The 69,994-nt window shown below is 37.7% G+C and overlaps 6 protein-coding genes and 3 pseudogenes across 20 annotated transcripts; 4 read left to right on the top strand and 5 right to left on the bottom strand.

The window, feature by feature from the left end:
- The first annotated feature begins 1,209 nt into the window (after positions 1–1,209).
- Positions 1,210–8,120, top strand: LOC137725596 (cellulose synthase A catalytic subunit 2 [UDP-forming]). Of its 3 annotated transcripts, none has more exons than XM_068464335.2 (15): positions 1,210–1,546; positions 1,738–2,008; positions 2,485–2,680; positions 2,771–3,006; positions 3,099–3,201; positions 3,298–3,481; positions 3,955–4,221; positions 4,342–4,687; positions 4,915–5,052; positions 5,161–5,286; positions 5,427–5,639; positions 5,760–6,027; positions 6,193–6,389; positions 6,491–6,841; positions 6,988–8,120. In XM_068464335.2, exons 2-15 carry the CDS (start codon positions 1,928–1,930, stop codon positions 7,567–7,569), a joined length of 3,288 nt encoding a protein of 1,095 aa, XP_068320436.1. In that variant the 5' UTR covers positions 1,210–1,546; positions 1,738–1,927; the 3' UTR covers positions 7,570–8,120. The 3 variants fall into 3 exon arrangements, with proteins under 3 accessions (XP_068320436.1, XP_068320437.1, XP_088551123.1); XM_068464336.2 differs by having other exon boundaries at positions 1,252–1,534; XM_088694997.1 differs by lacking the exon at positions 1,210–1,546 and having other exon boundaries at positions 1,573–2,008.
- Positions 8,121–8,749: 629 nt separating this feature from the next.
- Positions 8,750–20,039, bottom strand: LOC137725078 (uncharacterized). Of its 6 annotated transcripts, none has more exons than XM_088694993.1 (17): positions 19,828–20,039; positions 19,595–19,714; positions 17,241–19,242; positions 16,875–17,162; positions 16,155–16,622; positions 16,000–16,059; positions 14,544–15,551; positions 14,171–14,344; positions 12,829–13,719; positions 12,407–12,505; positions 11,848–12,159; positions 11,136–11,552; positions 10,860–11,018; positions 10,556–10,654; positions 9,971–10,279; positions 9,423–9,758; positions 8,750–9,308 (listed from the first exon to the last, which is right to left on the bottom strand). In XM_088694993.1, exons 2-17 carry the CDS (start codon positions 19,706–19,708, stop codon positions 9,070–9,072), a joined length of 6,975 nt encoding a protein of 2,324 aa, XP_088551119.1. In that variant the 5' UTR covers positions 19,709–19,714; positions 19,828–20,039; the 3' UTR covers positions 8,750–9,069. The 6 variants fall into 6 exon arrangements, with proteins under 6 accessions (XP_088551119.1, XP_088551118.1, XP_068319783.2 ...); XM_088694992.1 differs by having other exon boundaries at positions 9,423–9,749; positions 10,860–11,028; positions 11,137–11,552; XM_068463682.2 differs by having other exon boundaries at positions 12,829–13,704.
- Positions 20,040–25,314: 5,275 nt separating this feature from the next.
- LOC148697177 (uncharacterized) lies at positions 25,315–26,770 on the top strand (annotated as a pseudogene).
- Positions 26,771–39,976: 13,206 nt separating this feature from the next.
- Positions 39,977–41,497, top strand: LOC137726975 (large ribosomal subunit protein uL6m). 3 transcript variants are annotated; one of them, XM_068465923.2, is made up of 3 exons: positions 39,977–40,132; positions 40,504–40,862; positions 41,161–41,497. In XM_068465923.2, exon 2 carries the CDS (start codon positions 40,518–40,520, stop codon positions 40,824–40,826), a length of 309 nt encoding a protein of 102 aa, XP_068322024.1. In that variant the 5' UTR covers positions 39,977–40,132; positions 40,504–40,517; the 3' UTR covers positions 40,827–40,862; positions 41,161–41,497. The 3 variants fall into 3 exon arrangements, with proteins under 3 accessions (XP_068322024.1, XP_068322025.1, XP_068322023.1); XM_068465924.2 differs by lacking the exon at positions 41,161–41,497 and having other exon boundaries at positions 40,510–41,045; XM_068465922.2 differs by lacking the exon at positions 41,161–41,497 and having other exon boundaries at positions 40,504–41,045.
- A 568-nt stretch (positions 41,498–42,065) lies between these two features.
- LOC137726150 (dehydrodolichyl diphosphate synthase CPT3) lies at positions 42,066–45,292 on the bottom strand. Of its 5 annotated transcripts, none has more exons than XM_088694990.1 (3): positions 44,822–45,292; positions 43,926–44,081; positions 42,066–43,227 (listed from the first exon to the last, which is right to left on the bottom strand). In XM_088694990.1, exon 3 carries the CDS (start codon positions 43,177–43,179, stop codon positions 42,307–42,309), a length of 873 nt encoding a protein of 290 aa, XP_088551116.1. In that variant the 5' UTR covers positions 43,180–43,227; positions 43,926–44,081; positions 44,822–45,292; the 3' UTR covers positions 42,066–42,306. The 5 variants fall into 5 exon arrangements, with proteins under 5 accessions (XP_088551116.1, XP_068321127.2, XP_088551115.1 ...); XM_068465026.2 differs by having other exon boundaries at positions 42,066–43,208; positions 44,822–45,287; XM_088694989.1 differs by having other exon boundaries at positions 42,066–43,208; positions 43,926–44,067; positions 44,822–45,287.
- A 3,576-nt stretch (positions 45,293–48,868) lies between these two features.
- Positions 48,869–52,381, top strand: LOC137726421 (NAC domain-containing protein 82). 2 transcript variants are annotated; one of them, XM_088694987.1, is made up of 5 exons: positions 48,869–49,053; positions 49,680–50,080; positions 50,205–50,482; positions 50,725–51,132; positions 51,761–52,381. In XM_088694987.1, the coding sequence occupies exons 2-5, from the start codon at positions 49,918–49,920 to the stop codon at positions 52,100–52,102; spliced, it is 1,191 nt and encodes a 396-aa protein (XP_088551113.1). In that variant the 5' UTR covers positions 48,869–49,053; positions 49,680–49,917; the 3' UTR covers positions 52,103–52,381. The 2 variants fall into 2 exon arrangements, with proteins under 2 accessions (XP_088551113.1, XP_088551114.1); XM_088694988.1 differs by having other exon boundaries at positions 48,917–49,053; positions 49,688–50,080.
- Positions 52,382–56,989: 4,608 nt separating this feature from the next.
- LOC148697176 (uncharacterized) lies at positions 56,990–59,149 on the bottom strand (annotated as a pseudogene).
- A 1,194-nt stretch (positions 59,150–60,343) lies between these two features.
- LOC137725268 (citrate-binding protein-like) lies at positions 60,344–61,363 on the bottom strand (annotated as a pseudogene).
- A 2,025-nt stretch (positions 61,364–63,388) lies between these two features.
- Positions 63,389–64,536, bottom strand: LOC148697175 (uncharacterized). The gene is made up of 3 exons (XM_088693469.1): positions 64,489–64,536; positions 63,890–63,904; positions 63,389–63,790 (listed from the first exon to the last, which is right to left on the bottom strand). The coding sequence occupies exons 1-3, from the start codon at positions 64,534–64,536 to the stop codon at positions 63,389–63,391; spliced, it is 465 nt and encodes a 154-aa protein (XP_088549595.1).
- Positions 64,537–69,994: the final 5,458 nt, after the last annotated feature.

The raw sequence follows: 69,994 nt of genomic DNA, 5'->3' as shown, positions 1-69,994 counted from the left end.
ATATACAATGATAACACTTAAAGAAAAATACAATTCGTTTAACAAAAACATCAATCATATTGGTTTTTTTTGGGCAAAGATGCAGAAAAAAGTAAAAGGGTGTACAAAGTAGGGCATAGACATAGAGAAGGGTTTCATTAGCTTGCCAACTCCGCATTGTATTTCAGATGGACAGATTAATTCATAACGCTTCTTGTCATTGTTGATACAGGCCAAATTGATTTCAATTTTTTACTGAACACAATCTAAAATGTCTCATTAGAAGTACGTGTGACTGTTGCACTTACATTTAGATTACTTAGTTTGTTAATTTGACGCGTCAAGCCGAACGTTACACTTCCATTTGGATTGCTTAGGTATTAATTTGACGCGTCAAGCCTAAGTGTTAATGTGATTTTCTATCTATGAGCCTAACAAACTCGCTTTCTCATTATGGTAAATTCATTTGGTCAAGTTCATGAAAAATATTATGAGTTCAACTCACATAGACGACTATTGTTACATAAAATAAAATTTACTCTCATTTAGGTAAAGTTTTATATTTTACAAACGACCTTAACCAAGCAAAGAAAGTATAAACAAGACTTAATAAATAAATCATTATAAACAAAACATTTCTTAATGTATCTGATAAATAAAAATAAAAATAAAAATTTAAAGGAAGGTAGACAGACAGCAAGGCAATAGATGGCCACCACTTGGTCTTGTTAACCTCTTTTTAGAGAGCAGAGCAGATTCTCATTAATTTATCGCGAGAATTTACCGGACCTTCCCGTTTTTCGGTCACCAGCTGCACGAGTCGCACGTGACACTCACCCAAGTAATACTGTGCTTTTGTCAAACAGAAGAGACTGCTCAGCTTATTCTTCCTCATCACCCTCTCTCTCTCTCTCTCTCTCTCTCGCTCTCACATTTGACAACACACCGAATGACCGAAACCGTGACGGACAGTGGGAAGAGAAAGAGAGATATCTCGTATCGAATCGAATCGGACCACATCCACCGAAGCCACCGACAGTTGCATACGCACACACCAAAAACCCAACAACTATTTTCTTATTTTTCTGTCTATGATTTTACATAACTACCCCTTCCCCCACCCTCCTCCCTGCTCCGCCACCGACACTCCGGTGGGGCACCCCCTCCGCCCCACCACCACCACTGCTGCCTTGGTCTCCATAATCAAATCCTGGGCCCACCCAAAATCCCAATTTTTATTTATTTATTTGGGTTAATTAATTAAGAGTGAGTATATCCAGTTATATATTCATCAATGTACTGAAGAACCTGATCTCTCATCTCTCTCTACCCCTCCTCTCGTTTCGGTCCCTATCTCGTCCCTTCTGTGTTTTGGTGTTGAATTTCAACTCCCCCACTTTCAGATTCTCCCTCTCCTCTCTCTCTCTTTCTCTCTCTAGAAGTGAAAAAAGTTTTCTTTTTAATCTCTCCTCTCTATAATTTGGAAGCAAACCGTGTCACAGATCGAAAGCCACCGAGTTTTCTTTTCAAGACAGCCAATTTCTTAGACGACTCGGTCTCTCTCTCTGTACATTTCTCTCTCTCTCAAGAAAAGAATCATTCATTGCTCACAAACAAAACCCTTTTTTTTAATATTTTTTTAATTTATTTAATTTCTCATCCTTTTTTATAATCACTCATTCTATTTTCTCTCTCTACTCTGTCTGTAAAGCCGTGTTTTTTATTCATTGTGTAATGTGGGGGTTTTGTTTCTTGTAGTGGGTGCCTGAGAAGGGAGAGAGAAGACCAAATTAAGCAACACACATAGGGAGAGAGGAAGAAGAAGAAAGGCAGAGGAAATGGTCCTCTGAAGTGGGTCTGTCTCTCTCTCCTCTCTTTCTCTCTCTTATCTATTTGGAGAGAGATTGAAGGCTCTCAGATTGTGTAGTGTGAGTAAGGGCTATCAGCTATGGATACCAAAGGAAGGCTTATTGCAGGTTCTCACAATAGGAATGAGTTTGTTCTCATCAATGCTGATGAGGTTTCAAGAGTAAGTCCTTTTCTCTCTCTCTCTCTCCCCTCCCCACTCAACCTCTCAATTTCTGCTACTGCAAAATGTTAACAGCCTTCCAAATCTGTACACTTCTACATTTTGCAGATGCCCTTTTGCTCATCCTCTATCCCTCTCCCTCTCTCCCTACATTTGTTAGATCCTGAAATTCTACTGGGTTTCTGTTATTTTCTACCTCTTGATAGTTATTTGAAGCAAAATTACCCTTTCATCTGAGATTTACAAGCCGCAATTACATTAATTGGTTGAGGGTCTTTCAGTATATATGGATTTAAGGGGTCTCCATTCTATAAAGCCTGCAATTTTGTTTCTGAAACAGTTAATTTTGTAGCAAATCAGCTACCAGTTGGGGTTTTAGGATTTCTTGCCCTCTTGGTTTTTGTTGTTTTGTTTATTGTTTTAATCTTCCTGATCTGACAGAGATTGGTAACGTTTTGGAACTTTACGAATTGCAGGTAACATCTGTTAAAGAACTCAGTGGGCAGATTTGCCAGATCTGTGGAGATGAGATTGAGATTACAGTGGATGGGGAGCCATTTGTTGCTTGCAATGAATGTGCATTCCCCGTTTGTAGATCTTGCTATGAGTACGAAAGACGCGAGGGCAATCAAGCTTGCCCACAATGCAAAACCCGATACAAGCGCATCAAAGGTGAGTCTTTCCCCTTTTTCCGCAATATTAATTCCGAGCATTCACGTTGATTCTCGAAAAAGGAATGCTGAAGATGCATCTTTTTGATAGGGAGTCCAAGAGTTGAAGGCGACGAAGAAGAGGATGACATTGATGATTTGGAGAATGAGTTTGATATTGCAAGCAATGAGAGGAGAGATCCTCACAGCATTGCTGAGGCAGTGCTGGCTGCTCGCCTTAACATTGGACGGGGTTCCCACATCAATGGTTCAGGGATTAGCACACCTGCAGAGTTCGACTCTGCCTCTGTTGCTTCCGAGATCCCTTTGCTGACCTATGGCCAAGAGGTGAATTGGTTTAACTGCCTCATGTTCTCTTTGTCAGCAATTGCACTAATTGATCCGTGTTTGGCAAGTTGAATTTTTTTTGTTTGGTGAAGGATGTTGGAATTGCCTCTGATAAGCATGCTCTTATTGTTCCTCCATTTATGAGTCGCGGAAAACGAGTTCATCCAATGCCATCTTCTGATCCCTCTATGTCCTGTAAGTTCATTAAATTCGCAACAATTTTTGTGGCAGTTGAATATGCTTTAATCGTTCTTAGAGTGTGATCGAGTGATTGTGGCCTTGATGATGCAGTTCCACCGAGGCCCATGGATCCTAAGAAAGACTTAGCTGTGTATGGTTATGGAACTGTTGCATGGAAGGAGAGAATGGAGGACTGGAAGAAGAAGCAAAATGAAAAACTTCAGGTGGTGAAGCACCAAGGAGGAAATAATGGTGGAGATAATAATGGAGAGCCGGATGATCCTGATTTACCAAAGTAGGTGTTCATTTAGAATACGTTGATATTCCTGTGACTATCCTGTTATTTTATTCATAAAGTTAAATGTGAAATGATTATATGAATTAGATTCAGTTTTGATTTGTTATTATGATTTGGATCTTATTGTGTGAAATTGTATTATTTAGGTGTTAGAGATTGGTTATGTGTTTTATTAGTTTACTATTTTTGTATTTATCCTGTTTAAATCAATTGGGGAGGGAAGAGTATGTTGTTACTTGATATGAATCAAAACGGAGGGTTTATAATATAATTGGTTAATCATTAGTAGGTATTGGAAATAAGTTTTCGACGAAAACGACTTACTGTCATGCATGTTAGTGGAGAATCCAAGTGGTGCAATATTACTGTCCTTGTTGGCATAAGGTTAAAACTTAAGCTCCGTCATTACTAAGTGTTATAATTATGTTTGAACCAAAGAAGGCTGATGATTTTACTATCTGTTTTTACAGGATGGATGAAGGCAGGCAGCCGCTTTCGAGGAAGTTGCCTATTTCTTCGAGCAAGATAAATCCTTATAGGATGGTAATCTTACTCCGTCTTACAGTTCTTGGCCTCTTTTTTCACTATAGAATTCTCCACCCGGTCAACAATGCCTATGGACTCTGGTTAACTTCTATAATATGTGAGATTTGGTTTGCCATGTCATGGATATTGGATCAGTTTCCTAAGTGGTATCCAATTGAGAGAGAAACATACCTTGATCGATTATCACTGAGGTAGCCACCTCTCTCTCCTCTCTCTCTCTCTCTCTCTCTCTCTCTCTCTCTCTCTCTCGTTTCTCATTGTATGCAGCTTTTTGAAATATCTGTTCTAATACTGTGAAATTTTTTGTTTAGGTATGAGAAAGAAGGGAAGCCATCTGAGTTGGCTGATCTAGATGTGTTTGTTAGTACTGTTGATCCTATGAAGGAACCTCCACTTATCACAGCAAACACGGTTCTGTCCATCCTTGCCGTAGATTATCCGGTTGACAAAGTTGCATGTTACGTATCAGATGATGGTGCTGCAATGCTTACGTTTGAAGCCCTCTCAGAGACATCTGAGTTTGCACGAAAGTGGGTTCCATTCTGCAAGAAGTACAGCATTGAACCCCGTGCCCCAGAGTGGTATTTTGTTCAAAAAGTTGACTATCTGAGAGACAAAGTTGATCCGACATTTGTTAGGGAACGTCGAGCCATTAAGGTTAACAGCCTTCTTCATGTATTTGTATCATTCTTTGATAAGTAATCCAAAATGAATCAGGATAGGTGTCACTGACTGTTGATACAAAAGACAACCATTTTTTCTAAGCTTTCATACCCAAACAAAAATATTTTTCATAATATTTCCTTGCCTAAATTATAGAGGGACTTTTGCTTGGTGCTGGATGATGACGTTTCTGATCTGGTGGTGTCATTTTTTTGGTACAGAGGGAGTATGAAGAGTTTAAGGTTCGGATAAATTTGTTGGTCGCAACAGCGCAGAAAGTCCCTGAGGAGGGTTGGACAATGCAGGACGGGACTCCATGGCCTGGAAATAATGTCAGGGATCATCCTGGGATGATTCAGGTGAGGGGCAGTTCATTAATACATTCATGTTGAAGAGCAAATCCAAGTGTTTTTCCTTATACACATTATACGTTATTTAGTATTTCTAAGATTTATCATTTTTTTCAGGTTTTCCTTGGTCAAAATGGGGTTCGTGATGTAGAAGGAAATGAATTACCACGTCTGGTTTATGTGTCTCGTGAAAAGAGACCGGGTTTTGACCATCACAAGAAAGCTGGAGCTATGAATTCTCTGGTAGTTCTTTCTCTCTCTCTCTCTCTCTCTCTCTCTCTCTCTCTCTATATATATATATTTATACATACACCTCCTATATAAGTTAAGAACTCTTATTTTTTTATTTGTCAAATTGTTATTGACGTGTTGACTATATCAAGGTGCGGGTATCAGCAATCATCTCAAATGCTCCTTACATACTGAATGTTGACTGTGATCACTACATAAACAACAGCAAAGCTCTTCGTGAAGCAATGTGCTTCATGATGGACCCCCAGTCAGGAAAGAAGATCTGTTACGTGCAGTTTCCTCAAAGATTTGATGGGATTGATCTTCACGATAGATACTCAAATCGCAACGTTGTATTCTTTGATGTAAGGACGTTGTTTGTTTGTTTGTTTGTTTATTATAATCTAAAAGTAGGTGTGCCAGCAGTTTCAAAAACATGATTTTTTTGTAACAGAAGCTAAATCTATTTCATAATTTGAATGCAGATCAATATGAAAGGTTTAGATGGGATCCAAGGGCCCATTTACGTCGGAACTGGGTGTGTCTTCCGAAGGCAGGCACTCTATGGATTTGATGCTCCTACCAAGAAAAAACCACCAGGGAAGACCTGTAATTGTTGGCCAAAATGGTGCTGCATGTGTTGTGGATCTAGAAAGAAAAACAAGAAATCCAAGTCAAACGATAAAAAGAAGAAGACCAAGGATACCTCAAAGCAGATACACGCACTAGAAAATATTCAGGAGGGGATTGAAGGTAAGGAGTTGTTTCCATGGCTACCGTAGTTTTTATCTTGTTACAGACTAATCTTGAATTTCATTTGCTCAATATACTTGTGAATGTAGATTACTACTTTGATTTTTGTATGCTGTTGGTTGTCTTAAACTCAGACATTTACTTTGCTACTGAAACCTTTTGCAGGAATAGATAATGAAAAGGCATCCCTGATTCCCCAAATAAAATTTGAGAAAAAGTTTGGACAGTCGCCGGTTTTCATTGCTTCGACACTTATGGAAGATGGTGGAGTTCCAAAGGGAACAAGTTCTGCATCACTCTTGAAAGAAGCCATCCACGTCATTAGTTGTGGCTACGAAGATAAATCGGAATGGGGGAAAGAGGTATGCGGAACTGTTTATGAAATTTGACTAGTGAATGACTTGGGTGATTAAAATTCGATGTATGGCATTTTTCTGTTTTCTAAATCTTAATTACGCTCCAGGTTGGTTGGATCTATGGCTCTGTTACAGAGGATATACTAACAGGATTCAAGATGCATTGTCATGGTTGGCGATCCGTGTATTGCATGCCCAAGAGGCCTGCATTCAAGGGTTCTGCTCCTATTAACTTGTCAGATCGGCTTCACCAGGTGCTTCGGTGGGCTTTGGGATCTGTTGAAATTTTGTTGAGCAGGCATTGCCCTATTTGGTATGGATATGGGTGTGGCTTGAAATGGTTGGAGCGCTTTTCTTATATAAACTCGGTTGTTTATCCTTTGACATCCATCCCCTTGCTTGCCTACTGTTCCTTGCCGGCTGTCTGTCTCCTTACTGGGAAATTTATTGTCCCTGAGGTAATTTTCCCTTCACATATATACATATGTAACAAAACCTTTAAATTTCAGGAACATATTTTTCAAAAGGCCAAACCTGAATTACTGTGCTTGCTGGATTTCTGTTGCAATGCTTTCAGCTGATATTGGCTTTCACTGATTAACAGATTAGCAACTATGCCAGCATCCTTTTTATGGCTCTCTTTTTGTCCATTGCTGCAACGAGCATACTTGAGATGCAGTGGGGACATGTTGGCATCCACGACTGGTGGAGGAATGAACAGTTCTGGGTGATTGGAGGTGCGTCATCACACTTCTTCGCACTCATCCAGGGTCTGCTCAAGGTTTTGGGTGGTGTGAACACAAACTTCACTGTCACATCAAAAGCAGCAGATGATGGAGAGTTTTCCGACCTATACCTCTTCAAGTGGACGTCACTTTTGATCCCGCCCATGACCTTATTGATCATAAACATAATTGGAGTCGTAGTTGGAATTTCAGATGCCATCAACAATGGTTACGAAACATGGGGTCCTCTCTTTGGTAGGCTGTTCTTTGCCATTTGGGTCATCGTCCATCTCTACCCCTTCCTAAAAGGTTTGGTGGGAAGACAAGAGAGGCTTCCGACCATCATTGTGGTGTGGTCAATTCTTCTGGCATCCATATTCTCCCTGCTGTGGGTGCGAATCAATCCATTTGTGAATAAAGGTGGCATTGTACTAGAAGTTTGCGGGCTGGATTGTAACTGAGATACGCTATAGAGAAGAAGGCTTAGACAGTGAGTTCTGTAGAAAAGCTGTTTGGACAGAAAACAAAAAAAGGATCCAAGTTCCAAGTGCGCGACCGAAGGAAGGTAAAGTTGTTTCAAACAGTTTGTATTCGTGAAGGATAAATCTTCGCGGTTAGAGCAAATCGTGGCCGGTTGGTGGCGTGTAGATACAAAGGGACTGGATCTGACACATGAATTTGTTTTGCAAAGTGTTCATTAATTCTTTGATACATGGATTTTGGAAGGGGGATTGTATTTGAGGTCTGTCTGTAATCCAATGAGAAGATAAAGGGATTTAGTATTGGTTTCATAAATTTATATTAACTTTCCGAATAAGGGGTTTCATATTTTAAAACGTCGTCGTCGTCGTCGTCTTGTGCAGTAATTATTGAGAATAGCTGCTGCTATCGCAGGTCGTATGTATTTTTTTGAGATCTCCAGAATGCTTTTGCCAGACAAGGCAATTCTTCTTGTATGTGTGCTTGTTTAGAACAACTCAAACTCTCAATAAATGTTTGATTTCATGTCCTACTATCTGTTGGATCCTCCTAGGTTTCACTTGTGCTTCAATTCAATCTTTGATTCTTCATGAATGATTCTGAATTTGCACGTCAAGCTTGTGTAATGGTATGGTAATGTGGCGGAATGCGCAAACTCACATCTTTCTTGAGTACGACCGCCAACACCATTACCATCAAGTCATATCACTGTCACTACCGTTGCTGCCGCTACCAGCGTTGTTTCAATCTAAGTTATTCCTAATAATTTAGGTTGAAATTGGAATGCATTTAACGATTCTGAAAATTCTCGAATTTTTTATCTGAATTTTTCCTACAAGTTTCAATTTTATTCCACCAAAAAAAAAAATCCCCATTTTTATTATATTTATTTATTAGAATTATGTAATTTGAAATTAACTTTTTTATATTATTCATGTGTATTGTTAGCTTTGCATTTTATTAAAATTGGAATGTATTTAACAATTCTGAAAAAATTCGAATTTCTGGTCTGAATTTTTTCAGAAAGTTTGAATTTCATTCTACTGAAAAATATATCCCATTTTTATTATAATTATTTATTAATATTATGTAGTTTGTAATTAACTTTTGCATTTTATTCATGTACTCATTCTCTAATAAGAATAAATGCATATATGAAACTTTTTGTAAAACATATGAAAGATTGTGTTATAAAAATTCCGAAATTACTTCGATTCCAAATTTAGAAACTACGATTCGACCCAAACCAATCTAATCTAAAATTTTGGAATGGAAATTGGAAACCTTGGGATCCAATCGTTCCGATCATCTTTTAAAGTTCGATCATAACAATCCATTACAAGACCGTACCAAATAGGTGTTCCATCAACATGTTCCTTCACACAAAATATTGTAGACTACCAAAAGACTGATGAATATCTATCTGCATGAGGTATGCTTCAGCCTTCACCTGAAGAAACAAAGCAAGACATCTAGCAGGCCTACTTCTGTCCGAGATCCTCCAATGCCCTCCGAGGTTTCAGAGTTTCCGCTGCCGACTTGGTAAATCGATCAACCTTTGTGCTTCTGAAATTTTCCTTCATATACAAAGTATTCACCACACTCTTGGGAGTACTAGGGATCAAACTCTCTTTCTTTTCCAACCTTGCGGCACAAGAAACAATTTTACTTTTGTTCATATCTTGCTTCCAACATTCTTTCCTAGGTGATTCCGACTTATCTGAGAAACACGAGCATGGAGCTTGAACAATTAGCTTTCTTTTCCATGTAAATTAGAGTTCGAATAAACGCATAGAGGGTAAGGACGATGAGAAATGATGAAAAATACGCTTACCTTGTTTCAAAACAAAATGTGGAGATGCGAGGCATTGATCCACAGTATCAACATCAGCGTTCGGATCACTTGCTGCAGGGATATCAAAAGGACCAGAACTGATGCCGCTCATCTTAGCATCAATATCACCGGTCTCATCACCTTCCTCCTTTAGTCCACCTACAAAGGTGTCCTCATCTGACATAGGAGAAAGAGTGGATTCCCGAACTTCCTCTGCCATTCTTTCCCTACCATCTCCATGTTGCTCTGCAGAAACTCCTGCAGTTTCCGGAACATTTTCTATTTTTTCTTTCACGTCCTCACCAGCTTCATTGGCATCAATAAACCCTAGTACAACTGAAAATACAGTAAAAATAATTGTTTCAATAGATTACTCGAAATCTATGCTCACATCCAGTAACTGTAGCTTTCCAATCTATAGACTTCCAATTAACAACGAATTCCGGCTATTGAAGTAAAGGATAGTTGTCTTATACGATTATATCTAATATCCTAAAGTCTTGGGATCGTAGTTAACATTAATAATGAAGTTTAAAACTAACACTTACCACAGCTTGAAAAATCGGTAATAGGAGAATCGGCATGGCAATTACCATCCATTTTCTGGGCGGACCTTAGCTCCTTCACTTCCTCTAAATTACGCACAGGATCACCATGTTGACCTGCAGCAACTGGTACAGTACCAACATCACTTTCTTTCCCTTTCTTTACATCCTTGTTATCTTCAATCATTGAATTGACATTTAACATCTCTGGATCTGATTTCAAAATGATATCTATGTTGTCATCTCGGAAAAACTCCATCTCAAAACTGGTGAATAAATGCACGGCAACCCTCAACTTCGAGGCTTCATTTTCTGATTAACATCAAATATAAACAAACCATTAGAGAATGAAATGTTTTAACGATTTCAGCTGAATGAAGATTAATTGTTTTAAAAGAAACCAACCCAAAGAAATACAGATAATACTTGGATTCTAACCAACGCATTGTTTGCACCCCACTCCCCACCCCATCATTTGCCACCAGGCATAAAAAGTGATAATAAAAATATAACGATAAAAGGTAATAGAAATTGAAAACGACAATTAATTTGCAGTAACTTATTCACCCTTATGCAATGAGCACTAACCATGACTAGAAGCAATAGCTGGAGAATCAGCAGAGACTCTTTCTGCAATTCCAAATTTGTCACCTTGCATAGGCAAATTCCTCCTTTCGGGATCATTTCCTGTAAAGGGGCAAAGAAAATCTGTCAATAAACATAAAAGAGTGCAGAAAATCAGTTAGAGATAATAAACCGTTATACACTCTACAAAATGATAAGAGGTATCGTATAGCTACAAGTAGCAATACATTGTACATAATTCAAAAGAAGATGCAGAATGCAAAGACACAGGTCAGTGAAATGTTGTGCATTGAGAAAGTAAGGTCACCTGAAGCATCAAAATTTTCTGAAATAGCTAATGGAAGAGCATCAAAATTTAGTTGCTCCTGAGAATCAAAATGGATAACGTTGGAACTTGATTCTGAATCCATCTTCCTGAAGTTTTCTATTCTTTCTGCGGTTTTGTCATCCGCAGATATGGAATCACCTGAAGCAGCAGAAGAATGTGAATCTGTATCAGAAAGGATTGCTATGCAATTTGATGAAGTGAATAAATGCTTAATTAGTGCCAACAAAATGAAAATAAATAGCAAAACATGTTTACCTTCTCTCAAAGCTGAACTTGCATATGTGGGTTCTTGATCCACAGTACCTTCAACATCAGGGTTTAGATCACTTCTTGGTGCAGGCACATCAAAAGGACAAGAATTGATGCCAGTCATCTTCAAATCAGTTGACATTTTGCCTGTACTTCTGTGGACACTAGAGTATTCAATATTACCGGTCTCATCATCTTTCTCATTTGGTATTTCTTTTACACAGGCGTTCTCATCTGAAACAGAAGTGTATGTGGATTTTGGAACTTCCTCTCCCATTGTTTGATCAAGATTGTCACGTTGCTCCACAAACACCAGAGGAATTTCCAGAACTTTTTCTTCTTCTTCCTTCACATCCTCAGTACCTTTATTGTCTTTTATAAGCACTGCATTGAGGTCCTGAAATTCATCTCTTGTGCCATCTCCTAACAATATTTTCATCTCAAAATTGGTCAGTCCAACAGATTCAACTTTTAACACCAAAGCCCTATATAACCGAAATACAGAAAAATAATTATTGCAACAGATCCTCCTTTCAATTTTACAACCAGGCTTAGCTAAAAAGATTAACTGGAAATATAAGTTCACGTGCAATAAATGTAACTTCCCAGACTATAGACTTCCAAATGTTGGGCTCTTCATTAAAATTGTATTAGCTTAGACTCTTGGAATCGTAATTAATTAAAAATATTCTAGTGAAGTTTAAAACTTAACACTTACCACAACTTGAAAAATCGCTAATAGGAGAACCGGCATGGCACTGAGTATCCTTTTTTTGAGATGGCTTTAGCTCCTCAATTTCCTCAAATATAAGCTTAGGATTATCATGTTGACCTGCAACAACTTGTGCAGTACCAAAATCACTTTCTTTCCTTTTCTTCACATCACTACCATCTTCAATCATTGAATTGACATTTGGCATTTCTGACTCTGATTTCACGGTGCCATCTATTTTATCATCGCGGAAAATCTCTTTGATCTCAAGATTGGTGAACATAGGCGAGCCAACATTTAACTCCAAGTCTGTATTTTCTGTTCAACCCAAAATTACAAAAACAATTAGAAATGAAACTTTTTAATAACCAGAACATATATAGATGAACTCCTTGGATACAAACTTAGGCACCACCTTCACCACACTTCCCACCCCCACAACCCCCAACTCTATGCTACCTGGCTTAGGAAATGAATATAAGAATAATAAAATACAATTCTTGAGAAACGAAAACAACTATTAACTCGCAGCCGCTTATTCACTCTTGTGCAAATAAGGACTGACCATGACTAGAAGCAGTAACGGGAGAATCAACTGAGACTCTTTCTTCCATTCCAAAATTTTCACCTTGCATAGGCAGATCCCTCCTTTCAGGACCATTGTCTGTGGACAGTAAAATATTTTTCTCTCATTAAGCATCATGTGGTTTAGATATTGAAATGTTTGCATTATCAGTACAGAAAAAGATAAAGAAAATACAAATACGAATAGATGATTGACTGCAATACACTCTAAACAATGACAAGAGGAGTAGAATAGCTACAAGAAATAATTTAAATGTACATAATTCAAAACCACTATTGTCATAGAAAGTGTTCGTTAGATGATAACTCATCAGTAGATAAGGTTCAAACGAATGTCAGAAGCACAAAGCAAAGACCACTCATAGGGCAGTGAAACATGGTGTGTTCACAAAGTACACTTACCTGGCCCAAAATGATCCATGCTGACAGAAAATGAATTGACATCTAATGAGTTTCTTTCTTCTGATAAATTGCCACCATCCGACCTAAGTTCTACTAACTTAGTAGCATCATCAACATTCTGAATACCAATTACTTCTTTAACTTCATTTGAATGAACTTCACCATTTCTATGGCCATACAAGAAATCAGTATCATCAACTTCACTATTGTCAGTCCTGAAAGGACACTCCTTGGAGCTAGATTTAACCTCCATCTTCCCGACATTTGCTATTCTTTCTGCAGTTTTGTCATCTGTGGATATGGAGTCACCTGAAGCAACAGAAGCACGTTTATCCAGCTCTCCAACACTTCCAAAATTGAATTCATCTAATTGCAATGGAGTTTCTGAAACCTCATTTGATCTCCCATTTGCAACATCAATGCAAACACTCAAAGCAGGGACATTCTTATAAAACTCCACCACCCGTTCGGTAAACGCCATATTGGAACCTGCTGAACCACTGGTCATTACACAAGCTCCCTCTTCTTCAACTCCAGAATTTCTGCATTTATCTAAACCAGCATAAACAGAGTCACCAGTCCTAGAAGCTTCAGTGAATATTGCTTTACGGGTGGAATCATTAGAACTCTTGACCTCAAAATATTCATCCATAGCTTTCTCACGATCAATATACTCTTGGATAATAGCAGATGCAGTATCTTGCTCACTACATCTTGCATTATCTTCCAAAATAAGCTCTTCTGTGAGTGGAGCATTAGCAAGTTGCTTTTCATCCGGTTTTTTAGCTTCATCTTGTTCTGCATTCCCAAATACTGTATTCATCTCCCAGTGAGTGAAAATTTCAGACTCAACAGCATGCATTAAAGCCCTATTATCTGCAAATCCAAGATCTACATGCTTATACTTATAAATCAAGCTAAAATGATATCCAGTTCATTTAATATCATCAAGCAGCGTGTCATTCTAACATTTCAACATCAAGGCAATTTAAATAAGAAACTGGTAAAACACCAGAATAACAAATGTTCGGAATTGGTTACAATGGATAAAGAAGAGGCATTTTCTAAAATATATTCAGGTTTATTTCAACATCAAGGCAATTTAAATAAGAAACTGGTAGAAACCGGAGTAACAAATGTTCGGAATTGATTACAATGGATAAAGAAGAGGCATTTCCTAAAATTTATTCAGGTTTTAAAGCTCATCACTTCTCATACTCGGCATCATAAAATGTTAACATGTTAGGTAGAACATTAGTCTGCTATAATCAGATAAATGCTGGTTCTGAGTCTTCTGACTACGCAATAATGATATGTGTCAAATTAGCAAGTCTTACAATACCTTTCTGGAAATAAGGTAGCCCTTCAGCATTTTCTCTGAAAGTTGCATTTATATCCACATTTGTGCCATTCATGGTACCCAAGAAAGCTTTATCAACTATACCAGCCTCTGCTTTACTCTCTAACGCACCATTGTCTTCTTGAAAGGTTGTACCCTCATCTAGACTGTCATTTCCTACAAATGATAAGAATAAACAAAAAGCATTACAGACACAAACTTTCATCTTTATCAGTTCCCAACCAAAATCGCCATGTCATATTATCACCTAACTTCATATTTATGTACAAAGTGCTAGACCATGTCCATTAAAATCAAACTTGAAAAAAATTACTAAAAGATGAAGAATCAATAAACACTGAGACAATGGCCCCACCTGAACGCATTTGAGGTTTGGCACAATCGTTATCGGCAGATAGTTTGACTTTTCTAATACTGTAAATATCAGCTATCTCATTGGTTCCAGCCAAGCCAGCTTCGATTTGTGGCACTCTGTCACTTTCAACGTCATTACTCAAAATAATGCCATGACCCCAGCTACTCTGATGAATCGGTTCACCTCCAACCAAGCAATCACCAACATTATCTAAATTAGACTCAGTTTTTGAATTCGTACTTCTAGAATTTACAGCACTATCCAATATTCCAGCATTACCATCCATATTGGTATTGTCATCCATGTGGATACAGTCATTTGAATAAAAGGATGTACATCTCTTCATCTCCAAAGAAGCATCCTTTGGTAGAACTTCACTGTCTACAGACAAGAACCTTTTTGAAGGACCTTGAGACTTGTTGTCATTCACATCTTGCATTTTTGCCAGATCAAAATCAGAAATAGACTCTGATTGTCTCTCATCCACCTTTGAATCCATAGAACTTTCATGATTTGAACAACCTCTCACACTTGCTGCCACTGCATGCTCCTCAAGGACACCACTAGAATCCTTATTAGCATTGCCATTTGTGTACATAGAGTCTTCTGAAGCCAAAGAAGGACGTCTCTTCTTTACTTCAGAAGCTTTCTTGTTTATGTCAGGATTAACACAAGTCACTTGATCCAGTTGGAGAACAGATTGTAGAATTTCACCGTCTACAGACACCGCTGTACTTGAAGGAACTTCAAATTCATTCTCATTTACATCTTGCATTTTTGCCAAGTCAGAACTAGAAATAGACCCCGACTCTGTTTCGCCAATCATGGCAACCATAGAACTTTCAGGATTTGAAAAAACTTTCATATGAGCTTGCAATGTGTGCTCTTCCAGAACACCAACCAAATTAAAGGATAAATTTTGGTCTCCATGCACCAATGCCTCATCTCTTTCATGTAGATTTATGCCTTCAACTGGTAATTTGAATTTATCTTGAAGTTGATCCCCTACTGCAGATTAAATAATCATTAGTATCGCATAACTTTTTCGATAACTATCACTAAATTGACACTATTTTTTAGGAAATGAGAAAGAATATCAGTCTCGCCTGTCCATTCTAACAATTAACCAATATATAACATCAAAGATAGAGTTTCCAACTTAGTTGACATGACTGTCCATAATGCCCTAAAGATAAAAGTTAACAGGAAATGATAAAGAATGTCCATCTCCTTCTCCTCTATCTGTTCTAAGGATGAACCAATAAGTCAAAGATAGAGTTTCCAACTTAGTTAACGAATTTGTTATATATGATCATAAACAGAGGGGAAAAAAAAGAAGTAAAAGCACTAGTGTTGGTAATCAAGGCCACAGAGAAAATTTAACTGAACCTTAGTTGTGGAAGTCTAAGGTCAAGAACATTTATATCATGTATTGGAGAAAAATTCATGTACTGACCCTTGCTCATTACATGAGGGAGCTCGAAGGAAGAAAAGCTTTGAACAAGTTCACCAGCAGCTGGAACAAAGAAAACAAACGTACATAAATTATGACAGACAAATTCCTTGACACAAAGAAAAAGTATAACAAAGGGAGTTTGTTGAAGGCCTTACTATCTTCAGTTTTTGAATCGCTTCCAACTTTATCCATAATACTATCTTCTAAGGCGATTGGACTGGTTCTGTCACCACCAAAGAGGTCATGCCCATGTTTCTCTTTAATGTTTCCAAAAACATTTTCATTGCTTTCAACAAAGACCTCCTGCTTATCCTCAGCAACCTGACAATCTGTCTTGTCAAGTACACCATCATCCAACTTGGAGTTTCTTTCAATGCCCTCACTAGCATACTCTTCAACAACAATTTGTCCAAAATCTAATGCTTTAAAAGATTCATTATCTTCCCGCACAAAAGCATTAGCCCTCTCATGAGCACATGGGAGCTTCACCTGCTTGGAAGAAGTTACTTCATCAGGGTGTTCAGTCGCATAACTAGGAAAGTCTACCCTTCCAATACAATTTATTTTGCTTTCTCCAACAGTAGTAGCTTGAGCTTCAAACTGATTCCCATCTACACTTCCAGCTGAAAACAACGCAGCATAAAAGGGGTTTAGTTATCACAACCAACTACAACTGAAAACTATTTAATCTTTTGGTGCTGTACAACTTTTGGAGCAAGTATAAATCCAGTAAATAATGCTTCTATTACCAATAGCATAAAAGTGATAGAGAAATTATGCTCAAATGGTGTGATTCATTAATACCAGTTAACAACAGAGGCATCCCCATACGCATGAAAATGAATTAAGACATTATAAAATGAAACATGGAATACCTTTCTTTACTAAAAAAATTGCTGGTAAAGTTACTGCAGTATCACTGGTCACAATTCCACCCTGATATAATTCTCTAATTGTCTCTGCACTAGCTTCAGCAGTATTGCCGTCTGAATCCGTACAGACTGGCTGCCCATCGCTTATAGGTTTTTCATTTTCTTCAAAGCTTTTAGAGAATGACTCAAATTTGCTTATGGGTTTTTCATCCACTCCATCATTTCTTTGGTTTATCGTCTCAACAGTCAACGACTTGTCTGTTTCCAAGTCCAACAGCTTGGAACATTCACCTACAAATTAGACGAACTCATTAAGCACCAAAATTAATTATAACATCCATTCAACAAAAACAACATTAACACCCTTACCTTCACAATCTGGTTTAGATGTAGGTGATTGACCATCACCAAGACAGGTAAATTTGGAAGACCCTGCATTGCTGGGCTTATCTGGACAGTCTACTGGGTTTCGTTTAACGAAGTTATCATGACCAGTATCACCTCTGTTCAATGATAGACAAGAACGATCATCCAAATACTCTGCAGCAGTGTTATCATTGATGACATCATCCACCATAACACTGTCCACTGTATTAATTGCTACATCCTGTGCCATTTGGACTTGAGATATACCTTGAAATCTTGCAGATTCTGAGGGATGATTTTCCTTCATATGCGCTAAGATTTCCATCGCTTTATCCTTGTCAGGATATAGAGAAGACACTTCAAAACAGGAAGGCTGCCCCTTTGCATACGATTCCCTCCTCTTGGTTGATTCATTTACAATATATGAACTTCCGTTTTCCAATGTCGGCTCTTGAATTTTCTTCACAAACCCATCATTTTTAAATCCATCAGAAATTTCACCCTTGTCATCAAAGTCTTCTGTTATTAACTTTTCACTAGCATTCCTACTGGACCGCCTTACAGGCTTAGTAAAATTAGAATATTTTACAGCAACTAATTCTGTTGATTGCTTCACCGTTCCAACGCCTTCATGATTTCTCAGCTCCCTATCATCAGAATCAGCAGAGGGAAACAATGTAGTCTTGCGTCTGGACCTCCTTAAAGGACCATTGAGTAGGAGAACAACACCTTCTTCTATTGTTTCTACACTTTGCTCAACTTTGGAAGCTCTTTCCAAAACTGTATTCCTTGGCCGTTTTCTGGTATCACCTTTTGCCAATTCCTTGCTCTTCTGGACCACAGAAAATCTCCGCCTCGATGTCGTACTTGGGCCCTTTGATGGTTCTTCAAGTTGAGGAACCACTTTGCATTCTTCTTGGCCTGACAATTTTCCCACAAACTCCATTTTAGGCGTCTTTCTCCTACCAACAAATTTAGTATCTGTCAATTGCCCACATACAGAGTCTCCATCCCTAGCTAAGTTCCATTTTGACCTCCTTATGTTCTGAAAAGATCCAATAGATTCACCAGCATTGTTATCACTGTCCACACTCTTCTTCATAAGTGCAGCAGACTTCCGCCTCAGTGACTTTTGATTTTTGCCCTGAAAGGTTTCTTCAAGTTGAAGAACTTCTTGACCCACTTCCTGAACCTTGAGACCATCTGTTTTACTTTCAACTCCTGAACTCTTCCCTTCCACCTGAGTCCGCGAGCGTGTGATCCTACCACCAAGATCAATTTTTACCGGTTCCTCATTCAAAACACTTGAAACCTTGACCTTTGTCGCATTTCCTTTTCTTGCAGGAACACTGTCTTCTGAAGTCTCACTTGGTAAAAGAACCCCATGACTGCCTTCATTTTCCTTGGTTTTCTTTGAACCCTTTGGCGCTAGACTCTTCCTCAAAGCCTTCAAATTTCCACCATCTTCACTCACCACCTCCCTGCCTCTCAACTGTTTTTGAATCAACCCACGACTCAAATTTGCATTTTCTGTATTACCATCAAGTCTTTCATTTAATTCAACTTCCAGAGGTGGTTTATCACAAACATCAACCTTCTCCACCCCAGTTTTTGCTTTCTTCTTTCTGTGAAGAGGTGAAAAAACTGCTTCTGCACCTCCTCCAACCGATTTTTGCACCCTGGACCTTGTAGCTCTACCTCGTTTTTCAACAATATTTATATCAACCGATAATTCAAGTCCTTCAGAATCTTCGAAAGCCTCAACATGCTTATTCTTCTCTGACACCTGCTTGACAGACATTGTCTTCCTCTTTCGCGGCTGTTTCTTCTTTGGATTGTAATTGCAATCCGAATCCGAGTCTTTATCCGTACCCACGAAGTAAAAGGTTTCATTTTCTGGACTGAAGGTCACTGTCTTCACCTTCTTTGCCCTAAGGTCAGAATCAATTTCCCCTTCATTTTCTTCTATATCTTTACAGACCGGCTCAATGGGTTCTTCATCTTCCTGTTTATACAAACAAACAAACAAAAAATCGAAAAACGAAAAATGTTACCGAATTAAACAAAAAACCACATCATAAAGTACCTAAAAAAGGAGAGAAATCACTTCCAAATAACAAATTGAAAAATTATATTCATAACTTCAAACCCAATAAACCACCCCCATACACACACATGCATTTTCCCCAATTGAGTTGAGCGCTTCTTGAAAATATAACATGAAACCCAGAATTTTCCTCTCAATAATTTTCTCGGCATCCGAACAGAAAACAAGACTAAAGAAAATAATCAGAAAGATGAAAACATACAATATGGATATAATAAAGATGAAATTTTTCTCTTTAAGACGGGATTACCTTGAGAAGCAAAGTGAGCCTACTGGCCATTTCAGTGTTCTTCAAATTTGCAGGAATCCCGTGCTGTTTACAAAGTGATTGAAGTTGCTTCCTCTTCATCGCATGGAAATCCATCTCTCTCTAATCACGCATTCAAAATTCAGGATTCAAAATTGGAAAAACAAATTGAAACCCACATCATAGAAAGCAGAAAATTAATATATGGAATAACAATTAGGAACAATTACTGGTACCTATTCTTCTTCGCCAATGCGAAATTGGCCTCCCAGAAAAGTCAGAAGGTTTCGGAGGAAAAGAATGAAAGAAAGAAAGCGCGAGATAAATGTAATCAATCAATCAAAGACGGAGGATTTAAAAGGTGTCTGCGTGTTTTGGTTGTCGAGAAAATCGAATTCGCCTTTTGGATTTCGACGTTTTCATTTTCCGAATTACATAAAAAGGAATCGGTTTGAATTCCGGTTTTTGCTTTTTCTGCTGTTTTGAATTCAAATGGAACGAGTTTCCCGCTTTCCAACACGAAGAGGGAAACGATCGTAATTTTGATAAGTGCATATTACAGGTGTCATGTGGCTATAGGATGCTTTGAACAAGAGTTTCAAATGACTCTGGCTTATTCTGGGTTTGGGTAAGAAATTTAAAGGGTAAAATGACAATAAACTACCTTAATTATAACTCATGACACTATCATACCTCATTTTTTAAAATTGACAATGTCATACCTTATCTTTAGAATTTGATCCAATGTTATACCTTCGGTTAGCTTGGCCGTGAATTTCTCAGTTAAATGCTGACGTGGCTTGATTCGAGGCCCACTTTCTATTAAAAAATTAATAATATATTTAAAAGTTAAAAGAGAAAATTAGAATCCTCTACAATTTTTCTATATCATTTAGATTAAACATTTGTGCCTTTTTAAAATTTGATTGAAACGCTTTGAACAATAGTCACCTTTATTTTTTTAAATTACAATAATTTTTGAATTTATCATTTTATCTGCATTGATGCACTTTTCCTTATTTAGTGGTGATATTAGCAATTAAACTATATTTTCTCTTCTTCCAAATATGTTTTTTCGATCACTGTTTTTTTTTTTTTTTGTTATGCAAACATTTAATCTTATTTCTTTTTCCAAATGGTTTTTTCTTTTTCAAATAGTTGGTGATCGACATAAAGATCCATGTAATTTTTTCAATTTCCTTTTGTGAAATTATAATTTTTTTGCTGTTTTTTTTTTAAGTATAGTTGTTGACGAATTATTATTAGGTACAATACATTACGTATATATTATCCGCGTGTACGTTTGAATTTACAAAAATCAGTAATTGATACGTTTATTTGCAATTTTGGTACGTTTGATTTGATACATATTATTAATATTGGTACATTATTTTTATTTTGGTACTTTTTATTTTGTACACATTGTGTATTGGTACGTTTATATTATTCTCAATCCTATTTTCTCTTATCGTACTAAAAGAAAAACTTAATCCGGTACGTTTGATTTTGGAGGATTTAAAAATATTTTAAACTATTTTGGAAAAAAAAATATCTTAAATTTTAGATAATTATTGCTAAATTGTAGAATTATTGTGAAAATAACTTGAATCTAACCTCTTTTTTTTTTTTTTTTTTTTTTTTTTTTACAGTTATCTCTAACGGAGGAGAGTGTAATCAAAAGGCTAGATTATAGGAAATGTGTTACAGTCTAATGTGCATATAGCATCAAAATTATGACAAAAAAAAAAGTTTAATCAAATCACTAAAAGACATAGATATTTGATCTAGAAAATTCAAAACTGAGGCACCTATATCAAAACATCCTTATTTAAAAATAATAATTCAATATTTAAAAAATTAATTAAATATTAACTAAATATTAAAAAAAAAACAAAAAACCAATAAAACACCTATCAACCCATGTCCCCCTCCCCAAAAACGCAGATCCCCTTCTCCCCACCGAAAACCCTTCCCATCCGTCCCCCCCCCCCAACCTTCCTCCACCACCCACCCCCTCTCTCTCCTCTCTCTCTCTCTCTCTCTCTCTCTCTCACTCACCTCTCTCTCTTCTCTCTCTATGGGCAACATGCATCCCCAAAATCCTAAAACCCATTACAAATCTCAAAACCCAAAATCTCATCAAACCTCCCAAATCTCGAGAGGGCGGCTCTGATTGACTTCGACCTCACCCTTCCTATATAGATGGTGCAGGGATTAGAGAGAGAGATGAAGTGTCTCTAATTTGGGGCTAAGGATTAGAGGGAGAGAGAGAGAGGAGTTTCTCTGATTTGGGGGTGCGCTCAGCTGGGGAGAAAGGGTGTGTCTGATTTGGGAGTGGGCTCGGGTGGGGAAGATGAACTGGTTTTTTTTGTACATGAACATGGACCAGCTCGAGGAGCTACGGGTGAAGCCATCGTTGGCCTCCTTGGCATCAAAGAGGGTGGGTGGTGGAGGAAAGTTAGGGGGGATGGGACGGGTGGGAAGGGTTTCTAGGTTTTGGGATTTTAGGGATGCAGGTTGCAGGGAAAGAGAAGAGAGAGATAGAGAGAAAGGAGAGAGAGAGGGTGGTGGAGGTAGGTTGGGGGGACAGGTGGGGAAGGATTTGTAGAGGTGGATCCCACAATTTTATATAAAAATATTTTTTTTAAATTTTTTTAATATTTAATTATTAAAAATATATTTAATTATTTTTAAATCTAGTTGGATTAATGAGTGGCCCCGTCTCTAGCCACGTCAGCACTTAACAAAGAAATTAACAGAAAAACTGACGGAGGTCTGACATTGGCACAAATTCGTAAGATGAGGTATGACATTGTCATTTTTAAAAGATAAGGTATGATATTGTCATTCGACCCATAGTTGAGGTAGTTTTGTGTAATTTACCCAAATTTAAATAACAATAACAACTAAACTTGCAAGTGGTCTACCACAGTGGTGATGAGGAATGACACTTTGCATAAAAACGGGGGTTTGAACCCCGTCAGTGGGAAATTAATTCTAACTTAATGACAATATCCCTCAACTCAAAAAAATAAAATAAAATAACAACTACTAAACTTTATTTCACTAAGTGTGGTCTGTTGTATAAATTCTAAAACGTCATTGTGCTCAGTTTTGCTCCAAGTATTCCAATTTTTTTTTTCTTATAGTCTCTTTCAAGGTCTTCATAGGTATTCATCTATCGTTGTTGCTCTGAGCTTCTGTCTTATAGTTGCATCTTCTAAGTAGATAAGAGAATTTAAAAAAAAAAAAAATGGAAATTATTATTATGGAATTTGTTGCCGAAATTTTGTTGTGCCTTAAGGGAGGGGATGGTAGGGTGGTGTGGTGGCGATAATGGTGATGGTGGTGATGGTGGTGACTTCAGGGGGGTGTAGTGGTGGTGCTGACAATCATGGAAATATGGTGGTAATATGGGGGGGGGGGGGGGGGGAGATGGTAGGGGTGGTGAGATAGATGATGGCGGTGGTAAGTGAAACATTTTTGGCTAAAGAAAGTAAAAAAAAGTTTCACATCGGTCATCTTACATAACAAAACACAATTTATATTAAATGGTCTCACTTCTAATTTTCCCGTAGCCTTTGTGATAAAACCATATATGATCTATCGATTGCAAAAGTGGTTTAAGTTTGAGAGTAAATAAGTGAGACTAATAGACCACTGGTCCATCAGTAGTGGTAAAGCCAGACATCAAGGTTAGTAAGCTTATGATATTATACATATATGGGTTCCCCCTAGCACTGTTTTTCATTGTTCGTGAACAGTGAAATGGCAGTAATGCCCTTGATTTTTTATTTACCTTGTCGTTTTGCTGCCTGTTTTGCACACTTAAATGCCTGTTTTGCCCATTATTGCCACACGTTCATCATCTTTGTAAGTGTGCTTCGATTCCGTTTTCTTCACTTTACCTTTCGATTTATCTTTTGTCTCTCACAATCTTTTCCTTCTCTCTGTCTTCATCTCACTCTCTTCATGTTCGATCTTCTGTTTTTTTGGGATAAAAAATTGGGTTACATCGTTTTATCCTAATTTTGTGATCATCGGGGAAAGAATTTCACGATGTTGGTCTCTGTTATCATCGATGATCCCAAAGTTGGGACTGGCTTTTTAGCGAATTTTTGTTGCTTCAACAGCCGTGCGGTTTGAGATTGTTGTCCAAGAAATCAAATTCAACTCAGGTATGTTCTGAAAGAGCTGTATGTAAGTTTGTGTTTCTGATTTGTGTTGTTTGGAGGAAACCCTAACAATTTCGTTTTGTGGTGATAGTACTATTTTGTTCAAAATTTGTGGGCTAAGGCATATTTTGTGTTTCCCTTCCTCCACTGAGAAGTTTGTGAAATCCTAGGGGTTGGAACCCCACTATTGGTTTGGGTATGCTCTCTGTGGCTCCATTTATGTTTGATTCTATTTTCCTTTCTTATTTGGATCAATGGAATTTTGGGTTTTCTTTTTATGTTTAATTTTTTTTATAATTTTATTTGGTCCAGTTTAGGGTCGTTAGAAGAAAGATATTTATTCTCTAATCCATTACAAACCCAAATAAAGCGAGGATGCACAGGAGATTCGGTTCCCTTTTTTTCACTTTCGGGTTTGCATACATTTTGTGCTTTTCCCTGTTAAGTTTTCTTTCTGAAAAGATGGTAATTGAATGGAATCTTGGTTTGGTTGTTATTTTATGACAATACAGTTATAACTTATAACCGTCTTACATAGATCAACGCATATGTATATCGAATTTACCTACATTACTTGAACAATTTGCTTTTCAATTTGCGAAGGGAATTAATAAAAACCCAATCTCAAGGTTTTATCCCCTTAAAACTACAAGTTTGCCAATGGAAAGTACTTTTTCTATGTGAAAATAGAACGAGCAGCTTTCTTTTAGTGTGAAAGAGGGTTTTTGTCGCCCACAATGCTACATCATAAAGTTCTTTAAATCTTGAGTTGTGCACTGTTCACTTGCTGCCAAAATAAATAGCAACAAGCTTTCCACACTAAATTCGGCATGTTGGGCCTTGAGCATGCCCAATACCTGATGACACGCCACAACCCCAATATCCTCAAATATCAGGATAGGCACGTGCTGGCCAACACCCGAAGGTGACGAAGCCATTTTAAACACGTATATAACTAAAACATGTAATTAAAAAAAGATGCACAAATAAGAAGGATTCTCAATTCTATCATAGTTATGCTTGGATTCTAAAATACTATTAACACACACGCGTTGCCTAGCGGAAAATGTATCCCCTCTAGCCTGCTCTCTCTGAAATGATCAATGATTGGAGTTAAGATGAGCTATAGACATTTATCCAGGGATTTCATAGTTGAGCTAAAGGTTTTCATCTTAGAGGTTGAAGATAAGTCTTTTGGTGAAATGATTCGTTTAACTGAGAGAACTAGATTCAGAGGGTACCAGATTTCTTTCGATTTGGGTTGCGCTGCTTGGCTCATTGATCAGGTAAAGGCGGCGGTTATTACAAGCAGTCATAATTTCTTCAGAAAATATAGTGGTCATAATTATCAGTTTTGGGTCGAAAGATTCCACAACAAAAACGGGGATTTCCTTGTTCTGTCCAAAACAGAAAATGATGGTTTTGTTAGGAATATCTTCGTCCCTAAAGGAAGTAACTTTTTTGGCTAGAGAAGCTTGGAGAACCTACTGTCTGAAATCCTCTGAGGGGGAAAGAGAGTGGAGGCTACTCAGAGGAATGTGAAAATGGATGGAATTGATGCCTGTAATTTATGTCTCTACTTTTTCTATAAGAAAGCAAGGTGTGCTACAACAAGCAGAAAAACTGACAGAAGCGGCGGAACTGATAGAAGAGGCGGTTTTCACAGAAGGAGCAGAAAATCCAGTTGCAAGGGATTATTTTAATAAATCAAAAGAGAAAGGAAGTCACAAAGAAGTTTTCTATTCGGATAAAGGCAAAGGCTTGGAAGTATGTGGGACAGATGGTGGCGGTGGTATTTCCACTGAAAGAGCACAAAAATCAACAGATGGGTTTTATTTTAATAGGACAAAAAGGGAGGTTAATCTCAAAAGTGGTCTTTTGGGATTAAAGAAAAAGTTTTGGAGGCATATGGGCCTCCTATTAATAAGGAGATTTTTATAAATGACACTGCAAGGAGGATGGGTTTTGACCCACAAAATCTTTTTGCTGGGTCATGTCTAGGCCCAATTAATCTAAAATTCAATGGGCTGAGATTTCAACTACTACAAGGAAAAAAAATGTCGACCAAGGATAATACGCAGACATCCCTATTGGTGGAACCAAAGCACTCGAATTGGTTGACGACAGGAAGCAGCACTTCAAAGTTTTCAACAGAGAACAAATCTCACCGCATTTTGGCTAAGGAAGCTCAGTACGATGGTGTTTCAAGAAGAACCCCAATTTGCTTCAAATTGAATTTACTTGGAAGATTTGGCGAATTTGATAATCGTGGAAAAAGATTGAAGCATTTTCTTCCACATGAGTTCGGATCTTATCAGACTCATTTCGAGAGGCCTAAACTGAAGGAAATTCAATCTCCCAATCTCACTTTCTTAGATACTGTTTGTGAACAGGTGGAAGAAAAGGAGAGTGATGTCGATGAAGATCCAATATGCCCATCGGGCGGGTTGATTGAGAAGGAATCATCTGAACAAAGGATGAGGTTGATAGAGGATCTTGGTTTGGATTATTCTCAATTTTCAGAGTTTGTTGAAGAAGAATACATGTCACAATCATCAGATTCAGAAGAAGAGCTTGGTGATTCTTCACAAGATGAAAAAGAAACCTTCGATGTTTTTGAACGCTTTAACGATGTGCTTCACAATCTCTTCACTGATACAACCATGGAAACAAGGGAAACGTTGGATGAGGTACCTTCTCAGTCACATAATATAGCAGATTTAGACATTGTGGAACAAAGTTGAATTCAAGGATACTGGAAAAAAACAAGAAACTGTTAAAGCATAGCAGGAGGAAAAGGTCGGCTTGCGTATCAGTCAAACGTGAGGCACAAAATCGAACTACCAAATTCATGTCAAATATGAAAGTTTCTTAGGTTCCACTGAAAAGGTCTTTATTTCATGAAATGAATATTGGGAAAGTCAATGTTAGCAAGCTTGTGGGCGGAAACAAGGGAGACAAGAAAATTCAAAAGGGCTTTGTCATATTTAATGAAGATAATTAGCTGGAATGTTAGAGGCTTGGGAAGTAAGCAGAAGAGGTTGATTTTGAAACAACAGTTTCGGCGCTTAAAGCCCGATATCATTATCTTACAAGAAACAAAGAAAGCATCAATTGACATGAGGCTTTGTGGCTAGTGTTTGGGGAACATATTTAAAGAGTGAATTTATGCCCCTGCTCAAGGAAGATCTTGGGGTATAACTATGATTTGGAACACCAAACACATCTCAGTTATTGAATCTTTGGTTGGAGCTTTCTATGTTTCCATAAAAATTAAGGCCTTCAATGGGTTGGAATGGTGGTTATTAGGTGTTTATGGTCCCTGCAAAAATAGAGAGCAAATGGAGTTCTGGCAACAAATGGCTGGCCTTTACGACCTTTGCGGACCAAGATGGTGTGTACGAGGAGATTTTAACATGGTGATAATTGTAAATGAGAAATCAAATGGGGAAAGGATGACTACAATCATGAGGAATTTTAATGATTTTATCTAAGATACAGAACTGAAGGATCTGGAGTTGCTCAATGCTCAATTTACTTGGTCAAACTTCAGAGAAGAACATGTGTGTCGGAGGTTAGACAGATTTTTGTTCTCTGTAGGTTGTGAAGATATTTTTCCTGAGGTAAGACAAATGGCTTTGGCAAGGGTCATTTCCGATTATTGTCCAATCTAGCTAGATACTAACAAGGTGAAATGGGGGCTAAGTCCTTTCAGATTTGAAAACATGTGGCTACAACATCTATAATTCAGGAACAATTTTAAACAAGGGTGGCAATCTGAGCAGGTGGAGGGTTGGAAGGGTTATAAATTTTTGAGCAAGTTAAAAGCTATCAAAAGAAAGTTGCAAAGATGGAGTAAGGAGATTTTCGATGATGTCGAGAAAGACATTAAGGAAGCTGAGGCTAGCATATTTAGATAGGAGAGAAGGGTTGGAAGGGCTAGATGTTGCTGCTAATAGAAAGAGGGAAGAGTTATTTTTCCTAGTGGAAGATCTGGCTTATAAGGAAGAAGTGAAGTGGAGGCAGAGAGGTAAAGTGGAATGGGCTAAAGAAGAGAACGGTAATACTAATTTTTTTCCATAGAATAGCAAGTGGGAGAAGGAAGAGAAACTTTATACAAAGGTTGGAAGCGGATGACGAGGCAATACACTAAGGTTGGAAGCAGAAGAGATAGAAAAACATATCGTTAACTTTTTCAAGTCCTTATTTAGTAGCAACGAAGAGGCATGTTGGGGGCTTGGAAGGCATCAATTAGGCCTCAATAAGAGCAATTCCAGCGTGTGAAACCTCCCCCCAGGCAATACACTATGATATCCAGCCCGTGAACAGTAACTGCCCTTAATGAACAGTAATCGCCTTTTGCATCTCCACCGTTGCACTTCAATAGCCTTGGCAATAGGCAATAAAATATTAGTATTTTTTTTATTTATAAAATAATACAAAATAATTTTAATTGTAATTTTGGATAAGATTTTTAATCGTTCTTATTGCGCCATGTGTCATTATCCGAAAAATTATTAAATAATAGAAAATAATTTTATTTGTAATTTCGGATAAAATTTTTAATCGTTCTCGTTGCGTCACATGTCATAAAATCTAAAAAGACAATTATTGGGGATGGATTTCCGATAAGATTTTTAATCGTACTCGTTACGCCATGTGTCATTATCCGAAAATACAATTATTGGTGATGGATTTTTGATAAGATTATTAACCAATCACGTCGCACCACGTGTCATAATCTGTTTACAATCTTTGAGGATAGATTTCCATCAGATTTTTAACGAATGACGGCATGCCACGTGTCATTATCCGAAAATTCAATTATTGGTGATGGATTTCTGATAAGATTATTAACCAATCACGTCGCGACATGTGTCATAATCTGTTTACAATCTTTGAGGATAGATTTCCATCAGATTTTTAACGAATGACGGCATGCCACGTGGCATTACCTACAACCTAATCCTTTTTGAATCCTCCATATAATCCAGCATCTATCCTTACAAATCTCACACCAATTTTCTCAAGATCTCTATCATTATTCATAGTTTCTGCTTCCTTCTTCACAAAAATCTCTATCATTATTCATAGTTTCTGCTTCTTTCTTACAATGTCTTCTTCTTCCTCAAGGATGATGTGGGAACTCGATTAGTAAAAGGAATAATTGTTTAACCAATCAGAAGGAATGTTCAATTTCCAGGTGGCAAAAAATGAGAGGGAAGAGAATGAGGAGCGTAGAAGGAGAGATGACGAAGCAAGAATGGGCAGAGCCTCACATTCTCGTCGAGTCATCCAAGATGTGGCTCAGATTTGCAGGCCTAGCTGTTCTGAAAACCTTGATAGAAGTAGGCAACGATGAGGTATGGAACTCTTGGACGATTATTTTGTCCATAATAGTGCATTCCCTAATACGTACTTTAGACGTCGTCTTAGAATGGAATGACATTTGTTCAACAAAATCATGATTGCTGTTTGCAACCATGATTCTTACTTTGTGCAAAAGAATGATGCTTTTGGTGCTATGGGTCTCATTCCTCAGTAAAAAATTACTGCTGCCTTACGGATGCTTGCATATGGAGCATCTGCAGACCAAGTGGATGAGATAATGAGGATGGGGAAATCAACCATTCTTGAGTCCCTGATGAGGTTTTGCGGAGCAATCGAATCTATCTACACCATAGAGTACCTTCGGAAACCTACAAACATGGACTTGCAAGGGCTTCTGAAGAAGGCCGAGATGCGTGGTTTTCCTGGGATGATTGGAATCATTGATTGTATGCACTGGACGTGGAAAAACTATCCAAGTGCATGGCAAGGCACTTATAGGGATAGAAAATGAGCAAAAAGTATAATTTTGGAGGCGGTGGCATCTTTTGATACATGGATTTGGCACGCCTTTTTAGGGGTTCCAGGAGCTCAACATGACCTCAACGTCCTTGCCCAATCCCCAGTGTTCAACGATGTCCTGCAAGGAAAGGCACCAAAAGTTATGTACTGCGTCAACGGACATATGTACGACGAGCCATACTACTTAGCAGACGACATTTACCCAAGGTGGTCAACATTTGTCAAAACAGTGCCACGTCGGCGAAGTGCAAAGGAAAAACACTTTGCTGTCAAGAAGGGTGCAGGAAAGATGTGGAGCGTTGTTTTGGTATCCTCCAAGCTCGCTAGGCGATCGTCAGGGGTGCTGCCAGATTGTTTGATGTAGAGTCGCTTCGATCCATCATGATGGCGTGCATCATTCTTCACAACATGATTGTGGAAGATGGGTACGATTACGATGCTGTTGATGAATATAAGCCAGACACGATGAACAATTCAAGAACACATATATATTGCACTCATGATGCCACCGAAGAACCCGTGCAACATGAGCCATTAGAAAGGGATGGATGTTACACTGAATTGGTCATTCAATGATATACTGCACTTCAAAGGCCATGTATGCACAATGCCCAACAAAATGACTTGGTAGAGCCAGTGGGCATTGAAACAAGCTGAAGATAATTAAGTTCATTTAGTGTGTTTGTTTTTATTTGGTGTGTTTATTTAATTTTAGTTGGTGTGTTTTTTTTAGTTCAGCTTTAGTGAGTTTTTTTATTATTCGGTATGTTTATGTAATTTTATTTGGTGTGTTTTTGTCATTTGAATAAATATTCTCTTAGTATAAATAACTTATCAAATTCAATAAATTTACTCTCACTTTAAATAAAGTACTAAATTCAATAAATTGGAAACAACATAAAATACTATATTCAATAAATAATAAATTACAACCCAAAGTGATTGGAAAATTATGGGCTCCGATTACAAAAACTACTCTATTCATCATCACTTAACCAATTTGTGGTGCTAGGATGATCTTCTTTTGTGGTGCTAGGACTATCTTGCCTTGCTCTCGCTTCTCTTGCACGCCTCCTTTGCACCACGTCCGCTTTCTCTGACTTCTAAAAAAATTTAGAATTTGAAGACTTCCCTTCTAAAGGCGTGTTCATAATCTCACGATCTCGTCGAACCATTCTTTCTTCTCTAACATGTTCCCTTTCTTGCCTAAGTAGCTCTTTTTCTCTCTCATTAGCTTGAAATTCTCTCTCAATAGCTGCAGTTTTTGCCTCCTCTCTAGCCTTATCAGCCTCATATTTCGCCATTTCCTGCGCCAAAGTCAATTCACCCTGGCGAGCAAGTTCTTCTATGTACTTTGCATAATCATTCTTGGAAGCACTCCCTTTTCTCTTTGAAGCCTTCTTACCTTTAGGCCTAATTAGATAACGGGTTGAACCCGACGCTTGTTCAAGGAGGGGCGTTACGGGCACTTCTTCTGCATCATCTTCATGAACATGCGAGCCATGATCGGTTGTAGAGTGTAAAGGGGTGCTGTTCATGAAAACTTCTGGATCGACAGGCACAACTCTAAATTTAGGACAATCTTTGACAATATTCCAACATTCCCACCGATTGAATGATTTATTTTTGCTTTTGCTTTTGGCATCGTACCAAGCTTGTGCTTGAAGTTCCTACACAATGCGGGAGAATAAATAATTATAATGAAAATAGGTAACAAATAAATAATACAAACAAATAATTATAATGTAAGTAGGTAACAAATAAATAATGCAAACAAATAATTATAATGTAAATTTGGGTATATTACAAACAAATAAATAATATATTGTTACCTGATCCGAGTAATTTTCCCCACTTCGAATATTAGTACTAGTTTGTGTGCCAAGGCATCTCTCCATGTACTAAACGATTGGCTAAGTAATTTCCAACGACTGGACATCGATTCTTTGGTTCTTTTCCCACCAATTTTCTCAAGATAATTGGTATGAATAAGAGTCCACATTTCTCGTAACTGCATCTCATTACCCGTAAGCAAACTATGAGTAACTTCAACCCAACTAGTACACAACGCAACATCTTCAAGAAGCGACCAATTCGTACCTGCATCAGTAGTCATTTTGTGGAAAAAAAATGGATTGAAACTTTGAGAGAAAGATAGGAATGTGATTGAAAATAGTTGAGAAAATATGAAATTGTGGTGTAAGGTAGATGATAATGAGAAGGTATTTATAGAAAAGTAAAAACAATTTTTTTTTTTTAAATTCAGATTTTTTGCAATTTTTTTTTTAAATTTTTATTCAACTAATTAATCTCTGCAGTTGGATATAAAAAAATTTGAATTCCAACATCCAGATTGTGCCATATGTCACAACGGTAACTTTTCTTAATTTTAAAACTATTTTTTCTTTTATTTTTTTATTTATAAAGCAGATTAATATCAACCGTCGATCTCATATCGAACGGTTGATATTAAATTAGAATTTTTTTATTACCGTTGCAAATCGGACGGCCTATGTTAAAGAGTCGTTGAGATCGAACGAACCGTAGGAAGCCACGTGGCTTCCCAGCGGTAACTGAGGCAGATTGCACCGCGGGCCCCTGGGGTCTGAAACTTGTCGGCCGCGGGTGAGGCGCACGCGTCTGATAGAAAAAAAAATTTAAAATGTGACTGACGCCAAGCTGACGTCAGCCTTGCGTCAGGTCTACCTCGGGTTCACGGGCTGGCGATTCCTCACAGGCTTCTTGCTTGGGCCTACCCAGTCCCGCGGGCTCCCAACGCTAGAGGGCTTCTGTCGAGCTATGGAGCCCTGTTTGGTCCACTGTCCACCGAGCAATCCACAACGGTGGACTTGCTCTAAGTGAATATGAGGCAGCTTGGCTTGAGAGGCCTTTTGAGGAATTAGAAGGTCAAAGAGCAGTTTTTTTTATTGTGGAAGGGATAAATCGTCAGGACCATATGGTTATTCCTTGCAAATGTTTCAACATTGTTGGGAAATCTTGAAAGTGGATATTTTGAAGGTCATGGAGGAATTCTTTGAGATAGGGATAATAAATGTGGTGACAAATGAAACATTTATTTGTCTAATTTTGAAAAAGTCAAATTCTTTGAAAGTGACGAACTACAGGCCTATAAGCCTAGTTACTGGTTTATACAAAATTGTGGTGAAAACACTGGCTTCAAGATTAAGGGAGGTTATAGGCAGCACAATCTCTCCACATCAACGAGCTTTTGTTAAAGGTCAACAAATTTTGGATGCTGTCTTTATTGCAAATGAGGTGGTAGAAGAGGTGAGGCAGAAGAAAGAGGAGGGATTGGTGTTCAAAATCGATTTTGAAAAGGCTTATAATCATGTCGAGTGGAGATTTTTGGACGAAGTCTTACAAAGAAAAGGCTTTGGCAATAGATGGAGGAAATGGGTGCATGGATGTCTAAGTTCTGCAAATTTCTCCGTTTTGATCAATGGGAGGCCTAGGGGAAAATTTCAAGCTTCAAGAGGTTTGAGACAAGGTGACCCACTGTCACCTTTTCTTTTTACCTTAGTAGTCAATGTCTTAAGTAGATTAATGGAGAAGGCTCAAGAAAGTCATCTGATCAAAGGTTTATGCATTGGGCAAGAAAGGGTGGAGATTTCTCATCTTCAATTTGTTGATGACACCATTTTCTTCTTGGCGGAAGATGAGGAAGTTTGGAACAATTTATTAGAGGTGCTCAATTTATTTTGTACTGTTTCAAGGTTGAAAATCAACAAAGCAAAGTGTTCTTTGGCTGGAATAAACTCAGATTGCGAGAAATTAAAAAGGATGGCAGATTCTTGGGGTTGTGAGGTGGGTAGTTGGCTAATAAAGTACTTGGGTCTCCTTCTTGGGGGTAGGCCAAGAGCACTTATGTTTTGGGATCCAGTGGTAGAAAAAAATGGAAAAAAAACTTCAAAGTTGGAAGAAGGCCTTCTTATCCAGATGAGGTAGATTAACTTTGATTCAATCTGTTTTGGGAAGCTTGCCAATTTACTACACATCCTTGTTCAAAATTCCTTGCGGGGTGATTGGATGCCTAGAAAAACTAATGAAAGGGTTTCTTTGGGAAGGGGTGGAGGAAGGAAAGAAAAACCACCTGGTGAAATGGGAGATAGTTATTAAAAGTAAGGAGGAAGGGGTTTAGGTGTGGGGAATTTGAGGAAACGGAATGAAGTGTTACTAGCTAAGTGGTTGTGGAGATTCCCAAAGGAACCAATTTCTCTCTGGCACAAGGTGATAAGAAGCAAGTATGGGCTGCAGGATAATGGGTGGAATGCAAATCCTCCGTTGTAGGGTTCAAGTCGCAGCCCCTGGAAAGATATTTCGTGTGGTCTCCAATCGTTTCTACAATGTTGCAAGTTTGAGGTGGGCAACGGGGAGAGGGTGAGGTTTTGGGAAGATGGTTGGTTGGAGGGGGGCCATTGAAAAAGCAGTATCCTAGATTATTCTTTTTATCGAGAATGCACAACTAGAACATCTCAAATTTTGTGGATCTTTCTAGCAATTATGTGAGCTGGAATTTTGATTTTAGGAGAAATCTGAATGAGGTGGAGATAGAAGAGGTGGCTAGATTATTACAAAATGTGGAAAATGTTCGCTTGTCTCAATCAAGAGCGGGTAACAGAAGGTGGAAATTGGACTTATCAAGATTGGTCACTTGCAAATCTTATCACACTTTCTTGAGCAACAATGGGATTGTGCAACATTTTCCACCCTCTTATTAGATTTGGAAATCAAAAGTTCCTCTGACGGTCAAAGTTCTTGTGTGGTTAGTGGCTAATGGGAAACTCAACACTTGTGATCACATTCAAAGGAGAAGCCCTTTTATTTGTTTCTCTCCCCATTGGTGCAGTTTGTGTAAAGCTAAGGATGAGAGTGTTAACCACATTTTTCTCCATTGTTCTTACACGATTCAACTGTGGTGGAAATTGTTTCAGGAGGTTAGAGTTAGTTGGGTCATTCCAAAGGGTTGTTTCAAGCTTCTAAGTACAAATTTTGAGGCTCTAGGAATTGGGAGGAAAGCTAAAGCTTTGTGGGGTTGTCTAGTGTCGATAGTTTTTTGGAACATTTGGCTGGAGCGTAACAAAAGAATTTTTGAGGATTATTCTGGTGTGGGTGTAGCATATTTATGGGGAAGAGTAAGATATTGGGCAGTCATCTGGGCTTCAGTTTCGAATGATTTTAAGAATTACTCTCTTTCTCGCATACTGTGGGATATGTTAGAAGCCGTAAAGTGATTTTGGTTGAGTTTTTGCTACTTGTAATCAAATCCTCTTGAGAGATTTTCTTGCTTTGTTCTTGGTGGATTTCTTATCCACTTCTATGTAATTCCACTTTTCTATTTTAATAAAATGTTATAGTTTCTTCTCAAAAAAAAAACAAAAAAAAAAAGAGATGCACAAATGCATAATCGTGTTCAAAGCATACAACTAATCGAGAATAATGTGAAAGAATTATGAAAAGGTATGAATCGAGGAATGGAACCAACACAGATGAGGCTCAAAGATGCCTAAATGGAAGTGCCATGATGCCGGGATCGTGTGCCTTGACTCTAACTCATAAGGGGGCGCATAACAGAAAAGGTGAGTGGACCATAATTTATACTAATACTAATAATAGGAAAACCATTTTATTTATGAACATACCAACCGCCTGTTTTGAAAACACATAGGGCGTTTGTTGCGCCGGACTATCTCGGACTGGATTAGCTTCAAAGACTAAGTTGGACTGGCTTAGACTAGACTAAACTGGACTAACTTAGTGAAGCGTTTGGTGCAGTATTGGACTAAGAAGTTGGATAATAACAAATTCTAATATTATATTATTTAATATATAAATTATTAATATTTTATTATGATCTTATCTTTTTCTTCATCTTTTCCTACCATTTCCGTCCCACTCTTTTCCTCTTCTCTCATCATCCCACTCTCTCCCTCTTTTTTTCCTCTTAGACCTCTCAATTCATGTCTCTTTCTCATTCCTGGTCAAACTCCTTATTGATTACAGTCTCTATTTCTCTGTCATCCCTCCCTTTCTAGCTATGCGTTGTTCGAATAGAACCTCACGACTCCAATTTTCCCAACAAGTTGCAGGTTTCCCGATGTGTTTTCCGGCCAACCCTCGTTAAATTGGATGAAGTTAGCACCGCCAAAAAATTCATCACCATCCCTAGACCGAGATCTTAGCTTTGAATGCTCGAATCTGTTATGGATTTGAAGAAGCCCAAACATGCCGAGACTTCCAGGCCATTTTCCAGCCATATTCGACCACATTTTGGCCTCGATTCAGGTAAAATTGTAATCTTGTCACTCCCAACTTCAATTTGGTATATTTTATATGAAAGTTGGTTGTGAAATGGATCTGAAAGAGAGTCAGAAAGTTAATGATTGATCTAGGTGGCCGGAGATGACGAGGAGTTTGTAGGGAATGGTCATTGAGCATGACGAGGACAAGAAAGAGAGGATAGTCTTAGCTAGTCCCATGGTTATTGGGGGGTCTCGCTAAGACCTCTTAGTGAAGGGTTTTGTCCATGCTAGTCCCCTTTAGTCTCATTAATGTTAGTCCCAGCATGGAACAAACACAGTATTGGACTAATAGCTAGTCCAGTCCAGTCCAGTCCAACTTAGCGAGGGTAAACAAACGCCCCCATATAGTACTACATAGTAAGTTTTCTGAAAACTCTAGCATGCCATGAAATCATTCGTAAAACATATATGCGTAAAATAATGCTTGGAGATCGTAGTAAAACCGCCTGAAGGCAAATCCGTAAATCTCATCCATATTGGACTCTCTAGGGGTATCATAGTCGCCCGAATGCAGTAGCTGTCCATCACCCGAAAGAGAAGTTGTATGAGACTGGGTTACGCTAGTGAAGAAATATGGTAGGCCCCATCACCCGAAGGTGAAGTTGTATGACTCCGGGTTACGCCAAAGAAGAAATAAATAACATCAAACACCGATACTAGCCTCAGGCTAGTGAAGCTGGGGGTATATCGTCAATATCATCAACTTTTCATTCGCCCAAAGGCAGTACCTATCCATCATCCGAAGGTGAAGTTGTACGACATTGAGTTATGCTAGTGAAGAAACATGGTAGGCCCCATCACCTGAAGGTGAAGCTGTATGACTCTGGGTTACACCAAAGAATAAACATATACATAGATATCCTCAAATGTGTCTTATAGCCATAGACGTCTACATACCCGTGTTGTGTGGATGTGTTGTATGATAACCCATTAGATAAGTATCGAAAACATATCTCAAAATCTCATCTCATCAATCCATGATAAATCATATTCGAAAGTCATATAATTTCATATACCAAAAAATCCAATGATTCATAACCTTTCGTGAAACATAATTTCGATAATTAACAAATATTCCTTGAAAGCTATTTAAATAATCATAAGTATGGAAATCCGTAAAACATATTATAGAACATATTCCATTTATGAAATATGAAATGCATGTAAGCCTAATATTTTATAAAAACATGCAAGTTTAGAAGGGGTCCACTTATAGTATTCCATGGTTCGAAAGCCACTCGAACTAGCGAGGATGGTGTTACTTCCCACTGATGCACCTAACCATATATAGAGGCCATTTAGTAAAACTTTAATAAAATGATCGAATTTCAGAAAACGGACAACAGATTTGGATTCGGCAAGTTGAAAATCCTAAGGAGGAACCTCAAGTTTCCTCCCTACGCGCTGGTGCACGAGCCGCCACGAGGCAGTGGCCCTAAAGGCCACGCGACGCCGCATGCACTGCCTTATGTAGCGGTTTCCGATGAACAAAAACCATAAATTCCGACCAACTTTAAAATTCACCAAATTTTACAATAATGTAGAGCTCATTGAGGGGAAGAACTTTCATACCTGGGCCGAAGTCCAATTCGGCCAGAAAATGCCTGAAAACACCCTCGATCCGTCAGAAACCCTAGAAGTGAATGTACTTCGATTTGCCTTCTCTGTTACTCTGCCATCTCCAAACTGGTTAGGGTTTGTTCTTAGCCTCAAGAGAAGTCAAACCATGGTGGTGGTAGAAACGCTGATCACCACCGTGCACCCACGAAACCCATTGGTGCATTTTTACCCACACCCGAGGCTAATTTCCATTGATTTTTGGGTGTAAATGGGAGAGGGAGGATCGGGGAATGTTTTCTAGGTGGTAGCTTGAAGAAACTCGTTGGAAAACTTACGAGAATCCAGCTAAATCGGGTATGGTAGTCGGATCTAGGGTAATCCAATGCTTTTCTTCTTTCTCATTTCTCTCCTCTCCTATTGGTCCACTCTCGTCCTTTTTTTTCCTGATTGGGCAGCTCCCCCGCCTTTTTCTCCTATTCTTTCCATCACAACCATACACGTGGCACCAGATTGATGTTCCAACAAAATCTAGAGCCTTCCAGATTTATGGTCAAATGACCATTTTGCGCTCAACTTCGTTCGTTAATCTCTTTTGTTATACCTCCAAATTAGACTATGCGTGCACCCACGCGTCCGTAATGCTAAGTACGACAAGAATACGCTAAGGAAATGGATGATAAGATGGTCATTACACTTGATTTCAGTCCAAACAAATCTTATTTGTGATCGGTTGAGGACTGTAAAGAATCAAAGCAACACGAGTTACCGGACCTACGTCTTCAATTGTATAACACTAGTACATGCCCACACACAAAAGTGTGTGAATTATTAATTATTTTTTTTTAAATTGAAGGAAAGAGGAAGAGAGTGAAAGAGAATGTGGAGGTGGAGAGAGAAGTTTATTTTTTATTTTTTAATTTTTTTCATAATTAGAAATGTTAGAATCACCTGTAAGTAACGCTTAAATAAAAACAGAAAAATTTTGTTTTGTAAAATTACGTTACTGCCCTTAACTTTTTGTTGTGATAGAAGACTAAATGATATTTTCACCCTCTTTTGGTTGACAAAAAGGGTTCTATTAACAAATAGTTTAGATAATAGCTACAAAGAAACATATAAAACAAAACACCAACTTTCCTTCAAATAGCAACACATTAGTTTACGTTTACTTTAAGATTAAACTTACAATTGAAAGTGGTGGGTTGTCATGGTAAATAGGGTATTGATTGACGTCATTCGGATCGGATGAGGATTCTCTTTGGATTCTCTTTGTGGGGATTCTAGGGATCATCACATCATGGCTGTTTATATTACATCGTGCAATCAGTTTTCGTTAAGCACTATTTCTATTTAATTTTAAACAATAAAATTTAAAATAAAGTATGACCGCACGATATACGATAAATGGCTAGGACGTGAGGATCCCCACAATTTGAATTCAGATGGGATCCAAATCCGTTCGGATCCACACCTTTATTCTCCTTAGTCTAACTTGAAGTATTAATATCATTGTAATAATACAAAACCTAAAAAAATCATATGACAACATATGGCACTGCAAATCTAGTAGTATATTCTTAGCCCTTGTGAGTTCGATATCTTATTATGATTGATTGATTATGTAATTTAGCCTAAATGCCCTGCCCCAAATGGCCTACCAATTGTGTGACAAACAATGTGGGTAATGAATAACATTCACAGAGAAAAATCATTAATTTTGACAGATATGTTCATATCTAATTTATATATTCAATATCTTAAATAAAAATAAAATACATTAATTTAATTTCCTAACGAGTTACTAACGAGTCCATTTGTTATAAACTTTGACCCTTTAAGGCTCGACCTAAATGCTCAATTTTCTCACGTGTTCGTGTCATGTTATTGGATAGTGCAAGAGTTTGCCAAGTCTAATTGTGTTAGTCGCACTTAAATATAACTAGACGTGTATATTGGGCTTTAAAAGTGCGAAAATCCCTTGGTAACACTGCATTGGATCGGCACATCGTCAATTTGGTCATTTGCACAATGGAGTCAGCCGAAAATATTGGGCTTTAGGTCCGATCTTGAGAAAATGATGTGTATTCAATTGAGATTTTAAGAAATTTTAATTATTTTAATGAATCTAAGGGTATTCAATCAGGATTTTAAATGATTATCTGAAATTCAATGTGTATTCAATTAAAATTTTAAGATAATTTATTAAAATCCTTAGAAATCGGGTGTATTCAATTAGAATTTTAAAGAAGTTTATAACATTCCAGATATATTCAATTAGAATTTGAATTTAAACAATTTGAAAAAGTTGAGGAATTAGAGGAAATTAGAGAAATTTTATAATGTAATTTAAGCATTCACAAATTTCAACTCTCCCCATAAAATTTCGAAAAAATTAAATCAAAATTTTATATAAAATATCTACGAATCAGTTAAGTCCTATAAAAATCCTTAAATTTATAAATACATTAAAATCACTCTAACTTCTCAATTAAATACCCCCTAAATCTCATCTGATTCTCCTTCGTCTCAAAGCTGTCCCCCGTTCCGCCTCCTCTGAACCCAGAAAAATTTTAGCCTTCCGACGACGCCGACGCCGACGCCGACTGCCGTAATCTAAGGGGTTCAGCAGCTAATAGGTATGCCTAAGACTTCATACTGGTCGCGATAATCTCCAGTTGCTTACTCTCTCTCTCTCTCTACATATAAAACAGATGTTTACATGCATAAAGAAACAAACATGCCTATGTTCATTTGCTGGATTTTTAGTGCTCAGTGAGATTGAATAAAATTTGGGTCCATCAAAATTTTAAAATTTTATAATATTTTCTGGGTTTTTGATTTCATTTTCCAATTTTTTGTATTGGAATGTGGATGTTGCTTGGATATGGTTTGAAATGTGAATTTAATAATTGAAGATTGTAGACCAAAACAACGAGAATGAGGAATTAAAAGTAGCTTAATTCGATAATATTAAGAAGAAATAATTAGTGGGTTTGGGTGTTTTCAGGAGCAGATATTCAAATGGAAGCCAAATTTTTTCGATTTCTTAAGATTGTGGGTGTGGGATACAAGGCCCGAGCGGAAGCCGAAGGACGCATGTTGTATCTGAAGTTGGGTTACAGTCATGAGGTAGAATTGACCGTTCCTCCTGCGGTTCGTGTTTTCTGCTTCAAGAACAACGTAGTTTGCTGCACCGGAATTGATAAAGATAGGGTGCACCAGTTTGCTGCTGCTGTTCGTAGTTGTAAGCCACCTGAAGTCTACAAGGGCAAGGGTATAATGTACGTCGATGAAGTTATCAAGAAAAAGCAAGGAAAGAAATCTAAGTGATTGGATGTCTCAAAGCTTATCTGTGGCTGGAAATTGGTAATCTTCTTTTTTGAGCTGGGATTTGCATTTGAGGATTATATTGTGTTTATCCTTGCAGCTTTTTTTAGTGATCGAAAACAAGTGTTATGATTCTTGCTTTGGTGTCTTATTTTACAGGCTCACATACATTGAATGTTTCATTTTCTTATCAAATGGAAAAGTAGAACTTATTACATTGAACTGGCTATGGATTTTAGGCTCAGGTTGATACCTGTACCGGTATCAAAAGCTAAACGCAGTGCAAATTTTTGGTGTTTGTTGCTTTGTGATTATTTGTTAACATGGTGTTGTGCAGTGGATCCCATAGAATTGCTATTACAGTTCGCGATATTACATTGCTGGCGCTGAAGAGTTACTCTGCTGCCAGGGAGTGGTTGTGAGCCCTAGCGACTGTCATCCAAGTCACTAGTGACTTGCACTGCTAAGGCTGGAGCCTGAATACCCTTCATCTCACCCCTCCCGCCCCACTCCCACTACATTTTGGTTACATGGTGGAAAAAGCCGAGCCCTTTCATTATTATATATTTATATTTTCATTTTTTTTCATTCTTTGCTACTTAAATTGACTGATTGTTTTGATGATTCTGCGTGTTGTCCTAATGTCTTGTTTTATAGGAAATGGATTTACGGGATGGCGATGTTTGATTTTTTTTTTGGTTTTTGGTTTTGTTTGTGTTTGTCCTTGTGGATTTTGTGGTTGCCACAAAATGGTAGGAATGATAGCGATAGAGTGAGAGTTATAGCGTCCAGTCGAATCCAATCATGGGCAACAAACGCAATCGGGAATGCTAATCCAGTTTAAGACTCGTAACAAACCCGCCCAGTGCGTATCCGTCGAAGTGCGTCAGTTGAATACATCAACCAAGTAATTAAACATGACTACATTAAAATTACATAAAAGAGATGAACAAGTAAATCATAGTGATCTTGTCCTTGTAAGCAAACATTTGGATTGGGAGGAGTCATTGATGACATTTGGAGTCAAAGCGTTTTAGAATCCTATTGACTACACTTTGATTTTAAAGTCTATTACGATGCTATCAAATCCTAATTTGACTTCCTGAATATGAATCTAGCCTTATTGTATTTATAGAGAAATAACAACAGTAATTCAAGGCAAAATCCTTTTCAAAACTCTCTGAACTTTACAGATTTCATGCAGGTAGTTAGCATATAACAATCAGAACTTTGCTCAAAATGTCAACCATGCAAATCAATCCATCACATACCAAATTTATTTTACCGTGTCCACGGTTTATTCTTACAGTACAACAAAATGGCGTTTACATGAGAATGTAAACTGTAAAAGTACCATCCAAAGCAATGACAAATGGTACCAGCCTGCGTTAATCTATATTGTTACATAAAACAGTAGTTTAGCAGCAAGTAGAGATTAACAAGAACATTTTAGACCAAGGGCAACAACACATCACTCGACAAGTTATGACTGTTTCCTTTTGCGTTCAAGATAAAAATAGTTGGACTGAAATTTCAAGATCGCCCAAACAAAATGACGGAAACCAATCTCAGGCCAGAGCACCGAGGGAGAGTACAAAACACAGAATGCACTCTGCCACAAAAGAAAATTGCTCAACCGGGTCTCACCTGACGTACGGATCAAAACATCAGGGTCTGGTGCAACCGCCATATACATATGTTTTTCAATATCTGTCAATTTTACAATCTTCACCCTTTCATCCTCTTCATTGCCTCCAAGTTTAATTAGACCATACCCAGCTCCACTTGCATTCATCGCGCTAATCTCGTACAGTTTTTCTTCACATGATTCTTGAACAGCATGCACAATCTCATCAGTGGAAGTGTAGGCAATACATATTGACAGCACTCCTCGGGAGTTATTGGCCGTGGCTGCCATAGCCCTCTCTGCTGCCGACCTGACAGGTTCACTCAAGAGCTTTAGGTTCCCAATAAAATGTACCCTAACTCCATACCGATTCACTATGCTTTCTTCTTTGATTAACCCTTCGATCTTCTCCTGCATGAGGTCCATCAAGGATTGAACTTCTTCAGGATTCCTTTTGAAATTATCAATACTAAACGCATATACCGTTACATATGTCACACCCAACTCATAACAATACTTGAGCATGGACATCAAAGCCAAAAACCCAACCCTGTGTCCATCCCCATCCATCATCTTCCGCCTTTTAGCAAATCTTCTGTTTCCATCCATGATGAAGGCAATGTGACGTGGTATGGGACGAATAGATATTACAAGAAAGAGACATCTCCTCAAAAAACTAACTATGCTCCAAAACAAGCGGGTTGCTATATTGCCACTGGTTTTCTCCATCCTAGAGCCCCGCACAACTGTCGAGTTCTCTGATAAAACCGATATGACCTGTTAGTTAATAAACAAAATTTTATCCCAAACTCCTGAATCTACAGCAACATCGCCCAAAAATCATGCTCCCCTCCCCTTCTTGTAAAACAAATTTAATGCCCGAAACTTCAAATGTAATTGAGCTTATTAAACTTCAAAAACGCAAAAGATTCATGAACCATCAGCCATAGAATGCATAATGAACAAGTCTGTATTTTTCCACATCAAACTGAACCCAGCTATTCCCACTGTCAGGCATTTCATCAAACACATCCAGTGCTTCAAAAGAACGAGAAATTTTCTCAGTGCCCGGTGGTTTCAAGTGGGTGCTTCACGTGTCATAATATAAGCGGAGGGACATGAAAAAAAATATACCATTTCCTCCACTTTGTAGTATGATATGTGAAGTACCACTTGAATACACCCCACTTGGAAAAATCTCTCAGAAGGAGAACCTTTTCGACAAACCATGAGAAATGAAGCACACAGAACGACACTGTTAATGCATTAGAGGTGTGTTCTACAAAAACCCATTTCCCAGCAGAACTCAAACGAACAGTTGAGCTCACAAAACGCAACTTGCGCACTGTTTCTTAACGAAATGATAAAAAGGAACAAACTTGGATTCCATGAACAACTAAACAAAATTTGAGGATTAAAAACATAAGAAAATATGTATAATTACGGTACAGAAGACGAGAGAAATCAGAAAGTACCTGGGTGGGTCGTGGCTAATTAAATTCTACAGAAAATTAGGGTTTGTGCAACGGCAACAATCAATCTGAAAATCCCAATAGAGCTTATGTAATAAGTGACTCGCCAAAACCCAAAGCTCTGCTGCTCTCAATCAAAATGCCGCTGCATTCAAAGAGCTGAGAACTAGATTAAATTCAAATTTGCCCCCTTAAATTTTGTTTTGTCCTACTTTGGTCTCCCAACTTTGTTTTCGTCCCAAACCGATCCGATTCAAAATTTCTCAAAACGTAGTACTATAAAAAAACAAAAACAATCCATATTGTTATTTTATCATGTTCATTGTTATATTTAGATATATTTTATTTCTTTTTTGTATATTATGTCACGATGTGCTATCCATACACGTCATTTTTACTTCTCACATACTTCTTGTTAATTTTTGTTCGTTGATCTTCTTCAATTTATCCGATCCAATGGTCGAAAACTAAAAAGGTGCGTAAGAAGTAAAACGTAAGAAGTAAAAAAAATGATGTGTGGATATCACATCCTTATGTTATGTTATTATAGCATGCATTGCACTTCCGCAAATTCCAAGAATAAAAAGAAGCAGCTAATCAAGAATGCAATGCTTAATAATCTGCAAAATCACAAAATTAATACTATGACCAAAATGGTGATTAAGCAATCAGATTAACCCCGTTTAATGTGATTAAGCTCTAATTTCTGATTAAAAGCAGCATAAAAGAATCGATAACACGAATTAGGAAGTAACATTGTCAACTTGCGAGAGATTGGAAAATCCCCGAACCTAGAAACACCCACCCCATTGAACCCAAATCATAAACTTTTTCTTTTCGATTTTCTCGGAAACCAAACAGAAGATTGGAAAATCAGAGGGAGAGAGAGAGAAAGTTACCGGTGAAGAATCAAATGCAGAGTAGGGCGGCGACTCCCCAGTGAAAGGTAAGACTTCAAAGACAATTTCGCTACTGCCGTCTCTCTTTGAAGCTGGAATCACATACAAAAATATCTACGTAGTACCTTCAGTTTTTTACTTTTTTTATTAAATGGCCCCCGAAATTTGAGCCAAGTTTAATTTCTGTCCATGTAGTTTCAAATTTCAGAGATATTATTGGATGGTACAATATCACCACGTGGCACTGAGATAATACCCACCAACAAATACAAAACACGTGGCAAAGCTCACAACTTTGACTTCCAGCTCATTTTCTCGGTCCTCCTCCTTGAATCGGATCCAGAGGGAGTTCCGATCCGAGTTATGCCGTCCTGGATCTCCTGGAATTGGCTCTGAAGCACATTCGAACGAAACCCATCTTGTTAGGTACTCAAGCTCAAGGAAAGAGCCCAACCCAAAAGACTAGTCCAATAGATGGGAGAACCCTTACACACCCATAAATGTAATCGATGTGGGATCATAACATTATAACACCCTTCGGAAGCCGACATCCACAACGGCCTTTACTCTGGTTGTCCCGTTAAGAGCAACTCCAGCGTTGGAGCCCTCCTCCTTGGCAATACACTATTCAATCCACCTAATGAACAGTAACTGCCCTTAATGAACAGTAAGTAGCCCTGGCAATAGAATTTGCATCTCCACCGTTACACTTCAAGGGGGCGTTTGTTTGCCCTCACTAAGTTGGACTGGACTGGACTGGACTAGCTATTAGTCCAATACTGTGTTTGTTCCATGCTGGGACTAACATTAATGAGACTAAAGGGGACTAGCATGGACAAAACCCTTCACTAAGAGGTCTTAGCGAGACCCCCCAATAACCATGGGACTAGCTAAGACTATCTTCTCTTTCTCGTCCTCGTCATGCTCAACGACCACTCTCGACAGACTCCTCGTCATCTCCGATCACCTAGATCAATCATTAACTTTCCGACTCTCTTTCAGATCCATTTCACAACCAACTTTCATACAAAATATACCAAATTGAAGCTGGGAGTGACAAGATTACGATTTTACTTGAATCGAGGCCAAAATGTGGTCGAATGTGGCTGGAAAATGGCCTGGAAGTCTCGGCCTGTTCGGGCTTCTTCAAATCCATGACAGATTCGAGCATTCAAAGCTAAGATCTCGGTCCAGGGATGGTGATAAATTTTTTGGCGGTGCTAACTTCATCCAATTTAACGAGGAAATGGTAGGAAAAAATGAAGAAAAAGATAAGATCATAATAAAATATTAATAATTTATATATTAAATAATATAATATTATAATTTGTTATTATCCAGCTTCTTAGTCCAATACTGCACCAAACGCTTCACTAAGTTAGTCCAGTTTAGTCTAGTCTAAGCCAGTCCAGCTTAGTCCTTGAAGCTAATCCAGTCCGAGATAGTCCAGCGCAACAAACGCCCCCCAATAGCCCTGGCAATAGGCAATAAAATATTAGTATTTTATTTATTTATAAAATAATACAAAATAATTTTAATTGTAATATCGGATAAGAATAAGTAACAAATAAATAATACAAATAAATAATTATAATGAAAATAAGTAACAAATAAATAATACAAACAACATAATTATAATGTAAGTCGGTAACAAATAAATAATACAAACCATAAATAATAAATTATGTAGGTAACAAATAAATAATACAAATAATAAATAATAAAGGATTCAAACTTTGAGAAAAAGAAAGGAATGTGATTGAAAGTAGTTGAGAAAATATGAAATTGTTGTGTAAGGTAGATGATAATGAGAAGGTATTTATAGAAAAGTAAAAACAATTTTTTTTACAATTTTTTTCAGATTTTTTTTTTGAATTTTTTACAAATTTTTATTCAATTAATTAATCTTTGCCGTTGGATATAAAAAAATTTGAATTCCAACACTCCAAATTGTGCCACGTGTCACAACGGTAACTTTTCAGATTTTTAAAACTATTTTTTCTTTTATTTTTTTATTTATAAAGCATTTTAATATCCACCGTTGATCTCAGATCGAACGGTGGATATTAAATCTGACTTCTTTTTTTTTTTTTTTACCGTTGAGATTGAACGGTCTAAATAAAGTGACCGTTGAGATCTAACACACCGTGTGAAGCCACGTGGCTTCCCAACGGTAACTGACAGATTTTTTTTTCTTCTGATTTTTGTGTCGGCGACGCGCCCCCACGCGCGGGTGGGATGCACATGCCTGACACAAAAAAATTTAAATATTGCGCTGACGCCACCCTGGCGTCAGCCTTACGTCACCCCCACATCGGGCTCTCGGGCTGGCAATCCCCCACGGGCCCGGAGCTCGGGCCTCCACCTTCGGTCGGGCTGGGCTACGCTGGACCTGATCCCCTGGCCCTCGGGCCCTTGGTTTCTCCCCTGTCCCCCGAGCAAAACCCAACGCTGGGCTTGCTCTAAAGTAGCCCTTTCCAGGTCGCCCTCTTCGCAGCGTCGGGAACCTAGACTCTAATACCAATGTTAGGTACTTAAGCCTAAAGGAAGAGTCCAACCAAAAGATTAGTCCAATAGGTGAGAGGACCCCTAAAACTTAAGAACTCCTACACCCCCATAAGTGTAGTCGATGTAGATCATAACACATCTTCTCCAAAAGACCATTCAATTGCAGCAAGGAACGATCAAATTGATTCATCTCCGATTGTTTGAAACCAGAAACCATCTTCGCCATTGTTGATCAAGTTTGCTTCTTCTTTTAAAGATTAAAAATTAAATTAAATGTAAAAAAAGACCCCAAAAATTAAGGATCAAAATGTTACGAACGCGATTTGGTGAAACATGGACCAAAAAGAGAAAAACCCGATGTGCCTAGCGTGTTCAGTGATCAAAGAAGGTGCATTTTTCAATTTCTGAAAGAACAAAACCCTAAAAACAGAGCACGTGAGATTACTGAAAGAGAATGAAGGGCCGCCATTGCTGATGAAATGAAGAAATCGCACACCCTTGAGTTGGAATTTCTCAACTTTGAACTTGATATCGATCGCTATGGAGGAAGGAGGGCGCAAAGCTTGATGCTTTAGCTGCTGATTCTTCTTCTGGAAGCCAAAGGTGTGAGCTTTGTTACGTGTCATGATTTGTTGATGCGAATTACTAGCTGTCAATGCCACGATGATATACTACTATCTAATAATTTCTCCAAATTTCAATGTGATTGCTTAATTACAAATTTCTTTCACAAATTGGTGTGCGACATTTAGAAAACTCACATTTTTAATTGCTAATTTCATAAATAAATTGACTGAATTCAATGTTATCCTTGCGCTGCAATTAAATTTGCAGTGCTAAATTTCACTTTTGGTCTTTTTAGTTACTCTGAGTTTCACATTAGTCCCTAGTGTTTAAATTGTCGCTTCGGATTTTGGTTTGGTTTCCCTCGATTTTGGTGAACTCGGTTTTCTTCGGGGTTTTTTTTTGCCTCGGTTTAGTTCGGTTTTTGGGTTCTTTAGGTTTTTTTTTCTTTCCGCCCTACTAAAAATGGATACTTCAAAGACATAACTATTAAATATTGCTAAGTTAATGAGAGGTCTTAGGTTGAATGTCATGAATGAAGAGTTTGATATGGTTTGTATTAAAAAAAAAAAAAATTGTGAGTTGAGTAAGAAAGTCAAAAGAAGATCAGTTCAGGGAGCATAGCTTCTAGAACCACAGCAAGTGATCCAGTGATAAGGGCATGGATTCTAGCTTCCAAAATACATAAAACAGATGGTTCCGAGTTCGAGGCTCCAAGCTTGTGAGTTTACTTGATGTGGCCAGGAGGAAGCTGAAATGTTTTTGTGACCTCTGAAAAAGTAGATAATTGTGACTTCCCCTTTTTGTTTTGTAATAAAAAAAAAGAAAAAAAGAAAAAAAAAGGAGCATAGGATCTAGGTCCGGGCTGCATTTGGGCAAAGGATTTTTAAAGCCCATCCTTATCTGGGCCGGGCCAGAAAAACCCGATTGAGTTATGCCTGAAAAATAAAATAAAAAATAAAATGAAAATTTTATGTTTGGCAGAGAATTCAAAAATATAAACCCCATAAACCCCGATGATGGAGAACAAACAAGTACACTGAACTCGCCCGGAGCAGCTGTCTTCTCCTGGTTGGCTCTTCCACTTCCGCCCTCCCATCAGCGCAATCGCCGCCGATTCCCCCCGTCCAATCTGCCGTCGCCAGTTCCCCCATCGCAAGGTGCGTTTTTCTCTCTTCGTTCGCTGTTTCAGTCGACCTCAACATTTTCGTTTTCTTTTTAGGTTTTGATCATCTGTTTTTTTTTCCATCCTCCGGCGAAATCCTAATGATCGCCGCCGTTTGATTTTCTGATCACGTTCTCTCGCTCTATACTCTATATAAATGTTTTGCTTTTTCCTCGATTTAGGGTTTTTTTTCTCTCTGTTCAAATTTCTCTCTCCCTCACTAGAGTATTTGGTAAAATTTGGATGTGAATGTGGAAAGATGATAAAAAGGGATCAACGTACATTGATTTCTATCTAATTGTCTTTATTTGGCGACTAGAATTCTGTTCGGTTTTATTCTTGTCCGGCTTCTGTGATTGTTTCAATTCAACGATCTGGGTTTTATTTTTTTCTTGCGTATTTTTATTTAATTTTGTGTCTAAAATTATCGTCTCTAGTTTGCATTTAGGGTTGTTATTTTGAATGTGAAATATGTTGCTTTGATCTGCTCAATTTGAATAAGTGCATTGCCCTATTTATGTTTTGCAGATATCAAGTTCTGATTTTTTTTATTTATTTTTAATTTTTTTGGGTATTTGCTGGTTAATCTGAGTATGTATGTCTAATAATGTTGGATAACAGGAGTGCAGCCAATGTCTTTTGATCTCAACAACAAGCATCCATCAATTATTCGATTGTTTTGTTTTATGAACCGAGGTAGCCTCTGGTGTTTGTGGAGGATCTTGTTCCGTCATTGGACTTGAGGAGACGTGCTGTTTGGTTTTAAAAGACTATACTTTATTTTTCTTCGCATCTTGTGAGGAATTTCCACATTGGGATTTAAGGTTATTGTTAGATAGTTGAGACGTGTATATTGTGAATGGGGAAAGGGAAATCATTGTTGCCTCCTGGTTTTCGGTTTTCTCCAACTGATGTAGAGCTTGTACAATATTATTTGAAGAGGAAAGTTATGGGGAAAAGACTCCGTTATAACTTCGTTGCAGAGGTCGACATTCATAAGTACGCTCCTTGGGATCTTCCAGGTAATATGTCATTCTAACTTATTTTCTTTCGTTGTCTTTATTTTATATACCTTGTTATTGTAATTAGCCTTGGGTTTCCTGCTTTGTGATATGTTTCTGACTGTGTTGTGCTTTTATTTTTCAGGCAAATCTAGTTGGCAAAGTGGAGATTTAAAATGGTACTTCTTTTGTCCGACAGAAAGGAAGTACCCAACTGGGGTTAGAACAAAACGTACTACTGAATGTGGTTACTGGAAAGCCACAGGAAATGACAGATCTGTTCTTTACAACGGTGAAGTTGCGGGCAAGATAAAAACATTGGTTTTTCATACAGGTCGAGCTCCAAAAGGAGATCGAACAGACTGGGTTATGCATGAGTATAGGCTTGAATCTAAGGACCTAGCTAATCGGGGTGTGCCTCAGGTAGATGATACTCTTCCTCTCATAATTTTGTATTCTTCCTTGTTTTCTGTAAAATTTGTTTGTCAATCTGCACTGAGTTTGTAATATACTTTCCTTGGGTAAAGATTTGTTATTCTTTAATGTTTCAGCTGATTAGAATTTTTTCATGCTTCTGAATCGAACTGTTACTTTGTACAATTTCTTATACTGCTTTGGATGGCTAGCTGGTGTTGATTACTTTTTCTGTCTTTCTCATATTGCAGGAATCGTATGTTCTCTGTACCATTTTTCAAAAAGAAGGGCCAGGGCCGAGAAATGGTGCACAATATGGTGCGCCCCTTATGGAGGAAGACTGGAGTGATGATGAGGCTGAAAATTGTTCAGAAGCAGTCCCACATGCAAATATGCCTGTACCAAACCTTGTTCTGCCGAGTGACTACAATAGTTCCATCACTACTAGCACGTACACCCATGATGGTATACGCATAGGTCCTTCATCTGAATCGTGTATATCAGATTTTGTACCACTTTCTTGCAATGTTTCCCAACTGGTTTCCAGTAATCATGCTACAGTGGAGGAGCCTCATACTTCTGAGGATGATATCCTGTCAATGTTGGCTTGCTTCTCAGAAGAAAGCCCTTCATTATTTAAAGAAAACGAAAAAAATGAGGTGTGTAATACGCCCTTCTCTCTTTTCTGCATGTAGTTTATAGCATTCATGATTTAATAGTAAGTGGAACCACCAATCATGAAATGAATTTACATTTTCTGAGTGGTGGAATCGTCACTACAATAAAATTGAGAAATGTTTATGTTGTGACACTATGCTCATGCTATAGCTTTCCAATGCATATGTGATAATGTGGCAAGATAGAGTTAGGTTAGATTTTGTTGAATTCAAGGAGTTAGCGTCTATACTTTCTGTGACTGAAGTTCTATCACTGATGTCATAGAGGTTGTTGAAAGATACAAATTAGCCTTTGTGTGGAAGCTGGGACTATATAATCATTGTTAATAATTATAATACCAATGTTATTTCTTGAAGCTAGAATTTAAAATTGGATGGCGTGACTGTCCGAGTTTATAAATAGATGGCGTACCTTGAGAAGTTGATGGTTTTGAATGTCGTTTTTGATAATTTCATTATATACTAGAGCATCTTGAATATCTTATGCATCTATATCTGTTTATAGAACAAAATTAAATCCGTAAGTACATTAGTACAAATAAACTATCTTGCAAGTGTTCTTTGAACTTCTAAAGTATGTTAATGTGTAGAACTTCTTCATTATTTGCAGGAGCTTGGTAATGTCATTCCTATTGGAAATGCTAGTGCAACGCCTCATCTCGTTATTAATGATACGTATGACAATTTAGGAGATTTGGGCAAGGCAGCAAGAGTCGGTGAAGAAGGATGTAGTTTCTCCAGTTTGCCAAATTCTGTCTGTGCTCCGGGTCAAATCCCACTAGGTGACGATGAGCAATATTTGGAGCTGGATGATCTTGGCGAACCATTGAATTACCGTGATTCTACATACACTCAGCCTCCTTCTATGTTCGGTCAGCCTCATGCTTCGCTGGGAGAGACATCTTTTCAGGGTGAAGACCAGTTCAACGTGTTTGATAACGTGAACTTCTGAAGTTATTACTGCACTCTGGTCTTTCAAACCAAACTTATTAAAACGGTTTCACTAACTTTCAGAAGTTCACCTTTTCAAACACAAACTTTGAGTTAATTCTGCATTTCTTTTTCGTTGTTACGACAGAGCAGTAGTAAATCTTAATTCACTGGTATGGTGTTGGATTTGAATCGCGTCACCATGTGATACTAAAATTGTGACATTGTATGACCAATGATTGCTTAGTAATTTAACATGTTATAATTAATTCACTTGTGCTATAACAAGTGAATTACGACATACTAATTGTTGTTTCCTATATTATAATGTATGGATTAATAACACAATGTGTAAGTGTGATCGAAACTCAAAAAGAACGATGTTGTGAGGTTAATGTAATTACGATAGACCTTGTCTATAAACTGATGTCAAATTTGACATCAAAGTTTCTGATGCAGTAAATACTTGGGAGGACGTTTGAATCCGCAAAAAGAGTGTTGATGAGCTCATCTCATTTGCTTATTTCTCCAGCCACTTTATTATCTTACCCCCTTTTAAAAAAATTTAAAATGCAAAAATGTCATTTTTTCGCCCACTTTATCACCAAAATGGCCTTTATATGACCCCATCTGAGCTTCCACTCACCGCCAGGGCCTTCTTTCCCGATTTTTATTCCACCTAAGTTCTAGAATTCGGTCACTTCGTAGACCTCTAACCAATTGCAGCTTTCCTTCCTTCCGTCTCCAACACAAACCACGCCCCACGCCCCACGCCCCGCTCCTCCAAGTCCCACACATTTCCAAAATTTCATCCTCATGATCCAATCCAAATCCGTATCAACCCCAATACCTTCTTATGGTCTTCCATTTCGTTTTTCAATTTTTAAAATAATTATTTCATTAATAAAATATTTTGAACAACTGTTATATATGATTAAACTAGAGGAATAGAAAATAAAGAAAATATTTATTTGGAGGAATTGAGATAGTTGCAGAGAAGTTCTTGTTTTTTCTTTTTTGCTTTGGTCCTTAGATGTTATTTTACAAGTCAGTATGGTGGGTTTATTAGCACTCTGCAAAAATTACCCTTTTTAAAACTCACAGTTTCTCTAACCTATTCCTATATTTATTGTTGAAAAGACCTCTCCCCTTTTTTTCCCTCCCCTTCACTCATTTTCTATTTAAACGGTTACAGTTAAGCCATATCAACATATTATATTAATTTCATATAAAAAGAGAAAGACAAAATAGAGAATGTGAGAGAAGGGGAGGGAAGCGGATGAAAAGAGGAGGAGAGAATCCTAATCCATTTCTTTAACCTTTTTACTATATTTCTTTCACGTTTTTCTAAACTCAGTTGACGAAATGGGTAATAGAACATAATAGTATACGAAGTAAATTGCCAGATTTGGAGCAACATAATGATAGCAGTGTAAACGCGATTTTTTTGATATATCTAGGAGCAGAGCAGCCACATGATCAAAGAGCGGATGTCCTCCATCATATGTGCTTTAAGTCTTATTTTTCGATTTTTGCAATTTAAATTTGTGTAACGTAAATTTCACTTGTATAAAAGAACACATCATTTTCCTGCAAAGGATAAGACCAAGCGTAAGGTATGGAAAAAGGTAAAAAAGAAAAGAAAAGTTGGCATTGGACCAACTAGGTCGATAGATACTAGTAAGACAACTGGTTCTTAGCATAAGAAAATCAACAAAAAGCATAGAAAACTAAATCCCTCAACCTTGGAATGGAGACACGGATAAATGACAAGGAGACTCTCTCAAAGTAAGATTCTTTATGAATTATCTGTCATCTCACAGTTTAACGTCAATTTTCGTATCAAAATTATAAAATATTATGCGAAAAACATGATGTGACAGTTCATAAAGATGTGACAATTTATAAAGAGGCTCACTTTTAAAAGAGTCTCTCAATCTAGGAGAACAAAAATGTGCACATCGTTATATTGATGAAAACAAATTGTGTGCTCTGTTTACAAAGAACTATCAACCAACATTGTATGCCAGTTTTGCTTATTTGTCTTTGAGTATTTGTTTGTAGCCTTGGTGGAGCCTGTCACTTTTTCTTCTTTGCCTACGATTTTGCCTTTGAGATCGCTTTATATTCCTTTTTTTGTGTAACGAGATATACACTAAAAGTGATGTAATAAATTAGTATTGAACTCGTCATTAATGAGATTCAAACTTAAAATTTTACTTATAAGTGAAAAAATATCATTAAATCATAATATTAAGTGTCATCCCTTCGTTAGCCTTTTGAAAAATAGTTTTGAATTTCGCAGATACGAAAAATGGATGAAAATGCGTTTGGCTGACTGTTTTGTGAAAATAAACGCCGAAAATAAAAAATGCAAAAAAAAGTATTTATCCTAAATTTTGAAGAACCCCCACAAGGGTGCATATGCATGATTTTTCCTTTACTTTCAGTATTTATCCTAAGTTAGAGTTTTAATAAAAATAAATAAAACCACCATCGTCACCATCCTTGCCACCACCACAACATTTTTCTATTGTCTCACCATAATCACCACACCATCATTATCTTTGACACAACCACCTTCCACCTGCCATTGTTGCTACCACCGTATCATCCACCGTCTCACCGTCACCACAACCAACACAAGTGCCACTGTCTCACCATGACAACTACCACTTACACTTCCACCACCACCATATTATCGCCTGCCATCACTCTCGCCACTATAGCTATCATCACCTCTACCATCTCACTATTGCAGCCACCACTACCACCACCACCACATTCTCCACCTCATTATCCACACTATGGCCACCACCACCTCCACCATCTCCACCCCATTATCCTCGCTACTACCACCATTCCAACCATCATTGGTACCAACACCAATTTCGTCTTAACCACCATCTCTACCACTACCGCCACCATTACAGCCAAACACAAATTTATATTGTTACCAGACGGACTCTTAGGCCTTTCACAGTGGTTTATTTGAGTGTGATACCTATAAAATTAGGCATCTTCAGTTTGATTTATATTACACCACTGCTATATTAGTGCAAGTTTAATAAAGTATGATTCTTATATGATTTCAATATATCGGTATCTTACTCGCTTTTTCCGGCCTACTGTGGAAGGCGTTATGGTTTTTTCTTACATGTCATAAATGTGAATCCCACTTTTGATGATGACTATCCTGTGAATATAGAACCACTAAAAAAATCACAACATCCACATCAAACTCCTATAAAAAATAAATTGTTATTAGCACTTATAAAAGTCGTCATATACTTTTTTTTTAAAGGGTAAATTACACTTTCATACCTCAGGTTTGAGATTTATTTCGATTCCTTACAACATCTTCAAAACATTTCACTTTCATACCTCACGTACTATTTTATTTCAAAATAATACATCCGTTACATTTTCCATCCATTGGTCTGTTAAATGCTGATGTGGCATTAGTGGACCTTGTTACACGTCAGCTCACTCCTCCAAAACTTGCACACATGGATATCCATCTGCCACATCATGCCAACTTAGCAAAAAGCGCCACATGGCCAAAAATTCAAATTTCAAAGTTTCCCGCCGTTTTTTAAATTTATTATTATTTATAATTATGAACAATTGCATCAAATGCAATTCAAAATGCAAATTGAATTGAACCTGGTTATCAATGAATAGGCAAAAATGCATTCCAATATCCAAATAGGCAACTAAATTAGCAATATATTTCACAAGAGTTCAATTGAAAATAACAAGCATGTTCCATATCTTGGCAACCAAAGCTATCATCTAGGAGTTCAACTGGAAATAACTATTCGGAACTTTAACAAGCTAGCATGTTCCCAAAAGGATATCTAGCCAGTAGCAAAATAACGGTTCATAATAAGCTACAAATCCAATTGGGAGCAAAATAACAGTTCCTAGCTGCTGCTAACATTCACAAAAAATTCCATCATCTAAAAATTCAGTTTGTTCTTGTATAGCAACACTTTTCACTTTCTTGGTTGCCTTGTCCTTCTCTTCTTCACTCCTTAATTTGTTTGAACCTTTGAATTACCTCTTCTAGATGTACTATGCCTACATCCAATATCCAAATCAACAACAATATAGGCCATAAGTTATCACAAAAGAATATCCACATCCAATACATACAAAAGAATCCCTAAGTTATCACAATGTAGGCCATAAATTCATTTACAAACCCTAACTAAATAAAACAAGTGAAACAATGCTTCCTCTTCCTTGGTACACCACCTGGATTACCAGATGCTCCATGTGCAGAACTTGATGCCTAAAACAAATTAAAGGATTTCAAGATTAACAAAGTCTTAAATCAACTTAGAAATCATATAACTTTGTACAAGGTTACAAGGTTATATGTCACATCTTGTCTTGTAGGAAGATGCCTGTGATGAGTCCTGGTATTGTGACTTTTTTTTTTACAAATTCCACTTTTAAGGATTTCTTGGCCTTTCCTTGAGAGTTGTTGTGGCCGTGGAATATCTCCACTTCTGTTAGTGGCTTCACTTTGTCTAGGATTAGCTTCTTTCTCCATTTCTGCAGCCTTTTTGTTTATCTTCTTCTTGGGTCTTCCAGGTTGTCTAGTATATAGAGAAGGTTGGATAGGTGGATTTTCAGTGACCTCCCACATCGACATCCTATTCATAGGCTGGATCAAGTGTCCATATATTTCCAAGTACATAACCTTGGAATAACAAATATCCACATAGTCTTCTAGCTTTTCCCTCTTGTAATTAATGGTAACAATGGTATGGTTGCATGGAATACCAGTGAGGTCATATCTTCGACATGAACATGTACGTTTAGTCAAGTCAACAACATATTGGTCACCTCCTTTAGCATCCACTTGGAATTTAGTCCCAACAGACCATTGAGCAATGCATCAACCACTCGCCATTTTTGCATCCTCTAACTTCTTCTTAATCTTAGGGCATAAATCTCCAGGTTGTCTCACCATAAGGTCTTTTCTCATTTGAATCCTTCTCATCAACATGGTATGAATGATATGAAGCATGGTTACAATTGACTTGGACTTTGCCTTTACTATCACGACTTTGAAACTTTCACACAAGTTATTTAGCAACATTTCACACTTGGTTTGCATTTGAAAATGAGACCTACTCCAGTGAATGACAGGTCTCTTCATGAGCCAATCATATGTATCTTCGTTCAACAATTTAAGTTCCTCCATGGCTCTTCTAAAGTGTGGAATTGTAGTGGTCTTGGCAACAGCCCATAAAGCATCCTTCAATGCCTTACCCTTAAATTGTTCTCTATAGTTTATGTACAAATGGTGAACACAAAACCTGTGGTGACAATCGGGAAAAACCACCAAGAATGCAGGAATTAAACCCTTCTGCTTGTCATTAATGAATGTCCAACCATGCTGATCTACAATCCCAATATCCTCAGCCAAAATCTCCAAGAACCAAATCTAGGAATCTTTGTTCTCCATCTCGACAACTGCATAAGCTATCACTCAAGTTTCATCATTGGGATCTAACCTCACAACAACCAACAATTGACCCCCATGCTGAGACTTTAAATGGCAACCATCTAAACCAATCAAGGGTCTGCACCCATGCTTGAAACCTTCCTTGCATGCACCTAAACACACAAACATCATTTGAAACCTTCATTCATCCAACTTAATCTTCACCGTACTTCTCGGGTTTGTCTTATAAATTTCCTTAGCAAAATCCCGTAATCTTGTGTATTGATCAACATGCTTACCCTCAATAATCTTCATAGCAGCAGCCATAGCCCTATAGGCTTTCATCTTAAAGTAACCGTGATTCCATTCAGCTTCAATGATGTCCATAAAAGACTCAACATGCCATGTTGGATTAAGTTGGATCATTTCCAAGTATTGCTCAGTAAGCCAAGATTGTTTCATATTCCTATTTATCCATAATCTACCACATGTGTGATGATCCAAAATCTTCTTTATCTGCATATTGTTTAAATTGCACATCTTCCCACACTAGACAAGCCACAGACAACCTTCTTTACAAGCTGCATCAACCTTGAACTTCTTATTTCAGGGAAAATGGACATCCTCATACCCATTTATCATAGAGTGCATAACTACTGCCTTTCTAAACTGTGCATCATCCCTAAATATTAACCCTAACGACAAGTATGGGTTCTTCATGTCAATCTTCTCATTTAACTCAGGATAACACTCATTGTTGTTACCACCACCGTCTTCATCTTCATGCACACTGTGAAGGCCATCTGAATTGTAATCCGGCTTACCAACAACATCTACATCAATCTCTTCTTCAAATCCTTCCCTTTGCTGCCGAGATCCCTTTCCTGATTGAGGGTTATTTTGTTCCTTAATGCCAGCCAACACTCCATCCTCATGTGCATCCACATAATCATCTACAAACTTCATAAACTGTAAGTGATCTTCATCAGCAGGAAATTCTTCTTCTATGAAGTCACTGTCATTCTCATCTTCTTTTTCACCCACATCAGCCACCATTTCATCAGGCACTTTTTCACCCATTACTCCATCACCTATTTCATTAGGCACTCCTTCAACAGTTTGAGTCACACATTGAGAAGGCACACTAAGGCCACTGACTAGATATTCTATGGCTAGCTTGGCTTTTCCTCTATTCACTTGCCCTGCCCTTTCCTCTATCCTCTTGCACTGTTTATCCTCATCACCATCAAGTTCTTCAATAACCACATTACTTTGAGCAACTGGTTCAAATGACTTGATAAACTCCATCTCTTGAGAGACATATTATTCAGGTGTTATCTTCTCAATATACACATTAATCATAGTGTGGTTTGGCACAAATTTGCATATGCTGATAACATCCAAATCTGTCATCAAAGGCTTCAACCCATTTCGAATTTCCATCCCTGGGATCCTATACTGGTAACTCATGAACACACTTCCATATCCCAGTTCCTTAACCATATTGTCAACCTCGAGCATTGACATGAAATCTTTGTCACAGAAGTCAAAGAAATCCACATTCCCTCCATCATAGAAGTCTTCACTGAGTTGTCCACCATGATACATTTTGATTGTGAATAGTTCTTTGTTCCCTGAAATTTCAGCATAAAAAATCCTGATGAAACCCAAATATCAGCATATAAAATTCCTATTTTAAAGTGATGAAACCCAAAATTCAGGACCCATGACCACAAAACAATTCACTATTAAAGGCACACCACAAATGACAATGTGGTGTCCCATATAAAGGCATTGATAAAGGCATAAATAAAGCATCATACACAAAAGGCACATATAAAGCATGAACAAAGCACTGCCAAACATACATAACCCACAAGCTTTTTTCCAACATAATTAAACAAAGACAAAAGTCCTCCATTAACCGACAACACCAAGCAATTTTTAGTTCCCCACCATTTTCGAACAAAGTAATTTAAAAATAGGAAATATAGATCCAAAATTACAAAGTACAAACAATTTTAGGTCCCCAACATTTTCGAACATTCTAACCATTTTCGAACAGTCCAAGCATTATCGAACAACACAAAATAAAGAAACAAAAAAGCACTAACCGTATTTTGGGAATGGATCCAATGGATCCTCCCTCATTTCCCAACTCATTTTCAGCATTCGACTTCGAATCACTTGATTATCGCTGCAATTGGGAGTTGGTTTTGGGTTGCAGATTGTGGGTTGTGGGTCACGGGTTAAGGGTTGTTATGGGTAGTGGGTACGACGGCAATAGGAACTCGAGTTTCGCGACGGAACTAGGGTTTCACCGGTGGGGCTAGGGTTACCAGAAACTTCAACATTCTCGATTTTGAGTTTGGGAATGGTGTGCTCGATGATAGTGGGGTTTTGTCAGTCCACGTGGCTCCATGTGGACTAAAAAATTCCATGTGTGCAAGTTTTGGAGGGAGTGTGTTGACGTGTAACGGGGTCCACTAATGTCACGTCAGCATTTAACGAACCAATTGATGGAAAATGTAACAAATGTATTATTTTGAAATAAAATAGTACATGAGGTATGAAAGTGAAATGTTTTGAAGATGTTGTAAGGAATTGAAATAGACCCCAAACCTGAGGTATGAAAGTGTAATTTACCCTTTTTTAAATTATAGAAAATGCATGACGACTATTCTTGTAATTCAAATAGCTTGTATAAAAAATTATAAAATTACTTTGAACATCAAACTCTCCTCCCTTCTCCCTCCATTACACACAAAACTTGGCTCCCTACCTTTGATTTCCAATGATATTTCATTTTTTATAAAGTTTGATCCCTCTCCAACTTGATTGCATATAATTACTTGAATGATACAAGGCTCCATAAACTCCGTACTTGAAGTAAAAGGCTGCTCGGCCGTGATCTTTGGTGATCAACTTCCGTTCGCCATTGATAAAAACGGTCACTGTCCTTGCGGAAACATTGTGAATCACGTTCAGCCTAACCCACTTGTTGGACATTAGCAGCTAGCACATTGCCACGATAGTACTTCAAATCCCCATTGTAGACACCTAGTTGCAGAGTTGTAGCTTGTTTGGGTGAACCAAAGATTTGCATTATTGTAGCCCCCGACGTGCCTTGTGGCACAAGAAAGTTGCCCTCAAATTGCCAAACCCCGAAAGTGTGGTCATACCCCTAGACCAAAATCCATATTATGAATTATGAAATGAAATCAACTTCCTAATGTAAGAAAGAAATTCAATGGGACTTGAGAAGTACTTTGTGAACAAATAGAAGTGCTTCTAATTAACTACATTTGACAGAAAAACTTAAAAGTGTTTTTGGGTATCATCATATGTATACAATTGCTTTCGAAGGGAGAGAATATAAGCCTAACTAGATTACATTATTGGATATTGATTAATGTCATAATAAAGTGTTTCTGGGTCAGCATGTTTGTAATAAAGTGCTCGCACAAAAGTAGTTCCAAACGTGCAAAGGTTAGTAACAATAAGCCCATAAACATATCGAAAACAAGAGAGAATATACATACAGAAATTCTAATTTCGGAGCGTGGCCTGGTTGGATTGTGCTTTCGAAAGGGCTTGTCATGGTTGTAGATCCAAAACTTTTCAACTCCATCTATATTACTGTAACGCTCATGAGGAGCCTTGTCATGGTTTCTGTAATCTGCGATTTTGTGCACTGAGTTGCACAAGTGTGAACCCGTAAGTTGGATCAGCAGCACAGAAACGATGGGCTTCAAAGAAGATGAAGATCTGTAGCAAAAACACAACTTTTCTGAAGCTACAACTACTGCTGATGCTTTCCATTTTGTAGATATAACCAACTGATGTGAGTTGTAAGATTTTTATAGCGAAGATATGAGTCAAATGACAAACATCTACGTCCAAGAGTGGAAATATTGCTGTTGCTTAATTTTTATCGGATATAAAGGAGGTCTTCCCTCGAGGATGGGCAAACTGCCTATTGCCTAATTTACATACATTACTTTTTTTTTTAAAAATTTCTGAACCCTAAAAAATTACAACGAGGATTCTCGATGGATCTCAATCTCAAACAGGTCAAACTAGCTTATGCAAAATAAAATAACGAAAATTATTGCACTAAATACATGAGTGGTGGTAATACAAATGTCCTAATTAGGAAGCTAATTCATCGGCAACTATAATTTCTTTGCGATAGATATGTCAGATAGAGAAGGATGATATCTGATCCACTAAATACCAAATATATTGGACAATTGATTGGGAGTGGTTTGATAATTTTTTCGTTTTTAATGAGAAATTCATTGTTAAATTTCATAAGGTTCCATTTTACATGCAAACCAGAATTTGGGTTATGTTGGTTCATTTTTAACATTAAATAAATTAAATTAATTATAATTGCCATTATTTGGTTGTTAGTGGCAAAATAAGTTTGTTTGTTATTATCTGTGGTCAGTGGAAAATTAGTCTTTAGCTTTTCATTTTGCGTAACTATTGTAACTTTTTTTCTTTATTAATTTGTGTTTATTATCCTATTCACTGAGGGTGATAATAAACATATAATAATTAGAAGTTTCCCATTGTCTCTTTATTTATGATCCCACTACCAATTTCCTAATAACTACAATCTTTATTCTTCCATACTTTGTACCTTTCACTTATATTGGCCAAAGAAGGGTGTTCTTGTGGTGGAGCTTTGGACTCTTCTCTTTTTGCGCATAAAGGTTTGAGTCAAACACAATTTTGTTGGACTGTTGTATCCTAGAGTAGACAAGTCAAGAGATATACTGCTGCACCGGTTCGTAAACTTTTGTAAAACCGCATGGCGCTTGAATCTCCTTAAAGAAAGCAAGATACTTGCACCTCAGCCAAATTATCTACGTGTCTCTTAGAAGAATATTACAATTTTCTTTTAAGGTGATGCACATGAAAATTATTGTTGTTTTATTTTGTTTGAGTACATCGATATTTTTATTCTTGTAAGGTTATGCGCATACATGGGCCTATAGTTTTACATGCAAAACTGATATAAAGTCATTTAGGAGTCGTTTGATAATAATTTCTTTTTTAATTGTTATGTTAAAATTAAATATTATAATGTTTGAATGAAAAATTCATAGTTAAATTTCGTAAGGTTAAATAGTTTTTACATGCAAAACTGATGTTGGTTATGCGAATGAAATTTTGTTGTTGAAAGCAAACGGTCATAGACTCATATGCTTCTAATTTGATTAAGGGTTACAAATTTAGAAGGCATAAGCATTACCAACTGTTGTCTTAAAGAGTCACTTCTTGGGAGTGTAAATATATAAATAGTTCACTAGAATATGAAGATTACGGTTGTATTCTGAATACGGCCGCCTACCAATTTGCAGGTATAAGAGTGTGAGCAAAATTCTGGAACATTGCATTCATGCAAGTCTCATTAGCCAAGTTTGTCAATTTCTACATCTTTACTCAATATTTTTGTTGTTGATGTTGACACACCCCGACCTAGATCGAGGCATACTGGCCGTCACGTGAGGGTGATGTAGCCATGTGCACAGTGCGGAAGCAATATTAATATAAGAAATGAGAATAAACAAAAACCAAACCAACTAGAGCACTAGATAAGAATAAGTGCAAGACGAAACTAAGTGTGAGTTCACAACCAGAGCATAAGTAGCCTAAGTGCAGTCCAGCAAGACGAATACTAATTATACAACACCAAAGGTAATCCTACATTAGTGATAATCTGTCAAAATTGCCGCGATCCTTGTAAGCCACCAACAAGCACTCCTACCCCCCCCCCCCCCCCCCCCCCTTAAGAAAATTTCGTCCCTGAAATTTCACACAACAATATAGAAACCATTAATAATCATAAAACAAGCGTGGATACATCTTTTTCATACGCTCCTCTGTCTCCCAGGTAGCTTCCTCCACTGAGTGATTCCTCCACAAAACTTTTACTAAGCGCACAGTCGTATTCCTCAAAACCTTATCTTTCCAATCCAAGATTGTCACTGGTTCCTCATCATAAGTCAAATCTGGATTAATTTCTAATGGTTGAGGTGGTATCACATGGGACGGATCTGAAACATAATGACGAAGCATAGAAACATGAAAAACTTCGTGCACTTTAGACAACTCTGGAGGCAAGTCAAGCTTGTAAGCAACTTCATCGACTCGCTTGGTGATCTGATACGGTCTAATATACCTAGGACTTAACTTACCTTTCTTCCCGAACTGTACAACTCCTCTCCATGGTGACAACTTCAAAAACACCCAAAGAATTAGAATATTCACAAAATATGCAGGACCACCAAACCTAGGCTCTAATACCAAACCATTTCACTTATCAAAGGTAATAACCCCTCGCTGTAAAACCTGTATAATTTCCAAGAAATTAGAATACATATCTATACCACAACCATGCTCAGAATAGCAAAATCCACATATATGCCATGTCAAATATCTCAGCATGAAAATATGTAAGTCAGGTGATATAAATCAATGCAAATGATATGTCAGCCGACGTCACTCAATATGACCTGTACAGTTGAATCTAGAGCTCATCCATCCAGCCGGAGTCACCTAATGTGACCTGTACGGCTCAAATCCATATCTCAACAAATATACTTGCACACGAGTCGGAACCACCTAAAGTGGTCTATACGACATGACTAGGTGTAAATAAATACGCTCAAGTGCTACGATCAAGTGAAAACTGTGCGAATAATTGTGGGTCACGTACGAGTCGGAACCACCTATAGTGGTCTGTACGACATGATTGTGCACCTAACTTGGATCTAAGATAAGCGTATGGTGCGATATGTGAACATCATGTGAAAGACTGTGCCCTAACCACGGGCGAGAGCACTAACACCAGGGTGCATGTTATGAGATCAAAATACATCTCAACATAATCATGCAACTCACATCCACAATCAATAAACTCACCTGGTACTTACCTGAGTGCCCGCAGTGTCAACGACAATATATACAACTACTAAATACATGTTCTAAGTATAAGACATTTGGCATGGCATTTCAAAACATATGAATCATTTAAATCAATTTTCTGGGTATAATACCAAACATATATATACTGAAAACCAAAAGCCTACTCACACTTTCTGTTTTGCGCCCCTCCAGGTTTTAGGTAGGAGCGCTTGTTGGTGGCTGACGAGGATTTGACAGACGTTCTGACAGATTATCACCATTGTAGGATCACCTTTGGTGTTGTATAATTAGTATTCGTTCTGCTGGACTGCACTTAGGCTACTTATGCTCTGGTTGTGAACTCACACTTAATTCCGTCTTGCATTTATTCTTATCTAGTACTCTAGTTGGTTTGGTTTTTGTTTATTCGCATTTCTTATATTATTATTGCTTCCGCACTGTGCACATGGCTACGTCACCCTCACGTGACGGCCAACATGCCTCAATTTAGGTCAGGGTGTGTAAGTAGAAGTTATTACCTAGTTTTGTTTATGTGCTTAAAAATAACGTTTATATAGTTGTTTCACATATAGATGAGACTTTTTCCAGAGGACGAGCACAGTCAAGCGAGACTTAGGGGCTACGACCCTTCCACATATCAATGAGCGGGCTTTTGGTTTTCAATATATATATATATATATATATATATGCTTGGTATTTTTCCTAGAAAATTGATTTAAATGATTCCTATGTTTTGAAATGCCATGCCAAATGTCTTATACTTAGAATATGTATTTAGTAGTTGCATATATTATCGTTGACGCTGCGGGAGCTCAGGTGAGTTTATTGATTGTGGATGTGAGTTGCATGATTATGTTGAGATATATTTTGAGCTCATAACCTGCACCCCGGTGTTAGTGCTCCTGCCCGTGGTTAGGGCACAGTTCTTCACGTGATGTTCACATCCTGCACCATACGCTCATCTTGAATCTAAGTTAGGTGTACAGTCTTATCGTACATACTACTATAGGTGGTTCCGACTCGTAGGTGACCCACGATTATTCGCAAAGTCTTCATATGATCGTAGCACTTAAGCGTATTTATTTACACCTAGTCTTATCGTACAGACCATTTTAGGTGGACTCGAGTGCAGGCATATTTGTTGAGATATGGATTTGAGCCGTACATGTCACGTTAGGTGACTCTGGCTGGATGGATGAGCTCTAAATTCAACCGTACAGGTCATATTAAGTGACTTCGGCTGACATATCATTTGCATTGATTTATATCACCTAGCTTACATATTTTATGCTGAGATATTTGACATGGCATATATGAGGATTTTTGCTATTCTGAGCATGGTTGTGGTATAGATATGTATTCTAATTTCTGGGAAATTATACAGGTTTTACGGCGAGGGGTTACTATCTTTGATGTTGAAATGGTTTTGAAAAGCTTTGTTTTTGCTCACTCACACTTTCTGTTTTGCGCCCCTCTAGGTTTTAGGTAGGAGTGCTTGTTAGTTGTCACAGTGGAGAGGAGTTGTACAGTTTAGGAAGAAAGGTAAGTTAAGTCCTAGGTATATTAGACCGTATCGGATCACCAAGCGAGTCGATGAAGTTGCTTACAGGCTTGAGTTGCCTCCAGAGTTGTCTAAAGTGCACGATGTTTTTCATGTCTCTATGCTTCGTCATTATGTTTCAGATCCGTCACATGTGATACCACCTCAACCATTAGAAATTAATCCAGATTTGACTTATGATGAGGAACCAGTGACAATCTTGGATTGGAAAGATAAGGTTTTGAGGAATAAGACCGTGCACTTAGTAAAAGTTTTATGGAGGAATCACTCGGTGGAGGAAGCTACCTGGGAGACAGAGGAGCGTATGAAAAAGATGTATCCACGCTTGTTTTATGATTATTAATGGTTTCTATATTGTTGTGTGGAATTCCGGGGACGAAATTTTCTTAAGGGGTATAAGAGTGCTTGTTGATGACTTACGAGGATCGTGGCAATTCTGACAGATTATCACTAATGTAGTATTACCTTTGGTGTTGTATAATTAGTATTCAACCTGCTGGACTGCACTTAGGCTACTTATGCTCTGGTTGTGAACTCACACTTAGTTTCGTCTTGCACTTATTCTTATCTAGTGCTCTAGTTGGTTTGGTTTTTGTTTATTCTCATTTCTTATATTAATATTGTTTCCGCACTGTGCACATAGGTACGTCACCTTCACGTGACAGCCAGCATGCCTCGATCTAGGTCGGGGTGTGTCAATGTTCTATATACATTTGTCGTTATAAAATATTTTCCTCATTTTAATATTTAATTGTTTGATATAAATTATCTATTTCAAGTTTGTTGTAATGAACACAAGTGTTGTTGTTGTGTTCTTCTTCAATTCATATATTTTTCATGTGTTATAATATCGCTCCAACAATCTAAAAACAAAATTTTTGGACAATTAGAAAGTATGATTGTAATGTTGATCCTAAGCCCTTTCTTAATGAAAAAGCAAATGTGCATGGAATTGGTACGAGAGGCGTTAATCCTTCCCATCTTTATGCAAATCTTTGAATTTGAGTGTTGAGGTGGATGATGTGTTGCGTGGTGGTGCATTTAGCATACAATACCACACAACACAAGTTATGGAATCTCATTCCAACTTTTTGTTTTAATTTTCGGTTAATCTTAGTTTACTACCATAAAGTTTTTCAGTTTTTAACATTTGATATCTCAAATTTTTTTCATCTCAGTCAGGTATCTAAAGTCATAATTTTGTGACACTTTTATACATCCGTTAAGTTTTCCATCAGAACATCCGTTAACTGATGACGTGGCGGCCATGTAGACAATGATTAGACGCCACGTGTCAATATGGGCCCATTTGAATATTAAAAAATTAAAAAGTAAGAATTATTATTATTATTATTATTATTATTTTCCTTCCTCTTCATGTCTTCCTCTGTCTCTGTCTCTCTCATTCTTCTGGGAAAAAACCCACCAGCCGCCGGAAATGGGGCCAATCGAAGACTGAGAGAGAAAAATGAAAGCCCCGCGATCCCCATTTTCTCTGAGCGACGTCAAAACAGTAAAACCCCTATTTTCTTTTTGGATCAACAACCAAACAGAAACAAGAAAGAGAGGAAAAATAGAGAAATTAACTTTGGAAGAAGACCATCCACGTTGGGCAGTAGCTACATTCTTCCTAGTTTTCTTCCTCTTCAAGCAAACACCAACCCATCTCCTAGTAGAGAAATTAACCCGTTGGGCAGTCCTACCATGTTACCCTTGAATTCGATCAAACAATTAAAGCAAGAGAAAGATATCATCTCATGAATAAGGGAAATGAAGCATGAGTGATTCGCTCTCCACCTCTCCACATTTCCTCATCCTTCTCAACCTCAGCATCAGCACCTTTCTTCTCCTTCGACCCGATTATCTTCTTCAACAGGAACCGGTTACCACTCTCGACCCAACCCGATGCCGCCTTGCTCGAAAAACTAAAGATCGTCCCTTCTAGTTGCTCCTTGAAGTCGCTGATCTCCCACGGAGGTAGGTGAGACTGAAATACCGAAGAGACGAAGGGATTGTTGGGAACTGGGCAGAGAGGGTCAGCATTATGATCGGCGGCAGGATGAGATCGGCGAGGGCTCTCATTTTTCTCTCTTGGTCTCCTATTGGGAACCCATTTCCAATCACGAGGTTGGGTTGGTGGGGGAAAGGTTGGTGGTGTTAAGCAATACGCAGGAAAGATAACATAAAGATTGCAGAAAAAGAAGGAGAAAATAGAGAAGGTTTAGAGAGAGAGAGAAAGAGAATGAATTTTCACTTGTATTTTCTTGAATGATTTCTTGTTACAAGGATACAATTGCTATATACGCGAATACTCAGCTAACTGCCTTATCTGAATCTAACACTTAGCAACAATCCTAACTGAATATTATAACAGCAACAATCTTAACTGCCTTATCTATTTGGCTATATACTCTAACATCCCCCCGCAAGCTCATGGTGGTCCAAGCATGAGATTGTTGTAGTTGAAAAGTATCTGGCAATCTAAACTCTCTTTGGATAGTATTCCTTGCAATTGGAGAGTGGGGTATTTGGTTACTGCTGCACACATACTCTGCAATAAGAAAACCTCCTAGCATTTGGAGCTTGTATTTTACCATTATATCGTGTATACCATATTACCCAAATCAGCGTAAACTTGGTGCCCCCACCCTTATCAGAAATTCTCATATGGTAACCGAACTGAATATCAATATGCTTCCACCTTTGCATAACTGAAGTACATAAAATCCTCGGAACTCATGCACAACAGTTTGAGTATGAACACCAATTTTCGCCTTGTTGTCAAAGTTAAGAACCGGAAATATCACTTGAATACACAATTGTAAACCCACTGAAATCAACTGAGAGTCTGCACTTTCCTTGTCAATACATTCCAAAACTTGTTTTTCTGCATCATCTAAACACATTTCATCTTCTGAAACAATGAAGTGAGAGAGAAAACCAAACTGGCAATCATAAGCTGTATGAATTTCAATATTAGAATTGTTCTGTAAAGGAGTTTCATAATTTTTGTGTTGTTTATGGGGCGTACTGCGCTTTCTGTAGTGACTTTTTTCTTGGTAACCATCCCATTAGCTAAGTCAAACGAATTGAGGTCTTCCAGGACATGATCAAGCTCTGGCTTGTCTTCACCTTCATCATCTACAAAGTGTTCATTCTTAGAGGAGTCTGATTTATGCTGCTCAAATAAGCTGTTTCCTACATTTGGATATCCAACAAATCCCATAACTACATTATTAGAAGTTGAGAGACAATCAGCATCACAACGATCTTTATGTGAACAAATTTGATGTGTAGTAATTTCAGGTGCCAGAGAACTAAGATATGGAGATGGAGGTAAGTCAAGAATTCCATTATAACTATCGACATTACTACCATAACTTGACCTAAAATTCGATTGAGCATGATAACCATCACTGAAGCCAGCATGAAATTGAGAGCTAAAGAGAGGAAAGAAAGAACCTTTTGTCTCACATTCAATAAGAGCAAAATCCATAATGGCTTCCTCAGCGAGCAATTGTGCACGAAAGTCCTTGAGTGAAATGATACTCTCACGCCCTCTAAGTACACATTTAAATGTGTTGTATTTTGGAGGGAGTCCATTCAATGCAATGATCACAAAGTCTTCATCAGCAAGTGTGACACCAAGAATAGAAAGTCCATCCCTTGCTTCTTTAATTCTTTGAAGATATTAGGGAATTGAATTTGATCCCTTCTTAATGTTGTAAAGATTAGTCTGTAATTTGATTATACTGGTTTTTGTACTTGGTAAGAAAAACTGGTTTTGAAGACGAACCCATATCTCTTGAGAACTCTTGCTACCAATCACACAGGAAATAGCAGATGAATAAAGTGTGGCAGTAATTAACAACATCAAGGAATGATCATGCATTTTCCAGACTTTGTACTCATCAATTTCAATTCTTGAAGATGAAGTACCAGATGTTACCTCT

This window comes from Pyrus communis, chromosome 5 (assembly GCF_041283825.1).
Source record: "Pyrus communis isolate YQ-2024b chromosome 5, ASM4128382v1, whole genome shotgun sequence".
Lineage (NCBI taxonomy): Eukaryota > Viridiplantae > Streptophyta > Magnoliopsida > Rosales > Rosaceae > Pyrus > Pyrus communis.
Note: the sequence above shows the minus strand (reverse complement) of the source record. Positions and strands in the feature narration are given on the sequence as shown.

What these genes read in the sequence shown, in the direction of transcription:
- LOC148697175 (XM_088693469.1), bottom strand. Translation starts at nt 64,536, where the DNA reads ATGTATTTAGTAGTTGTATATATTGTCGTTGACACTGCGGGCACTCAG.
- LOC137725596 (XM_068464335.2), top strand. Translation starts at nt 1,928, where the DNA reads ATGGATACCAAAGGAAGGCTTATTGCAGGTTCTCACAATAGGAATGAG. An exon ending in GGGAACGTCGAGCCATTAAG is followed by an intron (nt 4,688 to 4,914) that starts GTTAACAGCCTT and finishes TTTTTGGTACAG; the next exon opens with AGGGAGTATGAAGAGTTTAA. An exon ending in ATCATCCTGGGATGATTCAG is followed by an intron (nt 5,053 to 5,160) that starts GTGAGGGGCAGT and finishes CATTTTTTTCAG; the next exon opens with GTTTTCCTTGGTCAAAATGG.
- LOC137726421 (XM_088694987.1), top strand. Translation starts at nt 49,918, where the DNA reads ATGGGGAAAGGGAAATCATTGTTGCCTCCTGGTTTTCGGTTTTCTCCA. An exon ending in CGCTCCTTGGGATCTTCCAG is followed by an intron (nt 50,081 to 50,204) that starts GTAATATGTCAT and finishes TTTATTTTTCAG; the next exon opens with GCAAATCTAGTTGGCAAAGT. An exon ending in AAGAAAACGAAAAAAATGAG is followed by an intron (nt 51,133 to 51,760) that starts GTGTGTAATACG and finishes CATTATTTGCAG; the next exon opens with GAGCTTGGTAATGTCATTCC.
- LOC137726975 (XM_068465923.2), top strand. Translation starts at nt 40,518, where the DNA reads ATGGAAGCCAAATTTTTTCGATTTCTTAAGATTGTGGGTGTGGGATAC.
- LOC137725078 (XM_088694993.1), bottom strand. Translation starts at nt 19,708, where the DNA reads ATGGATTTCCATGCGATGAAGAGGAAGCAACTTCAATCACTTTGTAAA. An exon ending in ATCTAAACCAGATTGTGAAG is followed by an intron (nt 17,163 to 17,240) that starts GTAAGGGTGTTA and finishes TCTAATTTGTAG; the next exon opens with GTGAATGTTCCAAGCTGTTG. An exon ending in GCTACCTTATTTCCAGAAAG is followed by an intron (nt 13,720 to 14,170) that starts GTATTGTAAGAC and finishes ATAAGCATGTAG; the next exon opens with ATCTTGGATTTGCAGATAAT.
- LOC137726150 (XM_088694990.1), bottom strand. Translation starts at nt 43,179, where the DNA reads ATGGAGAAAACCAGTGGCAATATAGCAACCCGCTTGTTTTGGAGCATA.